Genomic DNA, 72,089 nt, shown 5'->3' on the forward strand with positions numbered 1-72,089 from the left:
AATCAGCTGTTAATATATCTCCTGTTAATAAACATTTTGGTTTTTCTTTCCGGATGCTTTGGAAATAACTGTGTTTGTGTTTTGAAGTTTCACTACAATGTGTTTAGGTATGCATTTCTTTTCAATTATCCTGCTTGAGGCTTCCTGAATCTAAGAATTTAGCCATTATTTCTCTAAATTTTGCCTTACCCCCATTTTCTCTATTGTACCCTTCTGTGCGTGTGTGTGTGCTTAGTTGCTAAGTCATGTCCGACTTTGCAACCGCCTGGACTGTAGCCCGCCAGGCTCCTCTGTCCATGGGATTTTCTCAAACAAGAATACTGCTGTGTGCTGCCATTTCCTTCTCCAGGGGACCTTACTGACCTGGTACTCTTCTAGATCTCCCATTTGACATAACTAGAACATTCTTACTCTAACATCTTTGTCTCTTAATCTACCTTTTTACATTTTCTCTTTGCTTGTCTATGTTGCATTTTAAGTAATTTCCCATTCACTGATTTTCTTTGCAGTTGTCTACTCTTCTGTTTAACTCATCCACTCTTCCTAATTAAAGATTCTGGTTTTAATTTTTAGAAGTTCTATTTTGTTTTTGTTTTTAGAAAATTTCTGGCCAATTTCAGTTGTCCCTGCTTCTTTTATCATATCTTAAATAGTCTTAGCTTTTAAATATATTGAAGATAGTTATTTGCATTTGCTTCTGCCTGGCACTATCAAGCCAAGCACACTTTTAAACTGTCTTTTTAGGCTAGAGCTGTCTCATACAATGTGAGCAGAACTAATTCTAGCCTTAAATTGGTATGAGCATGAGGACTGCTCATTTCTGCCTCCAAAAAATGGGAGGGTGTCCCTGTGAATCTAACCTGCCATATTGTTCAATATTTTATTTTACTGCTCTATTCAGGCACTATTATAATATAGACCCAATGATTGAAGGTTATATTAGAAATATATCTATCACATATTATAGTATCTATATTTGAATAGCAGAAAAGACAACTTCCCTTCATTGTTCTAAATTATCTTGGCCCTTTTTAGACACCTGTTATTTCATATGTTTTAGAATCTATTGTCAAAATAAAAAATATTCGTAGGGTGTTGATAGGCAATGTATGTACATATACTATGTATATAATGGAGACAGAGAATCTGTGTTTAAAATTTGGTTATTTATAATATTTAATCTTACTATCTTACATTTCTGGTTAATATTTTTCTTAAGTTTTTTCATAATTAAAAATTTTTTTCTGTTATAGTTTCTATTTAATTATCTTGGGATTGTTTTTGATATCCACTTTGTACAAATGACTTACTAGTTTTAAGGATTTTTTTGGTCATTGCATGCAAGACTGCCAAAACAAGCAATAAAGTAATAAGGGCCTCAATTAATGGCTTATTTTCAAAATATCAATAGTACAAGGATCATTTCTACTCTTCAACCTGGGCAGCCCTGGAGGAGAAAATGCCAATTGCTCTAGGGCTTCCCTGGTGGCTCAGACGGTAAAGTGTCTATCTGTAATGCGGGAGACCTGGGTTCGATTCCTGGGTTGGGAAGATCCCCTGGAGAAGGAAATGGCAATCCACTCCAGCACTCTTGCCTGGAAAATCCCATGGACGGAAGGGCCTGATAGGTTACAGTCCATAGACTGAGTGACTTCACTTCACTTCCTTAATGTTTATAAAATAAATAAAATTACAGTGGTTCCTGAAGCAAACAAGCAAGAAAAGTTGAAATTTCTTCTAGGAATTCAACACTTCAATTTAGAATCTACACCTTTTACGCTTCATTAAACATAGCTCTATTACTAATCATTTTCACCAAGAACATACACAGCTATCCCTTTCTAGGGTCGCTCTCTAAATTAACAAAAATCCACCGCAGCCTCTACACTTGCCCACCTTACCCCCTTGCATGATAGTTTCACTTCAACAAACAAAAACACCGCAGAACACTGAGAGGCATGCCACATTTCTGAAATGACATCAACTTAGAATCCTTCAAAGCTCAGAAACTATTTTTTTTTCTTTTCTCATCAAGTATGTCACCACCACATATCCATCCTCTTGTGTCTTGCACATTTTAGTAGTTAGATCTCAGCAAAATATTCTTTGGATGGCATCACCGACTCAATGGACATGAGTCTGAGTAAACTCTGGGAGTTGGCAATGGACAGGGAGGCCTGGCGTGCTGCAGTCCATGGGCGGCAGAGTCGGACACGACTGAGCGACTGAACTGAACTGAAAATATTCCTCGAATGTTTACTGGGAGGCATTGCGGATGGCACCTCTGTCCACGGGAATTCTCCAGGCAAGAATACCGGAGTGGGTTGCCACGCCCTCCTCCAGGAGTTCTTCCCAACCCCGGGATCGAACCCAAGTCTCCCGTACTGCAGGCGGATTCTTTACCATCTCAAACACCAGGGAAGCCCAAAAGTACTGCAGTGGGTAGCCTATCCCTTCTTCAGGGGATCTTCCCCACCCAGGAGTCGAACCGGGGTCTCCTTCATTACAGGCGGTTTCTTTACCAGCGGAGCTACCAGGGAAGTCCAGGATTAACTCTAAAACCTATAAATAGAATAAAATATAATAAATTACACACAATGTGTGAAAACGCGAGCACTACGTATTTTTCTCTTAAAAGATTTTCTTTTCACCCCCAAGAACCTAGTTTTGGCTCCACAAAACACTGATTTCCCTCAACAGTCATTTAGAAAACAAGACTTAAGGGTCAAAGCATATATATAGAAATAACTTTTTTGCTAGAGGATTATAATTGCAATATGACAGGAGATCCCAAAGGAACCTGAGACACTGCCTTGCCCTGATTTGGACGAAAGACCCAGGCGATTAGTGAAAAACGTTTCCTGCATCCCTCGGGTGTGTGCAGCTGGAGCGGTCTCCCAGAAGGTAACCGCAGAGACCACTGCGGTCAACCAGCATTTGCAGTCACCAGCGCAGTACCGTGAACGGTTTCTCCTACCCGCCGGCCGGCGCTCCCTAGTAAACTGACTGCCTCCAGCCCTCCGAGCCAACCCCCGGTTTCCTGGGTTACTGGCCTCCGCGCTCCTCCCATGTTCTCTCAGAGAGACGGCGATCTTACGTTCTCGGCGCGTGACGCAGCACGCTGTGGTATAAATACGTGCGGCCGGCAGCCTCGCTCTCTCTCATCGCGCGGCAAGCTTTCAAGATGGCGCCGGTGAGTGTTCGTGTTGGTGCCGGGAGTGAGCTGATTTTCGCCTGTTGTAGATGAGTTTTGTAGCTGGCTAGTCGAGATCGTCTAATTTTAAGCAGAGGAAGGGTAAAATGGGGACTTCGGTTAGGAACACAAGCAGAACGTAAAGGTTGTGAGTTTTTTCTTAACTCCTGTCGACTGCCATGCGGTCTTGTGCATTTCGAGGTAGGCCCGAATTGGCTTACGATGGTTGGTCGTGGCAGCGCAGGGAACGAAGAGGAGGCAGGACGGTGAGCGGGGCTAGTGGGACAGCCTTTGGGCCATTACTTTTTTTTTTTAATCTCGCGCCTGATAACGCCGATGATACCCTGTTTGTTTCCACAAGGAAGCGACGGTCGGTAATGCAGCAAGTCTAATGGCTTTGCCAGGCGGAGGGAGAGAGCTGAGGCACTCAACTTCTGGGATAGCCGCGGTTGCAGAAGTTTCAGAGAAGTTAAAAGTTAGGAAGAGGTTTCTTCATTATCTCACGATAAAAGTTTTTTAAATGGTGAAAGCCAGAACTCTTAGGCGAATGTAAAAGTGGCGTTTTTCAAAGTTTTTACTTACTAAATAAGGGAACCAGTACCTAAAGCCGGTTAAAGAGCTTTAAAGCCATCCAAAGAGCATTTGAAATGTTAGGGTAAAACTGCATTTCTAAACCTAATTGGTACTCAGAGGTATAAATTGCCCAGTCAAGTCCAGCTCCTAGTATTCTCTTATACCAGTTTCAGCTAAGTCGCTCAGTCGTGTCCTACTCTTTGCGACCCCATGGACTGCAGCACGCCAGGCTTCCCTGTCATCACTAACTCCAGGAGCTTGCTCAGACTTATTTCCTTCGAGTCGGTGTTGCCATACAACCATCTCATCCTCTGTTGTTCCCTTCTCGTGCCTTCAGTCTTTTCCCAGCATCAGGGTCTTTTCCAGTGAGTCAGTTCTTCTCGTCAGATGGCCAGAGTAATGGAGCTTCAGCATGAATATTCAGGACTGATTTCCTTTAGGATTGATTGGTTAGATCATGCAGTCCAAGAGACTCTCAAGGATTTTCTCCAGCACCACAGTTAAAAAGCATCAATTCTTAAGCGCTCAGCTTTCTTTATTGTCCAACTTTCACATCTATACATGACTACTGGAAAAACCACAGATTGTGTCAAACTTTGGATAAAAGATTTTGACACAAATATGTTTTTTTAAAAAGCAGAACAGATTAAAGATTCCAGGTGGTAGGCTACCTGATTCCCCACCTGCAGTGGGGGTGGCAGTAGTAAAGACATACCTGGTAATTTGAAATTGAACATGTGCCATCTGGAAAATAATAAAAGCCCACAAAACTTAGTGTTGATAATTTGAGGGGGAAAAAATGGACCTGATCAGAAGTTCTGATCAAGCTCTAGGTAACTTGTTGAAAGGAGGTTGATTCTCTTAATTTTTTCCATTTGAAAAATAGGATTCTTGGGAATCTTCTGGTGAAGGAAACTATAGGTCACCATGTACTTTGAGCTTTCTTGAATTTTGCAGTTGTGAAACATTTATATGATGAACAAGGGAAATTTCCAGCGGATTTCATGAAACTTGGTTTTTAACCAAGTTAATGAGTGTACTCCCCTACTCATAGCCAGGTTAGAAAAACTTAGGGTGTATAATTTTGCGCCATTTCAAACATATATAGCCTCATTGTACATCTCTGCACTGATAACAGGGTTTTGATTTTATATGTGAATAAATTGTTGTAGAGAGCCATACTTACATTAACTTTTCTGTAGAAGAAAGACAAGAAGCCTAAGAAGTCAACCTGGAAGTTTAATTTGGATCTTACTCATCCAGTAGAAGATGGAATTTTTGATTCTGGAAATTTTGTAAGTATCACTCTACTCAGCTTGGTTTTATCATTTTAGTAGAATTTCTAATAATGAATTATATAATCTTGGATTTTAACCTAATCTCTGTTCCTAGGGTACCTTCCCTAGTGAATATCTAGGGTTTTCTTCCCTAGTGTGGCATTTTTTCTGTTTTAAAATAGGAACAATTTCTGCGGGAAAAGGTTAAAGTGAATGGAAAAACTGGAAATCTTGGGAATGTCGTTCACATTGAACGCTTCAAGAATAAAATCATAGTCGTTTCTGAGAAACAGTTCTCTAAAAGGTTGGTATGTGTTTTCCATCGTGTTTTGTTTAAACAGTGTTGGGTGCTGTAATATTAGAATGTGTTTGAAGAAACATGTCTGTTGCGTAATATGGGAGTAGTATCCTAGCTTCTAATAGAGCAGCCAGTCAGAGGTAAATTTCTCTAGTGTTCGTCCTGTGGCCAGTTTTCATTCATTAAAATTTTCTTAACAAATAGTAAATATTAATACTTCATAGTGACAGCACTGTTACTGCATAGCCTAGCATGAACCAAACACACTAGGTAGCCACTACCAAGGAACTTAAATTTAAGCATAGAAGAGAGATAATGAAATGCAGTAATGTAAGTAGTTGATAAGAGCTGTGTGTAAGTGCATAAAGAAAGTTGTTTAGAGTGGTCAGGCAAAGCTTCATCTAAATGAAATACAGGAGTGAGCCAAAGACTTAGAAGCCTGTGGTGGTAGTACATGTTAGCTATGGCTGTGAATTAATCACTAGGGATTTGGAGATGAAGTATCTGTCCCCAAGGTTCTTATGAACATGCAGATAACTGTTATAAATGCAATATTGTAATTGCTGCATTGCAGGTAGAGATTGGGATAGCAGGAGTTTGCGGAGAACCTGAGAGTAAGCTTAGTGTTGCCAATGGAATGAGATTCCTAATGGGGAGCAACGTTGACAGAGGGCAGGGAAGCTTGAGAGGAATGCGTAGGAGTTCAGAATTGTAAAACATAAAGGGAGAGTGATTGGAATAATGAAATCAGGCCACGCTGAAAGCTGTGTTTACAAGGACTGTGCCATATGCATGTTTTAAGACTGGATAATCTTGAACTTGTGAATAAGATTCAGCCCTGTTGACAGGTTGCCTCTTGTTGATCCAAGATGGGATTGAAATTAGGGAGATTGGTGGTAAAGAGAATGTTGATATTGGCTTGTAACATTTGAAGAATGAGATCATATTGTTTAATTTAAAAATCTAACGTCGCAGTAAGACTGAAGAGGAAGCTACTGTTACTGCTATCCTTCATATTAGTCTCCAGCATATAAAGTTTATTGCGAGGGTGGGGGAGAATAAGGGTTTTGTTGTAGGGCATAAATTGATACTAATTGGGGTTGAGAATGCTACCTTATATCCCTAGCAGCCTTGCTCAATGTTTAGTACAAATGAAATAATTAGAGGGAACTAGGAACACAGAAGATTAATATGACAGTGCATCTTATATAGGCCTTTATTAAGTATTATATTGAATGAAATTTATTTTTATTTTAAAGGTATTTGAAGTACCTTACCAAGAAATACCTTAAAAAGAACAATCTTCGTGATTGGCTTCGTGTGGTTGCATCTGACAAAGAGACTTACGAGCTTCGTTACTTCCAGATTAGTCAAGATGAAGATGAATCTGAGTCTGAGGACTAGATCTTGCCATCCTTCATAGGGCTTTGCTTGCTAATAAAACTAATTAAGCATACAAAAGAAACATCTTGAAATGGACCTTCAGGCTATCAGTGAATAAAAAACATTTACTCTGTATGTTAAACATTCATCTTTTATTTAAGTGTGTGCTGGTCATACGGTGCTGGTTTTCCTTTAATACTTTTTTATAATTTTATTGGAGTGTAGTTGATTTACAGTGTTGTGTTAGTTTAGGTATATAGCAAAGTGAATGAGTTATATATCCACTCATTCTTCTGTCATATAGACCATTACAGAGTACTGAGTACAGTTCCCTGTGCTATAACAGCAGTTTTTTAGTTATATGTTTTATGTATGCTAAGTTGCTTCAGTTGTGTCCAACTCTCTGCAAACCCATGGACTGTAGCCCGCCAGTCTCCTCTGTCCATGGGATTCTCCAGGCAAGAATACTGGAGTGGGTTGCCATTTCCTACTGTCATCTGTTTTATGTATAGTAGTGTATACGTGCCAGTGTCAGTCTCCCAATGTATCCTTCTCCCCTGTATCCCCTGGTAATCATAAGATTTCTGCATCTGATTTCTGTTTTGTAAATAAGCTTTTGTCTACCTCCTCCCCGCCCCCAAATATTTTGTATAAGCAATATTTAAATAGCTTATAGCGAGTGGAATTTCAGGATTTATCTAATGTACTGGTTTTACAGACGTCCTCAAGTTAAAAGTATATAGCAAAAACACAATTGGGTGTAACTTATATAATAAAATATTTAGATTTGATCAACAGTCTATCTTTGTACAATGTGTAAATGAAATCTAAGCAGTCAGTTCAGTTGCTCAGTCGTGTCCGACTCTTTGCAACCCCGTGAATTGCAGCATGCTAGGCCTCCCTGTCCACCAACTCCCTGAGTTGGTGATGCCATCCAGCCATCTCATCCTCTCATACACTTCTGCCCCCAATCCCTCCCAGCATCAGAGTCTTTTCCAGTGAGTCAAAGTATTGGAGTTTCAGCTTTAGCTGAACTTCCAAAGAACACCCAGGACTGATCTCCTTTAGAATGGACTGGTTGGATCTCCTTGCAGTCCAAGGAACTCTCAAGAGTCTTCTCCAACACCACAGTTCAAAAGCATCAATTCTTTGGTGCTCATCTTTCTTCACAGTCCAACTCATGTCCATACATGACCACAGGAAAAACCATAGACTTGACTAGATGGACCTTTGTCTGCAAAGTAATGTCTCTGCTTTTGAATATGCTATCTAGGTTGGTCATAACTGTCCTTCCAAGGAGTAAGTGTCTTTCAATTTCATGGCTGCAGTTACCATCTGCAGTGATTTTGGAGCCCCCCAAAATAAAATCTGACACTGTTTCCACTGTTTCCCCATCTATTTCTCATGAAGTGATGGGACCAGATGCCATGATCTTAGTTTTCTGAATGTTGAGCTTTAAGCCAACTTTTCCACTCCTTTCACTTTCAAGAGGCTCTTTAGTTCCTCTTCACTTTCTTTAAGCAGAATGGTTAACAATCTCCAAATTGTAGATGAGAATTAATGGAAGGGAGGTACTAGAGCCATATTGCCAGATTTTGACTATTCCAATTAAATATAGATGTGTGTGTAATTGGTTTTGGGAGTGTTAAATGTTTTCATTCTATTAAGAGCTTTAAGTACTCACCAAAGTTAACAGCCACTCCTCCTTTAACTCTGCCCCATTTGAATTGCTCATGTTTTCCACCAACATCCTACTGTGTGCTTTGTTGGGCATGGTGGATGCATTGAAGTAAAAACAGCCTGCTTTCTGGTATTGTGAGGGAAACTGACCGCATGGTGAGGAAAATTGCATTAAAGTATAACAAAGGGGTTTTAAAAGAGTTTGATGTGGTCAATGGAAGGAAGTGAGGAAGTGTTTGAGCTGACCTAGAACAGGCAAAGTCAACTCTGGGTAAAGAGAAAAGGGTGTTTCAGGCAGAGGGAACAGCATAGCTAAAATTCTCAGGACATTGGGGGTCTGGTTGGTATACCATGCATCTGGAATAGAATGATTGGTCATGAGAAGAATCTGAAAAATTAAGTAGAAGCCACCCCGTGTAGGACAGAAGTTGATGCCTCCTTTTAATCCAGAGCCATGGGAAAGTGCTGAATTTTAAGTAGAGGGTAATGAGAATCCAATGAGGTAAGCATTTTGATAAAGATCAGTGGCTGCTTTATGAAGAATGGTTTTCAGTGGAGGTCATATTGGATGGTTCCCTGGTAGCTCAGCTGGTAAAAGAATCCACCTGCAACACAGAAGACCCCAGTTGGATTCCTAGGTCGGGAAGATCCTCTGGAGAAGGGAGAGGCTACTCACTCTGGTATTCTTGGGCTTCCCTGGTGGCCCAGATGGGAAAGAATCCACCTGCATTGCTGGAGACCTGGGTTTGATCCCTGGGTTGGGAAGGTCCTTTGGAGGAGGGCATGGCAATCCACTCCAGTATTCTTGCCTAGAGAATCCCCAGGGACAGAGGAGCCTGGTGGGCTACAGTCCATGGGGTTGTGCAAAGAGTCGGATACGACTGAGCAACTAAGCACATATTGGATGCAAGGATACAGGAGGCTTATGGGTCGATCCTTGATGGTAGAGAAGAGTGAGGTGTTGGAGATAGGCAAGTAGATGATTTAGGGATTTTTCAGAGGATAAAATTTGAGGGGGCTGGGTGATGGACATTGGTGGAATGGGAGAAATGTCAAGGGTGACATACAGTTGGCTTAGATGGTGGCGTTTGCTGAGTTTGGTTACAGTGGAAGAAGTAGGTTTAGGCCATGATGAATTTGAGGTCCAGAGAGTGTCAACTATGAACTTGAATATAGTACAGGTTTTGAGCTCAGAGGAAGGATCTAGGTGAAGATAACCTGCTTGTCTTCTGCACATGGGTAGTAAAAAAAACAGTGGACATGGGTGAAATTGCCTATGGAGAGTGCAGGGTGAGGATAAACTATTGCAAACACCAACTGCCTCCTTATTTCTCCCTTAATCTTTCAGAAAACAATTACTTTAATTTTTGATCCTGTGTGCTGGAGCTTAGACACATTTTGCCAAGTAAGATACATATGCCTTTAAGGAGTTGGCAAGTTAGTTGAGATAAGCACATTCATTTAACATTTTTTTGAGAAAAGCTGCATGCTAGAACTGCTGATAGTAGTACTCACTCAGTTCCGTCCGACTCTTTGTGACCTTATGGACTGTAGCCCATCAGGCTCCTCTGTCCATGGGATTCTCCAGGCAAGAATACTGGAGTGGGTTGCCATTTCCTTCCCGTGGAATCTTCTGACCCAAGGACTGAACAATACTGAAGTACAAAATAGACATTTGTTTTTTGAAGCTTATACTCCAGTGGAGGAAGAGAGTAACGTGTATGATTGTTGTTTTCATTGTTGTTTAGTCCCTAAATCATGTCCAACTCTACTGTGACCCCATGGACTATAACCCGCCAAGCTTCCCTGTCCATGGGACTTCCCAGGCAAGAATACTGGAGTTGATAGCCTTTTTCTTCTCCAGGGAATCTTCCTGACCCAGGGATCCAGCCCACGTCTCCAGCATTGCAGGCAGATTCTTTACCACTAGTGCCACCTGGGAAGCCCCAGAACGTTTGGTACGTACTGGTAAATTTTATGAAGAAAAATCAGATATAAGAAATGTAGGGAGGATGGCTTGTTGAATTTGTCAATAAAGTCAGGAAAAGGTTAATTGAGAAAAGCTTAAGTGAGGAAAGACCTAAAGGAGCTAGGGTCCAACCAGATACCTGGGGGGGAAACATCCAGGCACAGAGAGTAACAGAACAAAGGCTCTGAAACAGGAGTGCCTCTGGTATTAATACAGGCAGGGAGCAACAGGGAGGCCTCTGAGCTGAGCTGTGTGTGGTGGAGAGTAGTGCTTAGCCACTTAGTTGTGTCCAGCTCTTTGCAACCCCATGGACTTTAGCCCATCTGGCTCCTCTGTCCATGGTCTTCTTCAGGCAAGAATACTGGAGTGGGTTGCCATGCCCTCCTTCAGGGGATCTTCCCAATCCAGGGATCGAACCCAGGTCTCTCGCATTGCAGGAGGATTCTTTACCAGCTGAGCCACCAAGGAAGCCCCTGGTGGAGAGTAGGATGAGGTGAAATTAGAAACGAAGTGGTATATGTGTTAGAATGGGGGTGGTGGGCAGGAATATAGGTGAGAGTGTGTTAATTCCATTATGCCAAGGTGGCTCAAATGGTAAAGAATTTGCCTGCAATTCAGGAGACCCAGCTTCAATCCCTGGGCTGGGTCAGGAAGATTCCCTGGAAAACGGAATGGCTACCTGCTCCAGTATTCTTGCCTGGAGAATCCCACGGACTGAGGAGCTTGGCAGGCTACACTCCATGGGGTCGCGGAGTCGGACATGACTGAACAACTAACACTTTCATTATACCATTATCATACCTATAATAAAGTAACAATATTTTCCTATATTATTCAGTGTCCAATCAGTGTTTAAGTTTCCACAGATAACTTTTCACCTGAGCAAATGAGGGTTATAATATGGTCCATGTGTTGCAATTAATTGATTTCTTTAAAATCTCCTTTAATCTAGAGTTTTCTCTCTGTCTCTGCCTCTCTCCCTCTTCCCCTCCCAATTCATTTGTTGATCATTTGTCCTGTAGAATTTCCCACAATCTGGATTTTCATGATTCCTCACCTCCCAGACTCAGTACTATCATCTAACATTGTCCTCTGGCCACTGTGTTAGAGGTGCTCTTTGCTACTGCTTTGGTCACTGTTTCTAGACCTTTTCAGTGAACAGAGCAAGAAAATACACTTTTCTTTTTCAAGAGAAAATACTTTAATGAGTTAACACTGATTAAATAATACAAATCCAACACAAATTCAGGATAACAGGATGTTTGTAACCTCATCTATTGTATAGCCATGTTTCCTTTTTCCCACGCTGAAAATTTCAGTGTCACCAACACCAGTACTCATTCGCTTTACCTTACAGTCCACACATAATAGTCTCAAAAAAGCAATAGCAATACTACTGCCTCTAATACGATGACTCTGCGGTTTAGGGTTGTTTCGCGGTTCTTTGTGTCCTCATGATATATACACTACGAATGAGCAAAGTCCTGTGTTTTAAAATCAGTGGAGATGATTCATTGCTCTATGGCTATGACACAGACTTGATCCATGGGTTCATTTGTTTCGTTTTACTTTTGATTTTAAAAGTTTGCTTAAAATCTTTTTCTGTTTTATATTTCTGTAAAGTATTTGCAAGGCTTCAAGTGATCAGTTGTTGTTGTTTAGTCTCTCAGTTGTGTCCAGCTCCTTGTGACCTATGGACTGTAGGCTCCCTGCCAGGCCCCACTGTCCATGGGATTTCCTAGGCAAGAATACTGGTGTGGGTTGCCATTTCCTTCTCCAGGGGATCTTCCCAACCCAAGATTGAACCTCTGTCTCCTACATTGCTGGTAGACTCTTTACTGCTATGCCATCAGGGAAGCCCATTATGGTTTATCCATCCATTTAAAAGAGATATGAACGTACTCACTTTTCTCCATGTTACTTATTTTTCCTTAATAGTATCATGGAGTCATCATTCCCATGTGTGTCCACACTTAAGTCAACCAGTTCCTACTGATGGACATTGGAGTTGTTGCCAAGCCTTTACTACTATAAATAGCACTGTGATTAAAAGCCTCATGCATGTGTCTTTTCTTATTTTTGCCATTAAATCTTTGGACCCTATTCCCAGAAGTGAGATTCCTAGGTCAAAAGATAAATGAATGTATAATTTCACTATATATTGCCAGATTTTCCTCCATGAGGGTTCTACTTTTTTACCTTCCCAGTAGCCTTCCCCGGAGAATGCAATGGCAACCCACTCCAGTACTCTTGCCTGGAAAATCCCGTGGACAGAGGAGCCTGGTAGGCTGCAGTCCATGGGGTCGCTAGGAGTCGACACAACTGAGGAAACTCACTTTCACTTCTCACTTTTATGCACTGGAGAAGGAAATGGCAACCCACTCCAGTGTTCTTGCCTGGAGAATCCCAGGGACGGGGGAGCCTGGTGGGCTGCCATCTCTGGGGTCGCACAGAGTCGGACACGACTGAAGTGACTTAGCAGCAGCAGCAGCAGCAGCAGCAGCAGCAGCAGCAGCAGCAGCAGCAGCAGCAGCAGCAGCAGCAGCAGCAGCAGCAGCAGCCTTCCCACTGTTGTAGTCACGCGTTCCGGGAAACAAACTCACTCAGAAGGACAGTGCAGATAGTGGAGTGCAGTTTATTACACCGACGTCTCCTCTTAGCCAAGGATCCTGACTAGTTTTATGTGAAAACCTTACATACCCTAAGTGTACGTGCACAAACCCACCTCCCCAAATTCCCTGAAACTAGTCTGAACAAAGGAAAAAGAAAGATACAATCAAAGTTAACCTGTGATTCATATGCCTTAAGCCCAGGTAGTTAACAGTGGACAATTATCAATAGGCCTGTGGTCATACTCTAATAAGTAGAATTTATGATTCTATTCGGTTACACAGATAATTAGGGTATTCTTTTAGGTGATGGAGAGTCTAGGTACAAGCCCTGGGGCTCTTCCTTCTGGGGGCCTGGTTTTCAAGTTGATATCTCATTTCCATAGATACTGGGCACATAGCTCAAAGTTCACAGTCCGGCCCAAGACGGAATCCTGCTTTCAAGATAAGAGCTTGTTCTGTTTCCTCCTTCACCACCGGCAATATATGAAAATGTCCATTTGCCCACAGTATCACCAACAGCTTTTATTGTCCCACTTGGGTGTTTTTGTCTGATAGGTAAGACATTGTTTTCAGGATCGTTTAATTTGTATTTCTCCCATGAGTGAGACTGAGTGTCACTTAATAAGTTAAGGAGTATTTACATTTCTTTTTCTGTGAGCCACTTGTTTATATCTCTAAGATGTATTCTTGGTCTTTTTTTTCTTTATTTTTAGAAGCTCCCTCTAAATTAAGGCTATTAAGCTCTTGTCTGTGAATTTAAGTTGTAATTTGTCTTTTTAATTTGAATATGCCTTTATGGTTTTTTTGTTTTGTCTTGTTGAAGTATTATTTTGATGCAATTAAATCTTAATCTTTTCCTCATTGTTTCAGAATTTTTGAGTCAGGGTTAAAAATGTTTTCCCTGTTTTTAGGTTATAGGAGAATTCACTGATGCTTATATGGTTTCATTTTTAAAATTTAGGTCTCTATTCTAGTTAGAACTTATCCTGGTTTGCAAATTTGAGAAGTAAATATAATTTTACCTTTCTTTTTCCCATGTGGCTATCCACTTATACAATTTCCCCTCATTAAAAAGTGCTAAAAAAAGTTTTGATTAGCATTAATTTTTCTACTTTTCTGGAAATCCTTGTTTGTGGTTGGAGAGTCTACAGGTATAGCTTAAGTGTGTGTCTCTTTTTCAAGTTGGATGGTTTAAATGCTAGAAAAAGTTAAAGTTAAGTGGCTCAATCGTGTCCAGCTCTGTGACCCTGTGGACTGTAGCCTAGCAGGCTGCTCTGTCCATGGGATTCTCCAGGCAAGAATACTGGAGTGGGTTGCCATTTTCTTCTCCGGGGATCTTCCTGACCCAGGTCTCCCGCCTTTTCTCCTGCAAATGCTAGAAAGGTCACCTTTAAATAACGTGTTGCATTTTATAAAAGAACTTACCTTCTCTTTTGGTCCTTAGCAGCCCCATGTGATAGAATGTTGTCTCCCCCATTTGGCATATAAGCACATTGGGTCTTAGACTGCTGGCTTTCTCAGGATCACACCAGCTTCTGCCTTTCTGTCCTCTCTCAGTGTTCCTCTTGCTCTCGGGCTGTGCCGCTTCTTCACCACACAAAGCCAAGGTCAGGCTGAGATGCAGTGGAGAAACACAACTCCTGCCTCTGCTTGCACACACGGTGTGTCTCCTTGGACACACCTGTTTCCTCATTGGTATGCAGATAAGTGGTTGGAAATAGGTTGGTGTTTGTCAGGCTTCCCGTAATGCCTGCCTCCTTTTGACAAATACAGATACATCATGCTTCCCTGCCCCGGTTCTGGTTGCCCTCCTCATGATATGATTGACCCACACCTATCCCCACCAACTGAGGTTTTTGAGTGCTTTCCATCCCAAAACTCAACAAAGTAAGGTCCTTCTTTAACTTTTCCAAATATAAACTTACAATGTTGAGTACAGTTTTTAAGACACACAAGCTGCTTGAGAGTCCCCTCTCCTGCCATGATGAAGCACTCTCTAAAGCTTTTTCCTACCTTAGAGTTCTATGATCCAAAGACTCAGACTAGGAATCAAGGATCTACCATCTCAGTTTTGACCAATTGGATATGTTTTCTCCCAAGGGAGGGAAGAAGTAACATAGACTGCTCTTTCCCTATCTCTGAGGTGGGATAGTGTGAATTACACAGATCCCACATATGTCACAAATGCCAGGTCATGGATTTCTGTTCTTCCAGGTCCTATCTTCTGAGCTGTACTATACAATTTGAGAGGTAAACATAATTTTACCTTTCTTTTTCCCATGTAGGAAATACTAACAAGACTAATAACACTGCTAATGTGGGAAATACTAATAATACTAATAACACTACTCTCAGAAGTACAGTGTTCTCTATACTCAAGGAGCCCACAGTTCCAGTTGGGGGAAGTAACTTTACAATTTCAGGTAAGTATGGTTAGTGACACAGTAGAGATATCACAAGATGCTTTGGAAGCATCATATACCATAATGAAGGGGGAAAGGAGTCCAGGAAAGCTACTGGAAAAGATGGCTAACTCTGAGCTACCTTTAAGGGAGAGCGGGAATTAATGGGGCAAGGAAGAAAAAGGGATTGTAGGCAGAGGAAGGATGGTGATGGTGGTTACCACTCATGGAGGGACTTCTCTCTTAGTCTTTTTCACATCCAACATTTCATCTCCACACCCATCCTTCACGTTCACTATTATTTCCCTTTTACAAGTCAGAAAACCAGGGCTTAGAGTGCTAAACTGTCTACAGCTGTGGTTACACAGCTAATAAACTCCAGGTCTATCTGACTTCAGTGGTCATTCCCTGTAAAGGCCTTAGTAAGAAACTTCTCTCTCTCTGACAGGCAGTTCTTTGTCACAGTGATACACATTCAACTGGCTCCATTCAGCTTCTTAGGAGAACCAATATTTTGTTTTGTTTACTGCTTGAGACCCACAAGCTGCTTTAGCAGTTGTCTGGCACCTATCTCTGTTGTAACAAAGTCAATCGTGGGAGCTGGCCCACTGCTTTCTAGAAACAGCTTGGAAGATTCTGTATTTCATCACTCCTATACTTTTCATATAGACATGAAATAAACTTTTACAATGAGATCTTTCTCTTGCTTTTCAGCTGAGATCCACAAAACTGAGAACAAAATTGAAGGTGGCAAATTTTCCCACTTCCAAAGTGAGGTTTTTATAGTCTCTGTAGACCTTGCAAAGAGGTGCTCAGGTTCCAGTTTTGGAATCTTAGTTCACTATCTACGCACCAGGACTATAAACACACCTAGACTCCTGAGTGTTTGACTCAACCTTGAGAAACCAAGGCCTGCAGTGGTGGCCAGAGCAGTTTGCCAGCAGCACAGCAATGGGAGATGCATGTCCACAGATGCAAGGATGAATAAATGTTTCTCTGGACCAAATGTGATCCATGAAGAAGGACCAGGCCTGGGTTAAATATTTGTCCACTTAAGAGGATTTCCTGGGAGAGAGATAGGACCCCAAACAAAAATAAATTGTGCAGAATGAACTACCAAGTACTCAGAGGCTACAAGAGGAGTGAAAGTTCTAAGAAGAGGCACTGCCCATGTCATAAATATTATATACAAAGATTCTCAGTGATAAATCTTTGAGAAATGCAGATACGTGTTGTCTACTGAAATAGAAACATACAAGATAAAATTTGTGAATTTAGTTTCATTCATGGAGCTTACTGAGGACTATAGTCCAGGAGACAGCCTCTTAGATAGCTTTGAGGAAATCCTCTGAAGAGGTAAGGGAAGAACCATGAAATGTATGAGGGGTTTTGCTGGGGAAAAAAAAATGTAGTCTAATGTCAAAAGATTACTTACTGCTATTCAAAAAGAACAGACGTCTCTAGTTAATGATTTTAGTGCTTTTCTGTGTATGGGAAGATGCAAGAATATGGGCTTATTGCAATTATTCCTTAGATATGAATCTTCACTATCTAGTTTCAGTATAAAAAAAGCACAGAATATTTCCTGTTTATCTCTGTCCTGAATTCCCCTAAGAGTAACTGCAGTGGCTAATGGCTTGCCCACTGTAGAACTGGAATGGTGGATCACTCTGCTTAGAGTATCATTTGAGATGAAGAATAAGGCTAAAATTTTCTTCTTGTCCAGAGAGCCACGCCACCAAACCATTGCTCTTATATCAGACTTTTCAGTCTGTTTCTCTGCCAACCCCTCCATTTCCAGTTCAACCCAGAAAGAGCCAGAGGCAACTACGAAGTTGGAGGAGGGGCACACTTGAAATTTCCTGGGACACAAACTAATACCACCACCTTTTCTTTTTGCTTAAACTACACTATAGGCATTCTGACACTGACAGAATTTTTAATTTGCTCATTTTCCTCCCTCACTAGACTTCAAGGTCAAATTTACCTCTGTGTGCCTTTCTATATAAACCAATCCATATAACTTCAAATGAATTCCAAGCAAGATCATTAACAGGATCTTTCATTCATAAATATGGCAGGATCAACCAAGGATGACTCAAAATGAATAAAACATCAAAGAAAAGGCGACTGGTTGGAACAAATCAAAACAACTGGCCCAGATACAGACATGCAAGGAACCGATGAAGGTTTCCCTCACCCTAAGGAAGCTTGGATCTTCATAATAAAAAGGCTGACTGAAAGCCAGGCAGAATGAAAGGAAAAGCTCATACTTAGACACATCCTGAAGAAACTTCAGAACTCCAAAGTATAAAGAGAAAATCCTGAAAGCTTCCACAGAGAATACAAAACAGTTTACCTACAACAAAAATAATTTTGAAAGGGACTTTTTCAGTGTATTATTAGATTTAGCAGCAGGAACATCTGGGTTTTAGTCCTAAGCTGTGTCCCTCATTGGCTGTGAGAATCCTTTCCTATTCCTGGACTTTCTGTCCTCTCTGAATGAAAAGACAATACCAGATGACTTCTGGGATATTTTTCAGCTCTGACTTGCTGCCAATTCTTGTTGCTCAGCTGCAAAGCCAGCCTCACCACTGGAGCTTCCTCCCAGCGAACCCCACCAGGCCATTCTGCTCAGTGACTGCAGTCTACACAGCTGATTTTCCTTTTCCTTTCTTTTTTTTTTTTTTTTTACTGCCTTTCCTTTAAATGGCCATGCGCATTTGCTTTCTGGACACCTGCTGATTCATCAACTCAGCCTTAACTTCTGAGAACAGGAATAGTGTTTTCAAATATTTGGTGATGGCTTGGTCGCTAAGTCTACTGTAACCCTATAGACTCCTTCATCCTTGGGATTTCCCAGGCAAAAATACTGCAGTGGGTTGCCGTTCCCTTCTCCAGGGGTGTCTTCCTGACCCAAGGATCGAACTGACATCTCCTGCATTGCAGGTGATCTGAATTGCAGGCAGATTCTTTACCACTGAGCCACCAGGGAAGTGTTTTTAAGTATAATACTCTATAAGTAGAAAACATAATAAATATCTACAGGATCCACCTATCAGCAAATTGTATAAAGATCTGCAGTGGGTCTTGCTCCATACAAAATCATGGAATTCTGAGAAGACCATTTAGATCTTTTCTTCCAATGTTTCTCAGAATGTGTAAAACAGGACTCTAGTTCCATGTGAATATAATAGGTAGTACAACAACAATAACAACAACAAAACCCGAAGGAAATGCACAGTTAAGCAAAATAGAACATTTCCTCACTTTAGGATTTTTCAGGTCTTTATCTGTAAATCTCCATATGTTGATTTCCAAAGTATACAGCACTTCCCAAATGTACGGCATCACAGAGCCCTATTATTTACCCACTCAAGAAACACATTGATTCCTAGGTCTGTTTACTGGCTTACAAAAATTTCAGTGAATAAAGACATGTAAAACAACACCAGGAGGATTTAACTAGCTATACACAGAATGTGAGAAATTCTATAAGATAAATGACCTGTTTCTTCAACAACAAAGAAGTAGCATTAACCAAAGGGGATAGGACTTTTACAGGATAAAAAGATTTAAGAGAAAAATTAACCAAATATAATATGTGGACCTTTTTGGATCACGATTCAAACAATTCAAATGTAAACAGACATTTTTGAGATTAGCAAAAAAAAAAAAAATTGAACATGAATTGGGTATTAAAATTTCTAAGCATTAAACATTTCTAATTCTAATTATTGTTAATTTTACTGGGTGTGATAATGACATTATGATTGTTTTTAAGTTTCTTGTTATTTTATCAATGGTGTTATGATATGTGTTGAGAGAGACAGTCTAAATGAAGAGGTAAGCTGAAGCAGGCTCAAATGATTAGATACTGAGTTTATTTGGAAATAGCAGGGGAATTGCAGCCTAGGACACATCAGGCTACCCATGAATCCATTGAGGGTTTGAGGCTGGTGGTATTCTCGGGCAAAAGGTGCAAAGAAAGGGGGTTCAGCCGGAGTCCAGGCAGCAGGTTCACTGAAAATGGGGAGGTATTCGTGGTGGATGTTCACTGGTCAGGAGACAGGTTTGGGGAAATTAGTCTTTCCATTCTTCTTAAGTTTTATTTTTCTGAGGGGGCATGCCTGAGATTCTCAATTTCAAATCCTCCCATTCCACTCTAGGCCGAAATCTTTTATCAAGGGATACATACTGAAATATTTACAGGCAAATTTTTTAAATGACTGGTATTTTCTTTTAAATACATACTGCTGCTGCTACTGCTCCTAGGTCGCTTCAGCTGTGCCCAACTCTGTGCGACCCAAGAGACGGCAGCCCACCAGGCTCCCCCGTCCCTGGGATTCTCCAGGCAAGGACACTGGAGTGGGTTGCCATTTCCTTCTCCAGTGCATAAAAGTGAAAACTGAAAGTGAAGTCACTGAGTCGTGTCCAACTCTCAGCAACCCCATGGACTGCAGCCTACCAGGCTCCTCCATCCATGGGATTTTCCAGGCAAGAGTACTGGAGTCGGGTGCCATTGCCTCTCCAAATACACACTAGTAGTGCTCTTTTACTTGACATAAATTTTTTTTACTTGGTTTTGTTGACTTTATAAACGTTTGCTGTCTTTCACACTTAAAATTTCTACACTGTTTGCATGTAAGTTCTTTCTACAAAATTTTACAAAACACTTAATTTATGGGATTTTTGATTTACAGAAAATACACACAGATGGCTTTAAAAATCAGCTTATACAGAAAGGATATACATGAAAAAGTATGTCTTCCTCCCCCTGACCCATTTCTTCTCTTAGAGGCAACAACTATTACCAGCTTTCATATGGAGGTATTTTCATATGTGTACAAGTGTGTGTGTACCAGCATGTCTTTGAAATAATTCTGTGTCAGTGTATATATATTTTCTAACTTTAATGGTTACATGGATTTCACTATGCATTACACTAGACACTTAGTGCTGGAAATTTAGGTGGCTTACAGTTTTGGCGACTGTCCTTACCTATAAGTCTTAGTACTCAGGTTTTGAAATGTTAATAGATGTTGCCAAATTGTCATCCAAGATGTTTATATTAATTTATTTCTGTTTCTACCCACCAGTATATATCAGAGGGCTGGAGTTTAACAGTATACTGATGCATAAGTAGTAATGCCCTCAAGAGGGAGATATTTCAAAATAAATGAACCTTTGATTATAACAGTTCTTATTCAAGTACCTTAAACAAGGAGGACATGGCTTGTTTGTTTATAAAATTAGTACTGAGAAATGTCTACTGGAGTACTTCCAGAGTGAAAAGTTTTCCCTTCTAAATGGTGTGATGCTAAATATAAATTTTGGGAAAATAAGATCAGTAGGTAAACTTTGATTTATCCTTATTTAAGAAGAAGACTAAGGAGATAAACCCAAAATTTTTGAAGGAATGGATTTTGATGTCTTTTCTCTCTGACCTTACCCTTGCTGTTGTTTGCTTCAAGACAATTGCATATAAACCTTATCCATGTAAGCCCTCGTTATAGGATTGCAGTTTTTGTTAGGGAATTTGGGGAGAATTTAAAGCAGTTTCCTCAAGTTTGGATGTTGTCAGGAAGTAGGAGTAATTATGTGATAAAGTTTCTTTATGAATCTTACCTAGGAGGTAGAAAAAGTTCATTGGGGCTAAAATTGTAATAATAAAGCAACAACAGTTCCTTATGTTAGCCAGAAAATGGAAATATTTGGTCCTTTTCGTTGTTCTAAGAGTGTTCTGCCTTTTCTCAGACATGATTACTAAATTGCCTTGCTCTCTCATGGTCACAAAGTGACTTTGTCTAATGTTAATGTTTTGTGAATTTTTTTACGTTTAACAGAATACCTTTGTCCGCCTGTGAGGCCAGGCCGACTCCTGGTTGCTTTTCTTTTTTTCAAGAGGTAAGACTCATGAAATTGCAAAGGACATAAAACCCCACCCCCAAACTGACTTAAGTAAAAAGATACGTCCAGGGCTATACTGTTTATATTTTTATTGATGAAGTAATTGAGGCTCAGAGGGATTAAGTAGCTGAATAGTCTGATTCCACAGCCTTTGTTTGTTCACCGACTTCCAGGCACTGAAGTATGAATGAGCAGAACAAAATGGAGCTACCAGCAGAGCCTGAATGGATGGGAATGGGGAGCAGGGAGGGAAAATGTCAGGCGAGTGTATGCTCCTTGGTTTTTGTCTGGTCACAACAAAGATTTGGAGTGAAAGTGAAGTCGCTCAGTCGTGTCCAACTCTTTGTGACTCCATGGACTGTTGCCCACCAGACTCCTCCATCCCTGGGATTTTCCAGGCAAGATACTGGAGTGGGTTGCCATTTCCTTGTCCAGGAGACCTTCCTGACCCAGGGATTGAACCCAGGTCTCCCGCGTTGTAGGCAGACGCTTTACCATCTGAGCCACCAGGGAAGTCAAGATTTGGAGTGATGGACAATAAGCGTGTCACAGCTCTTGGGTCTTGGACAGATCGTGTTATAGCTCTTAGACAAATCAGTGTTACAGCTCCGTTTTATTTAGAAGACAGCAGGAAAATCCATCTTCGAGGTGTGACAGCACATCGATCCAAAGACTCGAAGAGAAGAGCGCCCTAGCACACGGGAGAGAGAGAGCGCGCCCTTTGGCTCCTCTTTTTATATGCTTTTTTTTTCTTCCCCCTGGGCCTGCCCTATGCAAATTGGGCTCAGTCAGGAATGCTGTTCTACCTGAAGTCCTCACTCCAGTCCTCGGACTGTCCTCTTTTCTATTTTCCCGGGCTTTTCTCTTCCTTGTCTTTTAGCCACCACCATTTTGGACTCCCTTTCCTTATTCTAACTACCTAACAGAAAAGTTCCGATAGTCAGTGTGAAATGAAGATGTGTGTTTTAGGGCAAGGGGAGGAGATGATGAAGGCCGTTTTTAGGAAATTTAGTCTGAAAATAACATGTATTAGTTAGGGGAGAATGAAGGCTGGAAAGTTAGCCCCCTCAAAAAAATTAGCTAGGAGACTGTGAGAGTTACTCGGGCAGGAGGCACTGAGGGTTTGGTTTGAAAGGAAGGAGTGGGTGTGGACCCAAGAGATCCCAATTTCATATTTTAGTTCAAATCTAAGCAAAGGAGTGGATCTGCAAAAACTATGACTAAGTAGTTCTGCGCCTCATCTGGTTCAAAACACAAAGCAGCACAGAACACTGTGTGGTGTGTCTGTGTGTTTGTGGCCTACATATACTTTATATTTTACCAACACTCATGGAAATATTCCTAGCTCTATGAAGGGCTGTAATTAGATGTTTTCTCCATTAGATGGAGCTGGTGGCTCAGTGGTAAAGAATCTGCCTGCCATTGCAGCAGATGCAGGTTTGATCCCTGGGCTGGGAAGATCCCCTAGAGTAGGAAATGGCAACCCACTCCAGTATTCTTGCCTGGAAAATCCCATGGACAGAGGAGCCTGAAGGGCTACAGTCCATGCAGTCACAAAGAGTCGGACTCAACTGAGCACGAGCACGAATGAATGAAATATCTTTGTTACAAGAGAATTTATGAATTTTGTAAAAGGAATGCTTGATAGATGATGAACTTTAATGTGGAACAGAAAAGAACTGCAAATTAAAATTATTTTAGAGTAATCATTTTATTTATAATTTTTGAAATATCTAGAGTTTTAAGATGGATACCTTTGCACAGGTCTTACACTTTACATACTTTGTTCATAGAAAACATATTTAGTACAACTTTGTTTCTTGTAACTTTCTTCAAAAGGGCCCAAACCAAACCCTATCCCTGGAAGAATGACTGTAACAGTATTTCAGTTAGGACATTTCTCTATACATGTCCACACTCACTTGTTTGCAATTCTGAAATCCAAAAAGCCAGAGTTTGCAAAAACCAGGAAGCTCAGTTAAATTTGAATTGGCTAGATAAACACTGAATAACTTCTCTAGCCCAACTGTGTTTCATGCAATATTTGGGACATATGCTAAAAAGTTATAACATTTGTTGTTTATCTGAAATTCAAATTCAATCAGACATTCTGTATCTTATCTTGTGAGTGTGTGCTAAGTCGCTTCAGTTGTGTCTGACTCTTTTGCGACCCTGCGGACTGTAGCCCCCCAGCCTCCTCTGTCCATGGGATTCTCCAGGCAAGAATACTGGAGTGGGTTGCCATGCCCTCAGGATCTTCCCAACCCAGGGATCAAATCCACATCTCTTATGTCTCCTGCATTGGCAGGCGGGTTCTTTACCACTGGTGCACCTGGGAAGCCCATCTCAGCTTTTAATGAATTCCAAAAACCAGATATTTTTTTAACTTACTTGCTTGGAGAATGTAACCTAGATAGATAGGATGTTAGCTTATAGCAGACTTTACCTCACTTAGTTCAAATATTTGTATGTATAACTGCAAAAATATTAATATGTTTGATTATGCATACTACCTCTACTTCACTGGGAGTGCTACATAATATATGTTATTTGTATCATATTATTGTTTCAAAATCAGATACGTACTGAATTTTAAAATACAGTTGTCTCCAAGGCTTTTAGAAAAGAAATCATGAAACTGTGATAACTTTTCTTTTTTTTAGTAAGCAAGAAAAATAAGAATACAAAAAATTATTTTTGAAGGTACTGTAAAAATTTTTTTAAAAATCTGAAATTAGTTCATTATAGGTAATACGACTGAAAATGAACTTAATGGCTTTTGAAAAGAATGTCTTGGCTTTATGCTGCTTCAAAAAAGTTATAAAAGTAACGTAGAGAATAGGGGACCTATGGTTCAACCTGAAAAAAACAAGGGAGAAATCATTTAGTCATCCCCAGCCAAAACAAAATTACCTCAGACTCTGAAAGAGAGGCGGCCGTCTTCCCTTTCCTTCAAATGAAACAAACCTTACGGAGGCCCACTGCCTGATTTCCTTGGCATTATATTCCAGAACATTGTTACTTTGCTATTCAGGAAATGCTTAATTTTTCTTAAATGTTAATTTTTCTTAAATCTGTCTGCTTTTAGCAAATATTTGGTAGAGTAACTGTTAATGTCCCTAAAAGAATTGCTCATTGACATTTTCACAAATATACCTTTACCTCGTTGAATATCTATTGATTTTCTTCTCAGTTTCTATTTCCAGCTTAAATAATCTCAATTCCCTTAAAGATTTTTCTATAGTAACCATTTACAAACTTTTTAATTATTATGAAACATATAAAAATCTTATATGCATTAATGTATTAAAGTCATAATATATAGGAGGATTACCTTTCTATAGGCATTTTTTATTATATACACGTGTCCCAGAATTATGTACCAAAACAGTCTCAATGTTTATAATGTATCTACTAGATTCTTTTTTTCTGGCTAGCTCTTTTTATACTGGATAAATTTCTTCTGATAACTTTGAAAATAAGTTTTGGTCTATTATGTTTATTATATAGGCATATATATATATTATGTAGACATATATAGAGAGCGAGCGAGATACAGAGACAGAGAGGGACAGAGAGAGCACTAAGTTTGGTAAAAACCTGCTATGCATTTATCTTTCAACTTTCTAAAATCAGCTTAATATTTTATTATATACCCTCACATTGTCAGCAAGTTGGTGATGGTTTGAGGCACTAATTAATAAATACTGCTAGTCCTTCAGTTGTGCATTTATAACATGAATCATATCCAAATGGTCTTTTTAGAACCATTATATGAAGTGGTCTGTTCACAGTGACTGTCAAAATAAATACAAAAAAATACACTGTATGATATAAGTACATTCAACATATTTGTGACACACTACAGGAATGATTTTGCATAATTACCTTTTGGTTAACAGAATGTAATCATCCTTCCCACAAACATAATTTTTATTGAGTACCTCATATAGATTTACCATAATTTACTTAAATCATTTCTCTATTATTGGACGTTTTTGGTTATTTTAGCTTAATACAGTATAGCAGTGAACATAATGTTTTGTTTTAAACATGTGAGATTCTTTAAGATAGATTCGCAATTGTTGAATTGCTAGGTAAAGAATGATACATATTGCCACATTTCTTTCCAAAAGGATTATGTCAAATTATATTTTAACAAGCAGTATATGGTTGCGAATATTAAGGATCTTAAATGCAATTGTCAGGTACCTAAATAGGATGATCCCTTTCTTATCACTTTTTGGTATGACTCTTTACTCAAGATTTTTAGGCAAAGATAACTAAAAGCATCCCCTGGAAATGGTTAAATCCACCCTTGGAATGAATGATATTGAAGGACCTAAGCTACTCCATTTTGTTAACAGAAAAACTCCATTTTGTAAGCTTCCAGGGAAAGAGCCTTTGGAAATCCCCTGACCTCCCCCCACCACCTGTGAGCCAATCAGATCCCAGATCAGGATCTCCTGACTTTACCTTCAGGACTTATGACCTGCCCAGGAAATTCGAATTAAGCCAGGAAATGGGAATCAATTAGAACCCATGGCCAGCCCGGGAAATGAAAACCAATCAGAACCCAACACCTAACCCTTCCACAGAAGGTAACCAATTAGACATCTCCCAACCCAGAAACTCCCGTTTTTTGAAATTTTCACGTGAGAATACCCTATATAAGCAATGTAACCCAGAGTTCAGGGCTCCTCTCCTTAGCCGCTGCGTCGGTAATGGTGGGAGCCCCAGCTCGAGCTTGGTAATAAAAACTCTCTTGCTTTTGTATCGGATATCAGCTCCCTGGTGGTCATTGGGTGATTTCACAACTTGGGCATAACAATATGCAGTCTACTAAACCTGATGATATATGGGTTTTAGTTAATACGGAGTTAGAAGTACAGAGAGTTTCTGATGTTATCTGATCCCTCTTCATTAAAGAATGGTGAGGCTTATCCAACATGGCAGCATGTAGACAGAGTCTGTGCCCTTCTTTGGAGGCAAAAAAAATTAAGGAAGAACAACCTGCTATTTCTCCCTTATTAAAATAGCATCGAGTTTCCTAGTGGTACTCATCAGGCCAGTTCCCAAACATTCCACTTCTCCTTCTGCACACATGATGAGACTGCACCTTCCCAACTCCTTTTGAGGTTAACTGTGCCATATGACTTGCCAGAGCCAATGAAATATGAGAGAAAATCACAGATACCACTTCTGGGTGGCAGCTGTAAGAGTCAGTGTATGTTTTGCCATTGCCCCTTTTTGTGCTTTTGTGCTTATCTTTTGTGGTTATGGAAGCACACGTGGAGATGGCATTTCCATCAACCTGGGTCCCTGATGGCTCAGTGAACATCCTTTTCAATCTGTGATGGATATGGAAGTATAAGCGAGAAATAAGCACTGTTTTAAGCCACTGAGATTTTAAAAATTTGTTTCTGCATCAAAATCCAGCCCGTTCTGACTGATACATGTCTTTCAACCCAGCTGCATATGGGAGAGTGGCTCTTCACCCCCATCGCACCTCCCCCACCAAAGGGCTCATTCATTGTTATCCTTCTATCTCCCACAGTTGCTCACACCTCAGGCAAGTCAGTTTCTTTACTCAATAAGGACTGATAATAAAGGTGCAGATTTTCTGAGTCTCTTTTTCTTCATTCCTCAAGTTCAGATTTTAAAGTGTAGAATCCTCACCAACTGTATTTCCACTTCTACTGCCCCAACATACAATTTATTTATTACTGCATGCATCTTTATAAGGGCTTCCCCGATGGCTCAACGGTAAAATATCTACATGCAGTTATTCAGGAGACACAAATTTTGGAGATTAAGAACGTGTGGCTTAGTGTTACTCTGCATAAAAGCTTGGTACCCAAAAATGATTTCTTCTTTTTATCTTATGCTGATGGTAGGTTATGTAGGTGTCCAAGCATCATTTCTTTTGAGAGACAACCTCAAAGTTGGACTTGACCTTGAGATGTTTTCCTTCATTAGTAGGACAAAGAGACAAAAACATAAGTCATAAAAGCCATACTGTATCTGTAACTGCCTGGATTTTGATATCTGAGTATTTCACACTGATTTATGTGAGGGTTATCGAGACATCTTATGATTGTACAAGGAAATAGACATTGTACGGTAGGTTTTTAAAGTACTTTATTTTTGTTGTGCTGGGCCTTTGTTGCTGCATGTGGGCTTTTTCTAGTTGCACAGAGTGTGGGCTGCTCCCTAGTTGTGGTGCATGAGTTTCTCATTGCCATGGCTTCTCTTGCTTTGGAGCACAGGCTCTAGGGCTCACAGGCTCAGAAATTATGGGGCATGGGCTTAGTTGTTCTGTGGCATGTGGCATCTTCTCTGAACAAGGATCGAACAGGAAAGTTCTGTATAGTAGTTTAAAACGATGCTCTGGAGAGAGAGAGCTGGGTTTGTACCCTGGACTTTCCTCAGTGCAAACCAAGGATGCTGAAACCTATCATGAAGACTTGCTATGAACTCTTAGTGTGGATGTAATAGGAGAAAATAAAATCACTACTCATAATCCCCCTTCACTTTGTAAAGAAGACCCTTAACTTCTTGACAACTGAATATATAAATATGCAGGATGGAGATGGGGCTTCCCTGGTAGCTCAGCTGGTAAAGAATCTGCCTGCAATGCAGGAGACCCTAATTTGATTCCCAGGTCAGGAAGATCCCCTGAAGAAGGGATAGACTACCCACTCCAGTATTCTTGGGCTTCCCTGGTGTTTCAGACAGTTAAAAAATCTGCCTGCAATGTGGGAGACCTGGGTTTGATACCTGGGTGGGGAAGGTTGCCTGGAGGAGGGGATGGAAAGCCATTCTAGTATTCTTGCCTGGAGAATCCCTATAGACAGAGGAGCCTGGTGGGCTGCAGTCCAGGGGGTTGCAAAGAGTTGGACATGACTGGGCAACTAAGCACAGCACAGGCTGGAGATGAGAGACTGGAGGAAGGAAAGGGAGCTGGTGGGGCTGGGGTTTGCTTTACTGGCAGCAAAGCTGAAGAGTGAGGGAGGAAAGACACCATTGGCTTGAATGTTTGCTGCAGTTTGTCAAGAATGTGTAATGTAAGACCTCTTTTCTATTTCCCATTTGAAATCTGTAGTAAGAAAAATCTCGAAGTGCTAGGTATGACTTTCTTGTGTAAAATGAGGCAGGGCATAAATGCCCACTGGTTTGGGGTAAGACAGAGAGCCTGTGAGGTTGAGTGACGGCCTATCTCTTCATTATAAAGAAAACTACTGCACTGCCTGGCAGGTCCAGGAGTCAACCCCCACCCCCTCTACCCGTGTACTCATTGTCTGAAAGAAAAGATGTTTTGTGCCAGGAACAACAGTGGATATTTATGGCATCTGAACAGAGTCATATCTGCAAAGATCTGTGATACAGCAATTAGAGACTGAAGTAGCAATATAATTAAAGAAGACATTGTTTCTTGAAGTATGAGACTCGAACAATTGGAGACAGAAAGACGAAGAATTCAAGCACAATACAAAGAGATAAAATGTTGGAGTAAGGACTGAGTCTGGCACATGATTCAATCCAGCAAGGGGCACAGAGCTGTATCCCTGAAATGATACAGAAAAAGGCTTTGAGAATATAAGACTAGATGAGATCATGGCTTCCCTAGTGATTTCTCTAATCATTTCTGATTCACAGTTCCTTCTGCATCCTAGAGAGAGCAGTTTGGGGATAATACAGTTTTGTTTGCACACTGTTTATATGATATTGTTTTTGTTTCATTTGGGGGCTTTTTTTTTTCTCAGTAAAAATCATTTAGTCAACATGAAAGGTTCAAAGACACACCTCAAAACCCACTACCCAGAAATCACATGTTAATATTTGAGCATCACTCAGAATTTCTCTAAGGATACATTGAAGAATGAGTAGAAATAATTTTATAGCATTTTTGTTATCTAGCTATGTAAGTACTGTATGTTATATAATTACATCATTATATGTCGATATAAATGTTACCAGATCTTCTTTTAAAAGCATAAACACTAAAAATTTGAAATTAAAACTAGTGTGTGCTCTGGGAAACTCTGACATTGGGGGCTTTGTTTAGAGGTGTTTTGGGCTCTGTTTTTAACTTTGAAAGCAAAAGCCACTCAGTCGTGTCCAACTCTGCGACCCCACGGACTGATCCTCTGTCCATGGAATTCTGCAAGCAAGAATACTGGAGTGGGTTGCCAGTTCCTTCTCCAGGAGATCTTCCCCACTCAGGAATCATACTAGGGTCTTCTGCATTGCAGGCAGATTCTTTACCAGCTGAGCCACTAGGGAAGCCTTTTTAGTATAAGTCATTTTACTCGGTTCTTCTTAATTAAACGCTTAATAAAATTCTTAGAAAAGACACTTAGGTACCTAACCTAGATGGATACAAGATTATATCTATGGCTATATTTTTTGAATCCTAGATGTAGACGAGGTCAGTAGCCTTCCTTATGAAAGCTTATCTCAACAAAACTCCTTTCTTCACAATTGTACACCAGTATGTATTAAGCAATCTAGAATTTTTTTCTACTACCCTTCCCCCAAATTATGAAAATGATAAATACTATTAAAACAATACAAAATAGGAAAGTATAAAGAAGATAATGAAAACCATACTTAATCCCACCACCCAGAAATAAACCTTCAGTTCAGTTCAGTTCAGTCACTCAGTCATGTCCCGAGTCTTTGAGACCCCATGGATTGCAGGACACCAGGCCTCCTTGTCCATCACCAACTCCCAGCGATTACTCAAACTCATGTCTATTGAGTCGGTGATGCCATCCAACCGTCTCATCCTCTGTTGTCCCCTTCTCCTCCCGCCTTCAATCTTTCCCAGCATCAGGGTCTTTTCAAATGAGTCAGTTCTTCACATCAGGTGGCCAGAGTATTGGAGTTTCAGCTTCAGCATCAGTCCTTCCAATGAATATTCAGGGCTGATTTCCTTTAGGATGGACTGGTTGGATCTCCTTGCAGTCCAAGGGACTCTGAAATAAACCTTCGTTCCTACCAAAGTTAAATTTTGAATTTTGGAAACTAAGTTGATGAGTTCTATAAAGAACAACCCTGGAAATCAAAGATTTGCCTTTGACCAAGATTGAGGTACATACACAAGTTCTTAAAATTTACTGGAGGGGACTTCCTTGGTGGTTCAATGGTTAAGACCACACCTTCCGAAACAGGGGGTGCAGATTTGATTCCTGGTCAGGAAGGGAAGATCCCAAATGCCTCACAGCCAAAAAATCAAAACATAAAACAGAGGCAATATTGTAATAAATTCAATAAAGACTTTAAAAATGGTATAAGCAAAATGAATATTTTGTTTAAATTTATTGGAGAAATATTCAGTTTTCAAAATTGTTTCTTAAGCACTCTAGGATTTAAGTATTTGGAACTGCAGAAATGAACATTTAATTTATTGAAATAACCATTAACTATTTACTTCCTTGCTGAATTTGCCTAACTACCAAACTAGGAATGTATTTATTGCTCTAGGTTTTCTATCACAGCTGATATCTGTGAGTGCAGAAACAAGGGAAAAGTATCCACTTTCTCCATTATTATTGTAGAAAGGGGGACTTCTTTTCTCTTTTTCTATTATGTATCTTGCAAGCACACTTTATTATAATGTTCCTTGATTGCTTTACCTGTCTTCATTTGTTGTGTTACTTTCCCAATTTTACTGTGAGAAATAAGATGGAAGTGAATGAGAATGTCATTTTAAATAGTTAGGACTTGATATATTGACCCATCTCACCCTGCAGTCACTTAGAAATTATTAAATTCTATGGAAAAAGTCACAAAACACTAAGCCTAGTGAGGAATCTGTGTACAAGTCTGCTTTAGGGTGTTTGATATAGTGCTTTGGTAAAACAGAGGCTTTGTCTAGAAAGATGAAGTTCAGTTGTTGTTCAGTTGCTAACTCATGTCTGATTCTTTAGGGTCAAACCCTTAGCGCCTGCATTGCAGGTAGATTCTTTACCACTGAGCCACCTGGGAAGCCCCCAAAATGCCTGATGTGCTGTGCTCAGTCCTGTCTGACTCTTTGTGACCCCATAGACTGTAGCCCTTCAGGCTCCTCTGCCCATGGGATTTCCCAGGCAAGAATACTGGAGTGAGTTGCTGTTTCCTCCTCCAGGGGATCAAACCCAAGTGTCTTGCCATCTTCTGCTTGGCAGGTGGATTCTTTACTACTGAACCACTGGTACTGGTACCACTGAGCCACTTTACTTACTGAGCCTGGTAAGAGCAATGTTTTCTGGAGGGTGTGTTTAACTCCCACTAGTGGAGAGGAAGAAATGTAGACAGATTCCCCAGTATTTTGATTAGCCTACAAAATTTATCTAATTAGATAATTTTCCCTAAGCATATGAGACTTGCTAATTAATTTTCACTTAATTAAGCTAGAGAAAGCTGGTCACCATTAAGAAAAAAAAGCTATCATTTCCTACACATTTATAAACTAGATCATTCTTAATGGCTGCTGCTGCTAAGTCGCTTCAGTCGTGTCTGACTGTGTGCGACCCCATAGACGGCAACCCACCAGGCTCCCCCGTCCCTGGGATTCTCCAGGCAAGAACACTGGAGTGGGTTGCCATTTCCTTCTCCAATCCATGAGAGTGAAAAGTGAAAGTGAAGTCGCTCAGTTATGTCTGTCTCTTAGCGACCCCAGGCTCCTCCGTCCATGGGATTTTCCAGGCAAGAGTACTGGAGTGGGGTGCCATTGCCTTCTCCTATCCTTAATAGAGATGTTTAGAAATGAACTGAAATGTCTTTAGCATATTTTATTTCTTAGTCAAACCAAATAAGTCAGAACCCTGATACGGAAAACTTGCCACTTCATTTTGAGCTAAAATCTTAAAAAATAATCTGACTAGATTTCTCCTCAAATCACTATTTTAGAATCATCTTATTATTATGGCTTTAAAAGTTATTTTGGCTGCCCACCATGATCATGTGGGATCCTAGTTCCCTGACCAGGGGTTGAACCAACCACTTCTCCATTTGAAAGGAGGAGTCCTAACCACTGGACCACCAGGAAAGTTTCCAAGATCACATCTTATTTCTAACCACACTCATCCACCAAAGAGGAAAAGATATCGGTGATTTTGAAAATACCCTTGCTACTGCTGTGTTGAAAAAGAAAAGTGTGTCTTATTGAGGAATCTGTGACTGGCATTTTTCACGAACTGATGGACATCTATTCAAGCCAGGGCACTGCCCTACTCAAAACACGTTTTTCCTCTCAGCATTCTTAAGGAGCTCTGTGCACTCACAGAATGCCAAAGATAACATCTAGATCAGCAATTTCTCATAAATCATTGGAACACGGAACATGAAACAAGAAGAAATCAGGAATTCAATAATAAATATGGCAAGGTGCACAAACAAGAGAATTGAAACCAGATGAAAAGGAGCCGTTCAGAACAGAAGGTCAAGAAATGCGTTTCCCCCACTCTCTCAAAGGCCTGGAGTAATCCCTCTGGTTGTTCTTCCCATCCACCACCAGCTTACTGCTCTGAGTTGGTTTTGGAATATTTATGTGGTGGATTTAAGGCCTTAACATACAACTGGAAAATTAGTGTTTTTATCTTGGTGTGCTCGAAGCCCCAGGCTATTATGAAATGAGGAAGAAAAGAGTGTTTATTGTACTTTAGGGAAAACTGTGCCCATAAGCCTTGAAATAAACTCTAGATACGTGTATATACAGATAGCTCAGTTTATACAACAGATTTTTTTGAAACTCGAAGTTACATATGTGATAATAAAGTAATGTGATTGGTTCTCTTTTAAAACAAAATGTCAGGATTTCTCAGAAGCCATCTTAGGAAGATAGGCTTATCTTAACACCATTGGCATTTCTAAATATATTATGGGAATATCTCTTTGAGTCTTGAAACGCTGCAGTTCATTTTTAAAAACAGCTCCTCTGGTGGCAAGTCATCATCATTTGTCAGTGTATTTGAACTTCTGGAAAGCAAGTATGGTAAATGATGTAGGTGAAACGATTTGTTAAAAACAATGTAGAGTAATACATTAACAATAAAAACCTTTCCTATTTCTAAGGAAAGATTATGAAATATGAGCAATGTCTCCCACACAATTATTCAATAACGTAAGCTGAATATTAGGGTTTTCTAGACTTTGTTTATCTTAGAAAGTCTCATTTTACTCTTTCATTGTGAATATTTTAATTCAACATTAAGTCACAATGAGAGTTCACTTGTAAAGGGCATTCCTCTTAAGCAATCGTTATAGACTAAAGATACGATAAAATAAATAGCTGACCACTTTGTCAATCTAGGTTTATGAATGCTTGAATGCTTGTTTTTCTAAATCTGAACAACTTCATGGCATATTTTGTCATGGAATTATCTTTATGATGCTGAGTTGATGTACTTTCCTCCCTTCCAGTCTCCTTAGGTTGATTTGTCTCCCCTTGAGGTCAGTTTCCTGTGTTAGCCTTGTCAGTACTGGACCCTTGCACCAACTGTTAGCTGCTTTCTCAGAGGACCAGTTATTTCTCTGCAGAGAGGCATTCTCTCCTCTACGGTCACCATTCAAAAGCAGCCTATTTCTGTTTTGCCTCCTAGGTTTCTTGATACATCGGAAGGCATCGTTGTATGTGGTTAAGTGAATGGGTATAACCAGAAGACCTGGACCAGTTACTGGCCTTCTGCTTGCCAAACTTGCGTTCTCATCCAAATTGCTTAACTGCTCTGTACCTCAGCCTTCTCATGGGCAAATCTGAAAAAAGATCAGGACTCCTCATTTATGGTATTGTGAGGTTTAAAAGCGTTAATGTATTCGAAATGCTGCAAAGAGCATCTGGCATATGGTGAGTCTCAGTAAACATTTGCTGTTATCATTACATTAAAATAAATGTACAGAGTGAGCCTTTTTGCTGTTATAATTTTTCTTTAATTTTGAAATTTATGCAGAACATTTTCTAATACTTATAAACATGTTTTACAGCTGATGGCATTTTAGCTTGTGGATGCACCACAATTTACTACAATAATTCTTATGTTTGATATTTAAGTGGTTCCCAGTTTTTGCTGTTTTAAATGATGTGATATCTTTGTTCATCTTTGTTTTCCTAAAATAGTAGGAGTTCCTGAACAATTCCATGGGGTGTTTGCATTTTAATCCTTTTAATTTTTAGTTTTTTTCTAAATGGGACACTAGAGGGACTCTGCTGGTGGTCCAGTGGCTAAGACTCTGCACTCCCAGTGCAGGGGGTCCTGGTTCGAGCCCAGATCAGGGAACTGGATACCACCAGCCACAACTAAAGATCTCATATTCCTCAATGGAAATCAAAGATGCCTCATGCCAAACTGAGACCTGGTGCAACCAAACAAATAATATCAATATTAAAGCAAATAAATAAATAAGTCGGACACTAGAAATGTATCAACTTCCACTCACTCCCATCTGTAGAGTCTGTAGTGATTTCTGTAGCTCCCTGTGCACACTGCAGTACGCACATAATTCCTCCTGTTGTCCTTTAACCTGGGAACCCCTGCTGCACATTTACCAGACTCCTCACGTGGAAAAACAGGTTTCGCTGGCTCAGTCATCCATATCGATGACTGATGTGCTTGGGATGTATCACCCCGAGTGTTTGGTTCTTCCACCTTGCCTTTGTCTTTCATCTTGATTTGCTTTCTCCTTGTTCCTATTCCTTGATCCTTTTACATCCTGTTACATACCTGTCTCTCCAGAAAGGCACAAGCTCCCAACCTCAGGAATTTTCTTCAGACAAGCTATCACCAGCGTTCTCGAAAGCTTAGGGTCACTGCAGCACAAAGATGGATCCTCTTCCTTTAAGCCAGAGATTACATAAGAACAGAAAGGAAGTGTCACAGTGAAAACAGAGACAGGAAAAGCAAAAAAAATAAGCGACAAAACAGGTACAAACGAGGGCAGTTAGGAATTTGTTAAGGGGCATAATTTTAAGGTAGGGATCACGTATGGGCAAGTTTTTTATATACGGAAATGAAAACATTCAAGAGACATTGTCAAGCATGAAAACAAGGTGTGGAACAGTGTGATCGAACAGTGTGCTCCTCTACATTAGAAAATAGGATCTGAGAATATATGTTATTACTTTTTATGCATAACGTACCTCCGCCAGAATGCAAAGGACACCAAGGGCTCTGATTTCCCCTGGAGAGGAAAACTGGGGAGTGGAGAAGAGGGATGTGATAAAATTCTTTTCACTATCTAGCCTTTTGTACCATCTGAATTTTATATATGAATGTATTGTTTATTCAAAAGTAGATAAGCAAAATATATTAAAACTTCTCCTATGGAATGCTTTGTTTTACCCCTTAACTGACACAATGGTGCTTTTCTTCTTAGAATCCACTTTCTACCTTTATCCTAAATTGTCCTATTAGCATACATAATAAAAAACTTCTAAGACTAAAACGCTTTCTTCTGACAAAATTGTTAATTGTAAATTTCAATTATCCACAGGCTGGATATGACAAATTTCTATCATATAAAATCTTTGCAGGTTATCTTCATCTTCTTTTTATGTATGGTGAAAACTAAGGGCTTAGAGGGTAGGAGGACAGTAATTGTTTCCAGGTTTCGTAAAATCAGTGGCAGGGTTGGGAAAAAAAGGGTAAGCTTTTCTATCTCTTTTCCCTTCTTTCTTTCTGTTTTTTTTTTTTTTTCCAAAAGAGAAAGCTCATTATGTTTAAGCTCCCACAGCTATATAGTCCAAAAACATTTTGGTCCTTTTTTTTTTTTTTGCAGTACTCAAATAAAACTCAGAATGATACACTTGGACAAGTGGTCTTAACAGCAACGAAAACAAACACTTTATGAAAACAACATCTATAAGCCTCAGTCTCTTGTCTTTTATCTTTACTATTTTCTCTGAGTCTGGCATGAAACAGACACACACCCGTCTCCACAGGGGTTAAACAGAGAACCATCCAAACATCACAAAACGCCTTCCAGAATTTTGATGACTTCCATTCCCCAACTCTGGTGCACAAGGCTTGGCTGGTGGTGCAGGGACCACGGTGTCCTGGCAGGAACAGGCACTCGAGGTGAGTGTACCAGAGTCAGCAGTTCTCCTCGGCCCTGCACATGATGCCCACATCTTAGAACAAGCCTCTGTCCTCTGTGCAGGGAGCAGAGTGTACCTAGCTTGTTCCAGATCTGGGTCAAAGTCCATTTCTGCTTAAACTTAGAGTTGAGTCTTTGCTCCTACTTTGTTTTAGGCCAGCTTTTAGCATGACTTTGTTTAATTAGCTAAGCTTTTCCTTCTGTATATGATCAAAGGTAGGGACAGAGGCAGAACCGAAGGATCTGTCTTTTAGTGGAATCAGGACAAAGCTGGGGGCTAAGGCATTATTTCCTGGGTCTGTCTCAGAGAAAGAAACCCTCTCTGGAGCCTGAACTCTAAATCCAGAGGGGTTGTACACAGGGGAAAAAATACAAACGATGCCTTAGATGCTAGAAGTGGTTTGAGTGTTTTGTGGGTAATTCCTATATTCTTCTTTATAACTTTTTATACGTTTCACATTTCCTGCTGTGAGCCCACTACTTAGTGGGTCTGTAGGCTTGAGTAGGTGACATTATCTTGTGGAACATCTTAAGAAATCTTTAAATGGGGACAAGAGTAAAAGTTCTCAGGGCTTATGGAAGGGTAACCTGAGGTCATGAATGTACAGTGTCTGATTGCAGTTGTCACTCCATGAACTCTAGCTGCCTCACTACTGTGCTCTTCTTCCCACTCTCCTTTCAATACGGAGCTTGATTTAGGACCAGCTGGGAGGTTCCTTCTTTGAGAGAAGATCTGTCCACAACTCTGCTTCTTGAAGTTTAGTGTCCACCAGAAGCTCCTTGAGGGCTTGTTCAAAACAAACTGTTAAGTCCCTTCCCTAATGTTTCTGATTCAATAGGCCTGGGCGGGCTCTGAGAATTTACCTTTTTAGCTTGTTCCCAATGATGTTAGTGTCCCTGGTCCAGGGAACACACTTTGAGAACCATGGGTCTACAAGATGCATAACAATAATTAATTTCAAATTATTCTAAACATGAATATCTGATCTCTGTCTTTCTTCCCTCCCTTTCTCGCTTCCTCCTCACACCCCCTTATTTTTTTTCAATTTGGAGGTTATAGAAACCACCAGACTCTATTTCTCATTTCTGTATTTTGAGTCAACAGCTCAATTCTCTTCTTATGTCAAGAAGCCAGGGGGGAAGCAATAATGCTGTTTTGCTCGAAGTATCTTATTTCATTTGGATACCAAAAGAAAGAGGGACAAGTATTCTCTGGACAGCCCCTAATTTGGACTGATATATTTTACTAATAATAGAAAGACAGGCTCTTTGAAGACTGATGCTTAAGAAAAGCTGGAAGCACTATAGGCATCCTGGTGCCAGGGAATATTTTTATATTTAGGATTTGTTTAATCTTGTATCAATATAAATATTTGAGAAATAAAATGGTCAGGAAAATTACTAAGGAAAACATGTGAGCGTAGTGTGTGTGGAGTAGCAGCTTGATGCCTGAAAAGGCCCTCTTGGTCTCTCTAAACGCTACGAGATAGAAGTGCTGTGCTTGGGATTCATGAATCCCCTGATGTTAAATGCAAGATGGCATGTTCGCTTCTCTTTCTGGGAAGAGGGACTATGGCCTTCGGTGGACTTTGACTTAGAAAAGATTAATACTGCCATGGAGACTTCCTTGGTCAAAAGCCATATGTTAATTTCTTGATGAATAAAGCAAATTCCTAGTGGGAAAAGGAGCTGGGTGCATGCACTGGCAACTGACCCACTGAAATATGAGTGAGGCGTGAAGTCTACCAGTGAACTCTGTCAGGGAACCACTGCTTTATCCTTTCTCGGCTTTAGTTCCCTCATCTGTCACCGGTAGATAATAAAGATACTCACCTAGCTGAGCTGTTGTCCACTTTAATGAGAAGTCTGCAAGGCCCTTAACATAGTGCCTGGTTCGTGGTTGATGCTAAACCAATGGCAGCAAGTAGCCGTGGAAGTCATGGCAAGTCTTTGATTCCAACTCAAGGATCAGAGGTCTCCCCCAGGGAGGTAGGGTTATTACTCTCATTTTACAAATCATGAAACTGAGGATCATTTTCAGGACTTAGGGTGAGTTGTTATTTTATTAGCACCATGTTTTCTGCCAGTAAAATTGTATCATGTCATTATGGAAAAAATATTAATGTTTTCTCTTTGTAGGAAACACTGTGATTTTCAAGCACTCAACCTCTCAAGCCTGAAAACCACTGGCCAAGGTAGGGTTTTGGAAAATAGCTTGACCAGGGCTGAGAATCTTAATCGTTTGATTCTAAACTCTGTGCTCGACCCACCCAACCACTGCCCTGGCTGGGAGTAATGCTAGCTCCTCCCACTTCTGTATCGTGTACCTTGGAATTAGTTTCGCATTTAAGCAAACATTTGGCTAAGAAAATGGAAATACGATACACATTGACACTTGCAAAACAACAGCACACACATACTACTTAAATTTTTTTTTTTTTTTTTTCTGGAAAAGGTGAAAGCAGACAGACTCCTGAGTAACATAACATTTTAACCTACACTGCGGAGGTTGATGATAGCACAGCTGAAATGCTTACTGTGACTGTCACAAATGCTATGAATCTCTCATGTTGTCACAGTTCCTTCTCTTAGCCAAGGACCTCACCAATGGAGCTATTAGGGTCTTGCTACTCAAAAATGTGGGCTACACACAGTCACAGTTGGATCACTATCCCCAGGGAGCTTGTTAGAAATGCAGAATCTCAGGCCCACCCCCACTGCTAAATAAAAATGTACATTTTAATAAGATCCTCTGGTGATTCATATGCACGTTAACATTTGAAAAGCCTGTGTTCAGGTAGCCAAAAAGTTTCTTCTGGGAAGTGTGAGAAGCTGCACTCTCCCCCCGGCTCAGCCCACCTCCTCACACCCTGTGGTTTTTGGCTCACTGCTGCGTCCAAAGGATGTGTTTCATTTTGACCAAGGTTAACTGCCATCTTCTGAAAAGCCCAGAATCTAGAGAATTAGCAACCAGAAACAATCCCTTTGTTGCAGGAAGGGGGACCCCTTCCAGCCCCCGAAACTGGGCTCTTGTCAAACACTCGGAAATGAATTATCCGAGGAGACACATGTGCTGACAAAGCAAGAGAGTTCATTGGGAAAGGGCACCCAGATGGAGAGCAGGAGGGTAAGGGAACCCGGAAGAACAGCTCTGTCACATGGCTTGCAGTCTCAGGTTTTATGGTGATGGGATTCGTTTCCGGGTTGTCTTTAGCCAATCATTCTGACTTAGAGTCCTTCCTGGTGGTGCACGCCTGATTCAGCCAAGATAGATGCCAGAGAGAAGGATTCTGGGAGGTAGTTGGACATATGTATTTCCTTTTGACTTTTCCCGAACTCTTCCAGTTGGTGGAGGCTTATTAGTTCCATGTTTCTTACCGGAACCACCTGTCCTAAAACAACTCATGCAAATGGTTGCTATGATGCCTGGCCAGGGCAGGAGGTTTCAATCAGTATACTTCCCCTAACACCTTGTTTCAACAAAATTTTTCTGCTTGGGCACTAATGGGTAAAGTGTTAAGGCGGTGCTCCCAGTGACAGCAATTGGAGTTTCATTCCCTATTGACTGACACTCCAAGAAGAGGATAGCAGGACAATTAAGGGAGGAGGCTGGGCCATACCCAGAGCACATATCTCTCATTCCCGAAGTCAGGAGACCTCCCTGACCACACGCCCACAGAAAAGCTCCTTGCAGGCCAAAATAGGAGCAATGTCAAGGGATTCTCTACCCATATGCTTTTTCGGCAGGACACACCTTGGCTAAGAGATGTGCGTGCACACGTGGAAGGATCCTGAGATATACCAAATATGGACGGAGAACCAGGCAAATTAAAATGATTGGCTAAAGGAAAACCTGAAGAAATGCACCATATAAGTGATTTTAACTTCCACGAGGGCACAGCTCAGGGATTCTCCTCTGAGTCAGCCTGTGTGTCCCTTCACATGTATTGTACTCTTTCCTCTTAAAAAATACTTAATTTGCTTCGCTACTTTCTGTCTTTGTGGAAATTCTTTTCTGCAAAGCCGAGGGACCAGGGCCCTTGTCACTGACTACTGGTCTAGTAGCTAGGATTTCACAGCAGCGACCCAGTTCAATCTCTGGCTGGAAATCCAAGCCTTTCTTCAAGGTGTTGCTGGCTGAGGCCACCAGAGATCACTGTCAGGCTCCTCTGTCCATGGAATTCTCCAGGCAAGAAGAAGTGGGTTTTCTTGCGCATGTGTGGTTGGGGAGGTCTCCTGATTTGGGGAATGAGAGATATGTGGTCTGGGCAGGACCCCGCCTCCTCCCTTAATTGTCCTGCTACTCTTGTCTTGGAGTTTCAGTCAATAGGGAAATGAACTTCCCAACCCAGGGATTGAGACCTAGTCTCCTGCATTGCAAGCAAATTCTTACTGTCTGCTCCTGCTGCTGCAGCTGCTAAGTCGCTTCAGTTGTGTCCATCTCTGTGCTGAGTCACCAGGAATTCTGACCCGTTGTAATTAGGAGCTTACTGGAGAAAAGGAGGGGTTAGGAAGTGATGAGTTGAGAGAGACCTATTTAAAGTTGAAACATGGTTTCCACTTCTTGTTTTAACTCCTTCCTAGGGTCTTGTTCTAGATACGGCTGAGCCATTTACCAAGCAGAATCGCATTTGGTCAAAGTGCTTTATCTCAGTTCCACAGATACTAATTTTCAGAAAGTGTACCTGCCCTGGGCAAGCTCATCTGAATCCATTAGTAGCCAAGAACAAGCTGACCGTGTGGATTCTGCAGCTATCATTTCAATGTCACTATCACTATCACGTTGAAATCCACAGAGGATTTATATGGCACTATCACTATTATTATTAAAATGGTCCTCAAACTTGGGATGACAAAACTCCCCAAGGTACGGAAAAGATGATGGCAGGTCCCCAAAGAGAGAAGAAAGAAGGCACATTGAGACCCCATGCGTGGGAGCCATGGAGATAGTCGTGGTAGGACCAGCCTTTGACATGAGAAGCCCTGAGACTCAGCAGCAGCAAGTTCAGTGTGGTCTCCTTACAGGCTTGGGGAAGTTTAACGACTTGGTGAGGTCACGGAACTGAAAAGAGGCAGAACTGGAACTAGAATTGAGTTTAATGGATTCCTTTGGCCTGGGAAAGTCCCGATTAGGAAAAAAAAAGTTTGCTATTCAAACTTTAGTCGCCTCACAATCATCAGGAAGGCTTGTTGAAACATGGAGTACTGGGTTCCACCCAGAACGTGTGGCTCTATAGGTTTGGAGTGGAATCTGAGGGATGGAATCTGAGGAACTTCTAACAAGTTCCCAGGCATTGCGAATACCACACTTTGAGAACCACTGCTCCGCTGGCTCCCTCCACGGCTAGACAGTTTTGACTTTGCTTTCTTAACAGGTCACTGCCATGTTCTTAGCTTCTCTGTGGGGTCTGTCTATTGGAGTACAGCAGAGAAAAATATTAATCCATAATAGGGACAGGACAATGGGGGATGGCTCTTGCTTGATGGTCAACTCCCAGATTTCTATTCCATAGTACTGAATACTAGAGCCTACAGACACATGCGTCAAAGGAAGCCTGAGAGGCTAAACTGACATATTCAATAAAATGTTAAAAGAAAGGGAGATACATTAAAAGTCGATTTTATGCTGGAGAGGGTGGGGAGTAAAGGGAACCCTCTTACACTGTTGGTGGGAATGCAAACTAGTACAGCCACTATGGAGAACAGTGTGGAGATTCCTTTAAAAAACTGGAAATAGAACTGCCATACGACCCAGTAATCCCACTGCTGCACATATGCACCAAGGAAACCAGAATTGAAAGAGACACATGTACCCCCAATATTCTTCACAACACTGTTTATAATAGCCAGGACATGGAAGCAACCTAGATGCCCATTGGCACACGAATGGAAAAGAAAGCTGTGGTACATATACACAATGGGATATTACTCAGCTATTAAAAAGAATGCATTTGAATCAGTTCCAATGAGGTGGATGAAACTGGAGCCTATTATACAGAGTGAAGTAAGTCAGAAAGAAAAACACCAATACAGTAGATTAACACATATATATGGAATTTAGAAAGATGGTAATGATGACCCTATATACGAGACAGCAAAAGAGACACAGATGTAAAGAACAGACTTTTGGACTCTGTGGGAGAAGGTGAGGGTGGGATGATTTGAGAGAATAGCACTGAAGCATGTGTATTACCATATGCGAAATAGATCGCCAGTCCAGGGTCGATGCATGAGACAGGGTGCTCAGGGCTGGTGCACTGGGATGACCCTGAGGGATGGGATGGGGAGGGAGGTGGGAGGGGTGTTCAGGTTGGGGAACACGTGTACACCCATGGCTGATTCATATCAATGTATGGCAAAAACCACTACAATATTGTAAAATAATTAGCCTCCAATTAAAATAAATTAACTAAATTTAAAAATAAAACAAGAGTCCATTTTAGCCATTGGGAAGAATCATAGAGGAGAATTGGGAGTAAGGAATTTTGGAGTCTGAGAGGCTCTGGAATAACCACAAGAGTGAAAGAAGAAAGAGAGGAGAAATGTGCAATGGGTTATAAATGAAACCCCTTTCATATTCATAAACAGATGCAATTAGAGATTGAAGTGTCTTTTTGCTCCTAAACTGTTTCTTTGAGTGTAATATCATGTGTGTCTCAGCCCTGTGGGTTCTGGGATTGTTGTTCAGGTACTAATTTGTGTCTGACTTTTGGTGACTGCATGAACTGCAGCATGCCAAGCTTTCTTGTCCTTCGCTATCTCCTGGGGTTTGCTCAGCCACTGAGCTGGTGATGCTATCTAAACATCTCATCCTTTGCCGCCCTCTTCTCCTTTTGCTTTCAGTCTTTCCCAGCATCAGGGTCTTTTCCAATGAGTAGGCTCTTTGCATCAGGTGGCCAAAGTATTGGAGCTTCAACTTCAGCGTTGGTCCTTCCAATGAAAATTCAGAGTTGATTTCCTTTAGGATGGACCGATTTGAATTCCTTGCTGTCCAAGGGACTCTCAAATGTCTTCTCTAGAACCACAATTCAAAACCATCAATTCTTCAGTGCTCAGCCTTCTTTAAGGCCCCAATTCTCATATCTGTACATGACTACTGGAAAAACCATAGCTTTGACTATAAGGACCTGTTCTAGCAAAGTGATGTCTCTGTTTTTTAATATGCTGTCTAGGTTTGTCATAGCTTTTCTTTCAAGAAGCAAGCATCTTTTAATTTCTTGGCTGTAATCACTGTCTGCAGTGATTTTGGAGCCCAAGAAAACAAAATCTGTCACTGTTTCCACTTTTTCCCCATCTATTTGCGATGAACTGATTAGACCAGATACCATGATCTTAGTTTTTTGAATGTTGAGTTTTAAATTAGCTTTTTCACTCTCCTGGGATTGACTGGGGACACAGAATTGGTCTTGCAGTAGTAATGGTGCCTTATCATCCTTATCATTCTGATACACCTTATCATCTAATTCTTGTTAGAACTGGTGGCAAGACAGCAAGCTGGGAAAACATATCAAAATTCCAAGGAAATTAAAAAAACACTGATGTTGCATATCTAATTCTGACCTGTTTCTTAACTTTCACTGTGATTCTTCTTTGTTACCTGCAAACACTCAGAGAAATCTATTACATAAGACAGCATTGCCTTGGAGAATGAGGAAGTGTGTCTACACTGGGGTCAAAGTGATCATGAAAAAGACAGCAGCTGAGGGACTTCCCAGGTGGTCCAATGGTTAAGACTTCACTTTCCAATGCAAGGGGTATGGGTTTGCTCTCTTATTGGAGAGCTAAAATCCTACCTGCTTCACAGCAAAACCCAAACACACACACAAACAAAACAAAACATAAAGCAGAAACAATATTATAACAAATTCAATAAAGACAAAGTTCTACGATTAAAAAAAAAAGCAGCTGAGAAGACTAGTGATGAAGCAGGCAGAGGACATGGAAACGAGACCAGGAGTAGAGGTTTGGAGTGAGAGGTGACAGGCAAGCACTAGAATAATGTGTTCTCCAAGAATATGTGTAGAGCAAAAGACGCTTACTCCTTGGAAGAAAAGTTATGACCAACCTAGATAGTATATTCAAAAGATTTCTTTGGAAGGAATGATGCTAAAGCTGAAGCTCCAGTACTTTGGCTACCTCATGGGAAGAGTTGACTCATTGGAAAAGACTCTGATGCTGGGAGGGATTGGGGGCAGGAGGAGAAGGTGACGACAGAGGATGAGATGGCTGGATGGCATCACTGACTCGATGGACATGAGTCTGAGTGAACTCTGGGAGTTGGTGATGGACAGGGAGGCCTGGCGAGCTGCGATTCATGGGGTCGCAAAGAGTCGGACACGACTGAGCGACTGAACTGAACTGAGCTGAACTGAACATGGATTTCTTAAAGTGATAATTTGTTTGGCCATTAAAAGCAAAGATGATTCCAAACACTGGGGAATAGTGGTGCCTCTTTACATTGGAGAAGAGAACTGGATCCTTAATGCAATTTTTACCAACTGTTATAACTAATTTAAATGTTCATATGATCTGCCTTGAAGCAGGAGGGCCCGTGTGCTGAGAGACAAGTCGCTGGGACGGCTTAGACTCAATGGGAACCAGAATGCGATGAAGAAAGAGGAAAATCTCACAGGAAGCTCCATTTTGATATGTTCCCCGGTGGATTCGCCCCAATCAAAGAGTCTTGGACAAAGAGTTAAGCATCTGGATTACAAGAAAATTTTAAAGAATGGTGGTATTCAGAAAGAACTTCAAAGCCCGATTTAATTTAACTGGTTAGCTTTTAGACTAAAAATATCATCTGCCTGGCTCTGCAATACTCAGAGAGTAATTTTACATTCCAGTGCAACCTGACACAAGATCAAATTTCCATATTTTTGAGGATTCAGTTTTGCTGCTCTCATTAAAGTTTATCTTTAGAACTGAGAGAAGTAGCCTATTTTTATGATATGTTATCATTATATTCTTTATTATACAATTATCATATACATCATTGTTATATGATGTATCATAATATCATAAAATTGCCCAAAGCAGCAGCCCAGGATATGCTGAAAGTGACCCAGACCAGAAGATAGGTGCCCCCATCTGGGCTATTATATGCAAAACAGTTCCGCTAGGTGCTTTTAATATAAAGGTCATTTTACCCAGGAGGGTGAAACATTAGAAAATCCATGTAGATTGCAGGTGAAAGGACTCTGGAATCACACAACCCCCGTTCCAGCATTGACTAGTTCCATCTCTCCACTCTCAGTGTTCTTATCTGTAAAATGCAGATGCTATGGGGGTGCGTGCTTAGCCGTGTCTGACTCTTCTCCACCCTGTGATCTGCAACCCAACAGGCTCCTCTGTCCACAGAATTTTCCAGGCAAGAATACTGGAGCAGGTTGCCACTGGGACTGAATCTGTGTCTCCTGCATTGGCAGGTGGATTGCCACTGAGCCCCCAAGGAAGCTCTCAGAAATGCAGGCGGGAAGAGTGACTATTTCACAGCACAGTGCCTGGAACTTAGCACAGATTCGATAGATGTTAATATCCTGCTCCGTTTGGTGATGAGGGTTGTTACCTGGGAGCTTGCTAAGAGGAGCAGGATAGGAACATAAGGATTAATCTCATGTGCTGGCCTTGAGAGACGGGACAGATAGAGGCCAAGGTGGTAGGCAGGTAGAGATTCCTGAGTCTAGGCCTGTCTTTGAAATCTCTTAAGTGTCTAGCATGATCTGTAGGTGACATGCACAAAATGCCTCACACATTCCATTTCTCAGAAGTATATGGATGCAACTTCAGTATTTCCCAGGTGGTGCCGTGGATAAGAATCTGCCTGCCAATGCAGGCGACATGGGTTCGATCCCTGGTCTGGGAGGATTCCATGTGTTGCAGAGCAGCTAAGCCTGTGTGCCACAACTACTGAGCCTGTGCACCAGATTTACTAAAGCCCATGCGCCTAGAGCCCACGCTCTGCAACAAGAGAAGCCCGCACACAGCACAACCAAACAAACAGATAAAAATGTGAAAAAAAAATCAACTTCTTTAGAAGTCAGTTATGAATTTATAGTAGCCTTGGTCATGCTAAGTGTTCTCAACTAGAGAGCACAACTACTCAGGAACTTCCTTATCACTCACCCCTGCTTTTTTTCCTTTAATAAATAAAACATTCTCCACTTGGAAAAACCTGGCACTGTCACACCTGGGACTGGAGTCTTGTCCTAAACTGGGCAGGCAGGAAGGCTGAGGACACCTAGGTTTTGGGACTCCGGTGGACAAAGAAGTTGCAACAGAAAAACATGGCCCTGAAAAATGTAGAGGGATCAGTTTGGCTCAGGCCACCCCCAGAAGAAATGCAAACTGTCAGAAAGTGGCCATGTCCTCAAAGCACACCTGGCTGTGTGAGGAATCAACAGATTTTGCGTGGGGACTGGGAGATCTGAAATTCCATAGGCAAACCTAGATGCAATTGTTTGCTTTCCCCCACATTCTCCATTTCCTTTGTTTTCTCCTCTGCAGATTTTTCCTTCTTCATCAGTTCCTCTTCTTTTCACACTGCAGAGAACTCAATTCTAGTAGTGAGGAAAACTTGTGAAACAAATATTTGGGTTGTATTCTAAATCAGTTGTCATTTGTTTTCTGTTTTCTCTGTTTACATTAGCTGGGCTTTGTTTGGAGAGGGGGTCACGCACTCAAGCCTTAGCATGTGAAACAAAACAGGGATGACTCCCCAGCAACATGATGTGCTCAAACCAAAGTGTTTGCTGTTAAAAGAGTCTAGCTTTGATAACAGAGTTTTTAACCATTTGATGCTTACTCTTTGAAAGAATTGGTTGCCAATTGCAACCAACTTTGTAATATAACAATGGTACAACTATTTGCCATTCTTGGAAATTTGAATCACCCCATAGATACTATTATAAATCTTACTTTCGTATAAGGAATATTTTGTAATATAAAATTTTTCTTGTCATAAAATTATCCATCTTTGATGGTTGCGTTATACTCCACTATATAATGTAGCAACATGTATGCAATCACTATCCATTTGCTGGGGCAGCAGCAGCAAGTTATTCTGTTTCTTACTAACATAAATTCTGCTGCAATGAACATCTTTGTGAACAAAAACACCACCTGCATTTGTAACCCTTTCCATGGGATAGTCACCTTGAAGTGGAATTCTTTGGCCAAAGAACATGAACATTTTGAGGGCTGTTGGCACTTATTGCTGAGTTGTTTTCCAGAAAAGTTGCACTGTCTTACAACTCTATACCCACTATTCCTACCCCTGTCTGCAGCCTCCACACAAGCACTATAAAAATAAAATGTGAAATGCTTAGCATATGGTACTTGGCACCTAGTAGTGACTCAGTAAAAGGTAATTGATGATGTTGAGGTTGAACAAGCTTATTCTCACATTATCTCTTTGCAGAGGTGCAGGGCTTCTAAGCTCTTCTGGGTTGTACATCATCTGACATCCTGAATCACCTGTTTATGTCCCTTCTCACATGCAATGTGGAGGGACTGACTAGCTATGTGTGTGTGCGCTATATAGGGACTGATGAGCTAATGTGGCAAATTTCTTGAAACTGTCATTGGAAGGAAAATGGCCTAGTTTTACCTGCCCTGGATTTTCAATAGCTGTCTAAGACTGTCGCTCAGCGGTTCTGAGCTCAGGCTGTACAATAGAATCATCTGGAAGCTCTGTAAACAATACCAGAGCATGGCCTTAGTTGGCTGAGGGTAGAGCCTAGACGTTGGCATTTAAAAAATTCTTCCCAGGTAATTCTAATATAAGCAAAGAATGAGAATCCTAACCCAAAAGATGAATCGTTTGGAAATTCCAGGCACCAGGTGGCATCGACTGAGGGACTTACTTAAAAGCTTTCTGGTGTCTCTCAAAGATTAGCCTAAGACTATGGGATGAAACGCTTAGGGGCCTCAATCTTCAACATATTGGCAAGTACTTACTAAGGTCCTGCCTGCCTGAAAGGCCAGAGAGATCAACTCCTTCTAGAGAAGTATTTTTTCTCTGCGTTTATAATCACTTGTGTAGTGCCCCCTGAGGGAGGACCTGGAGCTTCACATGGTTAATTAACTTGATCCCAATATGGTTAGCAAGAGGCCAACCTGGTACCTAAACCCAGACCCTAAACTGTATGGTCTCTCTACAGCACCATGTTGCCATTAAAAAAATTGCATTCATCTTTCTGTGTTCATGTAACTGATATTGATTTTATTTTTTGCTATGTGGGGCTAACTTGGTTCCTCATTTTCAAAGAAGCTTGCCTCTAAAAATGTCCGCTTGCTGCTAACAAACAATTGTATTTTGATCAGGTATTATGGGTGTGTTCTAGACATGGCCCAAGAGGAATGTATCTGTATCTAGTCCACACTTTATAAATATTGATAAAGAATGGTACAAATGTTTTAAAGGAAACTTTATCTGAAGGAGTGTCTTGGAATTCAGCTGTTTCTTTTCATGTTTTTCAGACCTCCTACCCTGGCACTGAAATCCAAACAGCCAAGGTTGGGCCAAATCCCAGTGTTTGCTCGTTAGCATAGCACCAGTAATCCTGTACCTGGTAGGATTCAGGGTAGGGTGATTCTGGTGGCTGCAGTTGGCACACAGGGTCATTGTCCCTGAGCTCTGATGAATATTTCATGACACAGTGGCTCCACAGAAGGAAGTACTGAGTTGCAGATCACTTTATGAACTCCTTTTATTCTAAGACTGTGAGAAGAAAAAGCCCATTTTATAGCAAGAGTAAAGGGAGGCAAAAATCCATAACTCCACTTGCCTGAGGATACACGGTCACACTGTCCAGGCCAGAAGGGAAATGTGTGCCTTGGATGGGCCCACTTTTAACTTTGTTTTTACCTCTATTAGTTGCTCGTTTTTGTTTTTTTTTTTTTTAAGATTTTTTTTTTTTAAATGAGGACCATTTTTAAAGTCTTTATTGAATTTGTTACAATATTACTTCTGTTTTATGTCTTGGTATTTTTGGCCATGAGGCCTGTGGGATCTTAGCTCCCCAGCCAGGGATCAAACCCACATCCCCTGCATTGCAAGCAAGGTGAAGTCTTAACCACCGGACTGCCGAGGAATTCCCTAGTTGAACATGTAAAAGTTGGGGATAAAGACATATGCAATCAACTGAATTGATTATAATAACAAAATTTAAAACAATTAAATTGAAAAACATTAAGGAAATGGTTAAAGGAAAAATATGGTTGGCCTATTCATCCTATGAAATAATGTAAATATTGAACATAATAGTTAAAAATAATTTTTAATAGCTTGCAAAAATGCTTAAGCTATTGATATAAATGATTTTCCTTCTTCATTTTCCTGACCTCTAAGCCTGAACCACATGTGTGCACTAAATTGCTTCAGTCATTTCTGACTCTTTGTGATCCCACGGACTGTAGCCCACCAAATTCCTCTGCCTGTGTGTCCATGAGATTCTCCAGGCAAGAATACTGGTGTGTATGAACCACATGTGAGTCTGTGAGAAATGCAGACTCTCAGGCCCCAATCAAGCTCTGCTGAATCAGAATCTGCATTTTGATAACGTCTCCTGGTGATTCCCCACATTCACGTTTGAGAAGCACTGATTTAAGTGAGGAGTTCTCCAAGACTCTGTCCTCAGACATCTTTACTCTGTTGTACCTGGAGTCAGAGATTCTAGCACCTGGTAGCATATTAAATTTCTGATTCCCTTTGTCTGTGAAAATGACCTCAGGGACTGGCATTTGTATATTCACCTCAGGCATTCAAAAATCCCTACAAGATTGAGATCCATTGTCTATGATTTCCCCTGTGATACAATTAGAAAATGCATGATACCAAAGAGCATATATCTTGTTCATTAATGATGTGAAAACTACATGGAGAAAAAAATTGAAAGAAAATATACCAAAATATTAACCGTGATGCAAATAGAAGTGATTTGGGGGGCTACGGGTTTCTTACATAGGTCTCTGTATAATGATCACTAACATCAGACCACAGTTTCAGATATGCAAGAGGGACACCTTTATTTTTATGTATTACAAATTAATTCCTACTGAGAACCTCCATCTGCTTGTGGTGAAAACTTTTTAGTCAATTCAGAGAGATCTCTGCAAATCAGGTTGGCTCAGTCAAGCTGCCAATGCTCCATGACATCATTGTGCGAATACAAAATAGTACCCCTCCAGGCCAGTGCAGTGCCACGTCAGCACATGTGGTGTGATGGCAAAGCACAAACCAGTTTTGATCTCCACCTGCTCCCTAGGGTGTCTCTCTGCAATAAACAAAATGTGCCCCTGTGTGCGGTGGTGGTCCCAGGCTCTGCTAATTTAGGACCCCACTTCTTTAACATTTTAGGTAAATTCCAGGAAACTCTCATGGTGGCACTGGATTAGGAGCAGGGCAAAGAAGGCATGGAGTCCACATAGTCTTCATCAGTGACATCGTCCTTGCTAAGCCGCCCTGATTCCCATCTGACCTCCAACGGAGTTGCTTGACCAGACTGATGCCAGAGTGTCCTTGCTGGTCCAAAACTTCTCCCAGTTGGATTCTCTCTCAGGGCTTCCAAGCCCTCCTGGGAAATATTCAGCTGCTCCGTGAATCTCTTCCCTGATGATGTGCATGATAGCTCAGCAGGTAAAGAATTTGTCTGCAATGCAGGAGACACAGAAGACTCAGGTTTGATCCCTGGGTTGGGAAGATCTGCTGGAGGAGGAAATGGTAACCCACTCCAGTATTCTTGACTGAAAACTCCCATGGACAGAGGAGCCTGGTAGGCTACAGCCCAAAGAGTCACAAAGAGTTGGACACATCTGAGTGACTAAATATACCACAATCCTCACAGGAAACAGGAAACTTCTGAGGCCATCACAGTCCCAGGGGCCTGGATATGCCTGCCACCAGGCCCTACATTGCGTCTGGTGATGCCAAGTAACACCTGCAACCCTCTTAAGCTCCGCCCACATGCCCCAAACCCTCCCATGGGGTTTTGCCATTTACCCCTCCCTGGGACTGGCTAGGGGCTGGAGCCGGGATGGGTAGAAGACAGAAGCCTTTCTCAGGTTTGTTCTTCGAATTTCCATCCAGAGAACCTTGCTCCTTTGGGACAGGCAAATTGCTTCTTGGATCACCTTGCAGTCTTCCACATCTTTTGTTTATTCACGCACTCCTTGTCCTAGTCTAGGATTTACAAACCAAAATCCTAGGCCTTTCTTCTCCTTTTCTTCAGGTTCACCCCTCCCTAGCTCAGTGAGAGCCTTTCACTGAATGGGAGGAGGGAGAGAACTTTTAAGGAAACAAGGGAAAAACTGTTGATTAACATCTTAAAGTACTATCCTGCTAGGTGTTCATGTTTTTTACAACAAATAGAGCTGCAGAGAAATATTTTGCAGCAATTTTGTTTTTAATAGATAAGATTATACTTAATTTTTTACAGTCACTTTACTTCCTCTCTTATTCTCTTCCTGATAGAAAGACAGCCAGGGAATGCTCAGTCACGTCTTACTCTCTGTGACCCCGTGGACTGTAGCCCCCACCAGGCTCCTCTGTCCATGGAGTTTTCCTGGCAATAACACTGAAGTGGGTTGCCATGCCCTCCTCCAGGGATCTTCCTGACCCAAGTATCCAACCCACATCTTTTGCATTTCCTGCATTGGAAGGCGGCTTCTTTACCAACTTTGCTGCCTGATGAGAAGACAGCCACTGGCTAATGCTTCTAGAAGGCTTATTCTTTGCTCTGCATGATTGAGGGCACTTTGTACGTATTACCTCATTTCATCCTTGCTGCGATATGAGCACAACCAATTTTGAGATGAGACACGCAGAAGTTAAGGTACTTGGTCAAGGCCTTGCACCTACTGACTGGTGAAGGACCTTCAGGATTCAAGTTCAGCAGCTTCTGAAGAGCCCAACATCGTAGGATGAGAAGCCAAACTGTTCTCTGTTCTGACCTACATGCCTTGCTTTCAGGATCAAGATCAGAAGGTTCTATTGGTCTATTTGAAGTTTAGAGGCAATAGCCTTTTCTCCCTCACAAATCTGTTGTGGATATTTATCTTTTGAAAAGTCATTGGTAATTGTGGCTGTGTTTTTGCAGGTGGTCTGACGTCTGTTTATTGAAGAGAAAGTCAAGGTTCGTGATGAAAACCTGACACTGGTTTTGGTTCATTCCTCAGAGGAAGCATAGTTTCTCACTAAGTGTTGTTGATCAAAATGGAACGAAGGCCGTAAAATTCCAAGCAGTGTTAGAAGCACAGCGTTTACTCCCGGGAGCTTGCAGATGTCCGTGGGACATTTAGGAGCAATAACTAGGGGACAGGAGAGCTTCAGGCTGCCTAATCTCACCTCACCTAGTGAACAGTTGATCCCAAGCTCACACACCCATGAAATCACAAACAGCCAGCAGCTGGGAAACAGTTCTGGGGGAAGAAAAGCAACTCTGGGGGCAAGTCTTCCCTCCCGGGTGCTTGGATGGATGCACACAAGTTTCTCCAGGTGTGAGGAAAAGGAAACTCTAAAGGAAAGACACAAACACAGGAAGCTGTATGCTCCACAGACCCAGAGACCTTTAAGCTCTTCACTAGCTGCAGTTAAACTTCCACACTGAAGCCCAAAAATGTCCTCGAATTTGACACTTGAGACTGGCCCCAGCCTGACAGGTAAAATTGTTCTTAACGGGGAGAACAAAAGGCCTGGGAGTGAAGTCTGCCCTTGAGCCACTAGGGGGCAGACATGGCTTCTCTCAGCAGCAGAGGAGGAAGGGAAGGATCTGCTTAATTGTGATGTGGTCCAGGGGGCATTCCGTGTGGTATCAGCGTGGTTAGACGCTCTCTGCGGGGAAGGAGAGAAGGGTAGGTGACCTGCCAAAGACTTAGTTATTTACATAGTAATACAATGTGTATTGTTGTTTAGTTGTTAAGTAGTGTCTGACTCTTTTCGACCCCATAGACTGTAGACTTCCAGGCTCCTCTGTCCATGGGATTCTCCAGGCAAGAGTACTGGAGTGGGTTGCCATTCCTTTCTCCAGGGGACCGTCTCAACCCAGGGATAGAATCCAGGTCTCCTGCTTGGCAGGTGGATTCTTTACCACTGAGCCACCAGGGAAGCCCTGAACATGTATTGATCTTACATGGTAGACTAGCTGGTGGAAAGCTCTAGGGTGTGATACTCCTAGCAAATAACAGTTCCTTTCCAGGTAACTGACCTGTGAGTGTGTTGTGCACCATACAGGAGAGTACTATATGTGCACGCACTAACTGGACATGCTGACCAACTTCAATACATTAACACAGTGTGTAAATATTGCTTCAGGCTAGAAATTTTTTGGGTCCAAATCATGTCATCTTTTCAAAATACACCTGGAGAGAAAATGCTGCCCATATTTCAGAAAGCTTTTAAATTTCACTGAATAGTAGATTTTTACCCAAGCCTGCCCAAAGCTAGAAGGATATGAGTCACCAAATTGGGGATGCTGACCGCAAGGAATGCTAGATCCCAGTCCCCCATCATCGCTTGTCCCGCCCTGGCCCCCTGCACAGGTCTGTGGCTCCAGCCAGAAGTTGCTGGTATTCCTCGGTCTCCGAGGGCCTGCCTTCTCCAGGTCTCCCAGCCGCTGTAATCTGCTCACTTCTCATATATTTTCTCATATACTAAATAGAGAACCAACAAGAGCCTTCTTTATATTAGGGGTTATGAGACAAAAAGATCTGAATCATGAAGCCAGCATCCTCACTGGGGTTTGCCACCCTCAACTAATCAGCAGGAGGTAGGACCAAGGGCCGGAGAAGGCGATGGCACCCCACTCTAGTACTCTTGCCTGGAAAATCCCATGGACGGGGGAGCCTGGTAGGCTGCAGTCCATGGGGTCGCAAAGAGTCGGACGCGACTGAGCGACTTCACTTTCACGCATTGGAGAAGGAAATGGCAACCCACTCCAGTGTTCTTGCCTGGAGAATCCCAGGGACGGGGGAGCCTGGTGGGCTGCCGTCTATGGGGTCGCACAGAGTCGGACACGACTGAAGCAACTTAGCAGCAGCAGCAGGACCAAGGGCAAGAGTCCTAGTAGCGAAGGGATGGTAAATTTGCTCCCTGTGGGCCAGGCTACTGGGTTTGATCCTTTCAGTTCCACTATCTCATTTAATCTTCGTACCACTCTAACTTTTCTGTTATTATCTCCATTTTACAGATAAGGAAACTAAGGATCAGAGAAGCTAAGTACTTTCTAATGTTCATACGGATCTGGGCTCTGAACTAGCATATATATTTCAGTCCTGGCTTCAGTGTCACTGTTTGCTTTACCAGAACCACCTGAGGACTTCTCTATTTTCCTGGTTCTCCATGTAACTGAAGATCCTATATTGGCAATACCAATGTGAGTGATGATGATAATGATGATGATGATATTAGCTAACTTTTATTGACCAAGCAATGTGCTAAGATTTTCTCATAGCTCAGATGGTAAAATCCGCCTGCAATGCAGGAGACCTGAGTTTGATTCCTGGGTCCAGAAGATCCCCTGCAGAAGGAAATGGCAACCCACTCCATTATTCTTGCCTAAAAAATCCCGTGGCAGAGGAGCCTGTTGGGCTACAGTCCATGGGGTCTCATCTCAAGAGTCAGATATGACTTAGCCACTAAACCATCACAATGTGCTAAGCATCAAATCTTCAATTCTCACAATGACTTTACACTGAAATTAGTATTATCGTCATTGTTTCAGAGACGAGGTACCTGAAGCTTAGGAATTTTAAGATACTTGCACAAGGTCACACTACCTATAGGTAGAAGAGAGAGCCTGGATTTGAACCCAAGTCTGCCTCTAAGCTCAGATATTTAAACCACTGTGCTTTCCTGTGTATCTTGAGAATACTAAGTGAATGGAAACATACTCAGGCTGTACAACTATTCAGAAGATCTTTTAAAAATCTAAAATAGTACTTAGCGAAAAGGGGAACTTTCATGTCTTTATGTGGCATGCTATAATGATGCAGCTGGAAAAAAGTGCTTACATGCTAAAACAGGAAACTTTCTAACTTTCTCTGCTTAGAAAAATAATCAACTATAATTATTTTCATTTATTCTGTTCTTGAATTGAAAATTTTTGGAGTCTGGCTTTAATTGCATAGAAAGTCAGCCTGAGCTGTTATTGTTTGCCAGGAGCCTCTATCATCATTTCTAACACCAGTTGATGGGCTCACTAGGATCTAGGGCATCAAGTTCATTGGTGTTTCTGGTTCAGTGAAGGCCTTAAGTAATTAAGGACAAAGGAATGAATGGCTATTATGTTGTCAACTACTAGCATCTGGCTATAAAACAATGAAAAGGAAATGGCAACCCACTCCAGTAACCTTGCCTGGAGAATCCCATGGACAAAGGAGCCTGGTGGGCTACAGTCCATGGATTGCATAGAATAGGACACGACTGAGTGACTAACACACACACATACATAAAACAATGAATAATAGGGAGTGACCCAAGGCAAGTGGAAGTAAGGTTAACAATGAACTTGAGTTAATAGTCTTGACACACTGAACCTGAGTCCATTGGTCTGCTATTCTACCTGCAATACTGGGGACGAAGTAGAGGAGTCCCTTCTTATCCACACCTTGTAAAGGGTCAGGTATCAAACTGGATCTCAAAACTCATCAATACTCCCTGAAGCAGTATTTTTTTAACTCAGGGTGTGAGTATTTCCCTAACAATATTTCAAAGAGCAAATAAAAGGATGAGTTCATCAATGAGGGTCAGATGGGTATTACCTGAATATCTGGGATACCAGTAGTTCTACTATTTGGTGAGTGAACACTGAGGATGATTTGATAAGCAGATAGGCATTGAACAGGATGGAGGTGCGTGGCCACTGCCCCAAGGCAACAGCCCAAGGAAGAGGACTCGCTTTAATTCCCTAGGTGGCAGCAGCCAACAAGGATTTAGAAGTCTCCAAGGGTGGGGCATCTCAGGGAAAGAAAGAGACTTGAAGAGAGGCTGGATTTAATACTCGGTTCAAGATTCTGAGGAGGGTGGTGAAGGATGTGGGAATGGGAGGCAGTGTAGTACAGAGTGGAGCTGGAATCAGGAAGCCTGCCTCTACATTCAGCTCTGTCACTGGCTGGTCATGGGACCTGGGGCATGACCTCCCCCACCCAATCATTTTTCTCATCTTCACCTCCATCCAATAAGTAGGGTTGGATGAGGTCATCTCTAAGTACCTTTAGATATTATATGACTCACAATTTGATGATGGCCCTGGCATTTTTTATTAAATTCTTTATGATAAAAGAACTTGATTACATTGGAGGGAGTTATGGAGGGAAGGTGTATGTTCTGGAGAGATGCATTATGCCATTGTATTTTTAATAGTGTTCTATGTCCAGGGCACATGCTGACCTTCACAAACCAGGACACTGTTGCTATCCTACCATTGGTGAAGGTGTTTTTTTTGTGTGTGTGTGTGTGGTTGGGTGACATAATGTGATCCATCTATTGCTCCCTCTCAACTGAAACTTTTTGTAGTTTTCCAGAAGCTGTGCCCAAAGGGATGGAGCTTTTTACAATAGTACTGCCTTCCAGCTGACTGAACTGTGCCATGATTGTTTTAATTTCTGTTTTTTTCGTTGTGCCAGGCACTGTGCTAAGCCCTGCATATATTTCACATACCTGTATCTCTTTTATTCTAATTCAAGTAGTTTTTTAAAACAATTATTTATTTTTTTATTGAAGGATAATTTCTTTAAAGAATTTTGCTGTTTTCTGTCAAACCTCAACATGAATCATCCATAGGTATACATATATCCCCTCCCTTTTGAAACTCCCTCCCATCTCTCTCCCCATTCCACCCCTCTAGGTTGATACAGAGCCCCTATTTGAGTTTCCTGAGCCATACAGCAAATTCCCGTTGGCTATCTATTTTACTTACGGTAATGTAAGTCTCCATGTTACTCTTTCCATACATCTCACCCTCTCCTCCTCTCTCCCTATGCCCATAAGTCTATTTTCTATGTCTGTTTCTCCATTGCTGCCCTGTAAATAAATTATTCAGTACCATTTTTCTAGATTTCAGGTATATGCATTAGACTACGATATTTATCTTTCTCTTTCTGACTCACTTCACTCTGTATAATAGTTTCTAGGTTCATCTACCTCATTAGAACTGACTCAAATACATTCCTTTTTATGGTTGAGCAATATTCCACTGGTGTATATGTACCACAACTTCTTTATCCATTCATTTGTCAAAGGGCAATACGTTGCTTCCATGTTCTAGCTGTTGTAAATAGTGCTGCAATGAACAAGGGGATACACGTGTCTTTTTCAATTTTGGTTTCCTCAGGGTATCTGCCTAGCAGTGGGATTGCTGAATCGTATCGTAGTTTTATTCCCAGTTTTTTAAGGAATCTCCATACCATCTTCCATAGTGGCTATATCAATTCACATTCCCACCAACAGTGAAAGAATGTTCCCTTTTCTGCACACCCTCTCCAGCATTTATTGTTTGTAGACTTTTTGATGATGGCCATTCTGAGCAGTGTGAGGTGATATCTCATTGTGGTTTTGATTTGTTTTTCTCTAATAATGAGCAATATTGAGCATCTTTTCATGTGTTTGTTAGCCATCTGTATGTCTTCTTTGGAGAAATGTCTGTTTAGGTCTTTTCCCACTTTTTGATTGGGTTGTTTATTTTTCTGGTATTGAGTTATATGAGCTGCTTGTATATTTTGGAAATTAATCCTTTACCAGTTGTTTCATTTGCTATTATTTTCTCCCATTCTGAGGGTTGTCTGTTCACCTTGCTTATAGTTTCCTTTGCTGTGAAAAAAAACTTTTAAATTTAATCAGGTCCCACTTGATTACTTTTGTTTTTATTTCTGTTACTCTGGGAGGTGGGTCATAGAGGATCTTGCTTTGATTTATGTCATTAAGTGTTCTGCCTATGTTTTCCTCTAAGAGTTTTATATTTTCTGGTCTTACATTTAGGTCTTTAATCCATTTTGAGTTTATCTTTGTGTATGGTGTTAGGAAGTGTTCTAAGTTCATTCCTTTACATGTAGCTGTCCAGTTTTCCCAGCACCATTTATTAAGAGGCTGTCTTTGCCCTATTGTGTATTCTTGCCTCCTTTGTGAAAAATAAGGTACCCATAGGTGCATGGGCTTATTTCTGGGCTTTCTATCTTGTTCCATTGGTCTATGTTTCTGTTCTTGTGCCAGTACCATACTGTCTTGATGACTGTAGCTTTGTAGTATAATCTGAAGTCAGGATGGTTGATTCCCCCAGCTCCATTCTTCTTTCTCAAGACTGCTTTGGCTATTCAGAGTCTGTGTTTCCATAAGAATTTTAAAATTTTTTGTTCTAGTTCTGTGAAAAATGTCATTGGTAATTTGATAGGGATCACATTGAATCTGTAGATTGTGTTTGGTAGTTTTGATTCTTCTTACCCAGGAAAATAGAATATCTCTCCATCTGTTTATGTCATCTTTGATTTCTTTCATTCAGTTCAGTTCAGTTGCTCAGTCGTGTCTGACTCTTTACAGCCCCATGAACAGCAGCACATCAGGCCTCCCTGTCCATCACCAACTCCCAAAGTCTATCCAAACTCATGTCCATTGAGTAGGTGATGCCATCCAACCATCTCATCCTCTGTCATCATCTCCTCCTGCCCTCAATCTTTCCCAGCAGTGTCTTATAATTTTTTATGTACAGTTCTTTTGTCTCCTTAGGTAGGTTAATTCCTAGATATTTCTTTTTGTTGCAATGGTGAATGGGATTGATTGATTCCTCAATTTCTCTTTCTGATTTTTCATTGTTAGTATATAGAAATGCAAATTATTTCTGTGTATTGATTTTGTATCCTGCAACTTGGCTAAATTCACTGATTAGCTCTAGTAATTTTCTGATACTATCTTTAGGGTTTTCTATGTACAGTATCATGTCATCTGCAAACAGTGAGAGCTTTCTTTCTCACTGAAGAAAGAAAAGAAACTCACAAGAAGAAAAAAAACTTCTTTTCCGATCTGGATTCCTTTTATTTCTTTTTCTTCTCTGATTGCTATAGCTAGGACTTCCAGAACTATGTTGAATAATAGTGGTGAAAGTGGATACCCTTGTCTTGCTCCTGATCTTAGAGGGAATGCTTTCCATTTTTCACCACTGAGAATAATGTTTGCTGTAGGCTTATCATATATGGCCTTTACTATGTTGAGGTAGTTTCCTTCTATGCCCATTTTTTGAAGAGTTTTAATCATAAATGGGTGCTGAATTTTGTCAAAGGTTTTTTCTGCATCTATTGAGTTGTCATATGGATTTTACCTTTCAGTTTGTTAATATGGTCTGTCACATTAATTGATTTGCATATTTTGAAAAATCCTTGCATTCCTGGAATAAACCCAACTTGGTCATAGTGTATGAGCTTTTTGATGTGTTGCTGAATTCTGCTGGCTAAAATTTTGTTGAGGATTTTTGCATATATGTTCATCAGTGATATTGGCCTGTACTTTTCTTTTTTTTTATGTTGTCTTTGTCTGGTTTTGGTATCAGGGTGATGGTGGCCTCATAGAACGAGTTTGGAAGTGTTCCTTCCTCTACAATTTTTTGAAACAGTTAGACAGATAGGCATTAGCTCTTCTCTAAATGTTTGATAGAATTCTCCTGTGAAGCCATCTGGTCCTGGGCTTTTTGTTTTTTGGGAGATTTTTGATCACAGCATCAATTTCAGTGCTTGTAATTGGGTTGTTCATGATTTCTATTTCTTCCTGGTTCAGTCTTGGAAGATTGAACTTTTCTAAGAATCTGTCCGTTTCTTCCAGTTTATCCATTTTATTGCCATATAGTTGTTCATAATAGTCTCTTATAATCCTTTGTATTTCTGCATTGTCTGTTGTAACCTCTACTTTTTCATTTCTAATTTTGTTGATTCGATTCTTCTCTCTTTTTTTTCTTGAGGAGTCTAGTTAAATGTTTGTCAGTTTTGTTTATCTTCTCAGAGAACCAGCTTTTAGTTTTATTAATCTTTACTATTGTTTCTGGGCTTCCCTGGTGGCTCAGAGGTTAAAGCATCTGCCTGGAATGTGGGAGACCTGGGTTCGATCCCTGGGTCAGAAAGATCCCCTGGAGAAGGAAATGGCAACCCACTCCAGTACTCTTGCCTGGAGAATCCCATGGAGGGAGGAGCCTGGTTCATGGGGTTGCAAAGAGTCAGACATGACTGAGTGACTTCACTCACCTCACTCACTATTGTTTCTTTCATTTCTTTTTCATTTATTTCTGCTCAGATCTCTATGATTTCTTTCCTTCTGCTAATTTTTGTTGTTGTTGTTCTTCTTTTTCTTTTCCCAGTTGTTTTAGGTGTAAAGTTAGGTTGTCTGCTCTGTCTTTCTTATTTCCTGAGGTAGGATTGTATTGCTATAAACTTCCCTTTTACAACTACTTTTGCTGCATCCCACAGGTCATGTTTTCATTGTCATTTGTTTCTAGAAATCTTTTATTCCCCTTTTGATTTCTTCAGCAACCTGTTATTTAGAAACCTTAGTCTCCATGTGTTTGTGTTTCTTACACTTTTTTTTCTTGTAATTGATATCTAGTTTCATAGCATTGTGGTTGGAGAAGATGCTTGATATGATTTCAATTTTCTTAAATTTGCTGAGGTTTGATTTGTGATCCAAGATGTGGTCTATCCTGGAGAATGTTCCATGGGCACTTGAGAAGGTGTATGCTTCTGCATTAGGATGGACTGTCCTGAAGTATCAATGAGATCCATCTCATCTAATGTATCATTTAAGACTCGTGTTTCCCTATTAATTTTCTGTCTTGATGATTTGTCTATTGGTGTGAGGGGGGGTGTTAAAATCTACTACTATTATTGTGTTACTTTCAATTTCTCCTTTTATGTCTGTTAGTGTTTATCTTATGTATTGAGGTGCTCCTATGTGGGGTGCATAGATATTTACAATTGCTATGTCTTCCTCCTGGATTGATCCCTTGATCACTATATAGTATCCTCCCTTATCTCTTGTAATCTTCTTTATTTTAAGGTCTATTTTGTATGATATGAGGATTGCTACTCCAGCTTTCTTTTGCTTCCCATTTGTGTGGAATATATTTATCCACCCTCTCATTTTCAGTCTATATGTGTCTTGAGGTCTGAAGTGGGTTTCTTGTAGACAGCATATATATGGGTCTTGTTTTTGTATCCATTCAGCCAGTCTATGTCTTTTGGTTGGGACATTTAATTACATTTAAAGTAATTATTGATATATATGTTCCTATTGCCATTTTCTAATTGTTTGGGGTTGATTTTGTAGATCTTTTTTCTTCTCTCGTATTTCTTGACTATATAAGTCCATTTAACATTTGTTGTAAAGCTGATTTGCTGGTACTGAATTCTTTTAACTTTTGCTTGTCTGAAAAGCTTTTTATTTCTCCATAAATTCTGAATGAGATCCTTATTGGGTGCAGTAATCTTGGTTGTAGATTTTTTCCTTTTAGTACTTTAAATATATCCTGCCATTCCCTTCTGGCCTGCAGAGTTTCTGCTGAAAGATCAGCTGTTAAGTATACGGGGTTTCCCTTGTGTGTTACTTGTTGCTTCTCCCTTGCTGCTTTTAGTATTCTTTCTTTGTGTTTAGTCTTCATTAGTTCAATTAGTATGTGGCTTGGTGTGTTTCTCCTTGGGTTTATCCTATGTGGGACTCTTTGTGCCTCTTGGACTTGATTGACTATTTCCTTTTCCATGTTGGGGAAATTTTCAACTATAACCTCTTCAAATATTTTCTCATACCCTTTCTTTTTCTCTTCTTATTCTGGGACCCCTATAATTCAAGTGTTGGTGTGTTTGATATTGTTAGAGGTCTCTGAGACTATCCTCAGTTCTTTTCATTCTTTTTTCTTTATTCTGCTCTTCAGAAGTTATTTCCACCATTTTGCCTTCTAGCTCACTGATTCATTCTTCTGCTTCAGATATTCTGCTATTGATTCCTTCTGGAGTATTTTTAATTTCAGTAATTGTGTTGTTTGTCTCTGTATGTTTATTCTTTAATTGTCCGAGGTCTTTGTTAATTGATTCTTGCATTTTCTCCATTTTGTTTTCAAGATTTTTGATCATCTTTACTATTATTATTATGAATTCTCTTTCAGGCAGTTTGCCTATTTCCTCTTCATTTATTTGGACTTCTGTGTTTCTGGTTTGTTCCTTCATTTGTGCAGTATTTCTCTGCCTTTACACTATTTTTTTTTTAAGTTATCGTGTTTGAGGTCTCCTTTTCCTAGGCTTCAAGGAAAGTTGAATTCTTTCCTTGAAGAATGTTGAATTCTTTCTCCCTTTTGGTTTCTGCCCTCCTAAGGTTGGTCCAGTGGTTTGTGTGAGCTTTATATAGGGTGAGGTTTGTGCTGAGTTTGTATTCATTTGTTTGTTTTTCCTCCAATGAGCAAGGCTGAGTGAGGTGGTAATCCTGTCTGCTGAGGACTGGGTTTGTATTTTTGTTTTGTTTGTTGTTTAAATGAGGCATCCTGCACAGGGTGCTACTGGTGGTTGGGTGCTGCTGGGTCTTGTATTCAAGTGGTTTCCTTGGTGTGAGTTCTCACTAGTTGATGCTCCCTAGGGTTAGTTCTCTGGTAGAGCTAACTAACTAGGGTTAGTTCTCTTGTAGGGTTAGTTCTTGGAGTCAGTGCTCCCACTCCAAAGGCTCAGGGCTTGATCTCTGGTCAGGAACAAAGATTCCACAAGTGGTTTGTTATGGCATTAAGTGAGATTAAAACAAATATCCAAAAACAAGAAACCAAAGATGAATCCCAGACAAATGGCAGTTACAAAATCAGGCCAATAATAATTAAAATAATGGAATATACACATATACATATAAACCCATGAGCAAAGTGAAAACAATCCAGCAAACATAAAATACAGCTAGATTGACCTGGCGAACAAAGGAAATCAAAAATTATATTTACCAGTTAAGAACAAACTGGAAAACAAAACTAAAGTAAAGTGTCAAGTGAGGACTAGAGGAATGAAAACAAAATGAACAAATATGTTGAGAGGAAGGGAAAGAAAGAAAAGAAACAAAGTAAAGTTAAATAGAGGTAGATGAAGACGATTCAGTTCAGTGCAGTTCAGTCACTCAGTCGTGTCCGAATCTTTGCGACACCATGAATCGCAGCACGCCAGGCCTCCCTGTCCGTCACCAACTCCCGGAGTTCACTCAGATTCATGTCCATAGAGTCCGTGATGCCATCCAGCCATCTCATCCTCTGTCGTCCCCTTCTCCTCCTGCCCCCAATCCCTCCCAGCATCAAAGTCTTTTCCAACGAGTCAACTCTTTACATGAGGTGGCCAAAGTACTGGAGCTTCAGCTTTAGCATCATTCCTTCCAAAGAAATTCCAGGGCTGATCTCCTTCAGAATGGACTGGTTGGATCTCCTTGCAGTCCAAGGGACTCTCAAGAGTCTTCTCCAACACCACAGTTCAAAAGCATCAATTCTTCGGCGCTCAGCCTTCTTCACAGTCCAACTCTCACATCCATACATGACCACAAGAAAACCATAGCCTTGACTAGACGGACCTTAGTCGGTAAAGTAATGTCTCTGCTTTTGACTATACTATCTAGGTTGGTCATAACTTTCCTTCCAAGGAGTAAGCATCTTTTAATTTCATGGCTGCAATCACCATCTGCAGTGATATACATTAAAGATTAACTGCAAGGGAAAAAGAACAGTAGGAAAGGCAAACAAAGGGATAAATGTAGAAAAATATAATAGGTTTCTAAAAATTAAAATTATAAAAAATAGATTAAAAAATGGAAGAAGAAAGAAAAAAGAGGAAAAAAAGGAAAACTCCACAGAACTGCAAAAGCCCAATGTAGAAGCAGAGATTTATAACAACAATAGAAAGTGTGATTGACTATACACAAATACATAGAAACCCATAAGCAAAATCAAAATAGTCCAACAAAAATAAAGTACAATAGATTGACCCTGTGAACAAAGGAAGCCAAAAATTATACCTACCAGAACAAAACTAATTAAAGCATAAACTGGAAAATAAAACTAAAGCAAGGTGCCAAATGGGGAATAAGGTAATGAAAATAAAGCTAACATATGTTGAGAGGAAAAGAGAGAAAGAAAAGAAAGAAAGAAGAGATATGCAAAGTTAAACAGAGGTAGATAAAGATTTATATACATTAAAGATTAACTACAAGGGGAAAAGAATGGTAGGAAAAACAGAGGAATAAGTCTAGAAAAAAATAATAATAGATTTAAAAATTAAAATTAAAAAAAGAGAAAAGAAAGAGAGAAAAACTCCACAGAACTGCAAAAGCCCAACATAGAGGCAGAGGTTTGTGACAACAATAAAAAATGTGACTGAGAAAAAATAAAAAAAACTTAAAAGCTTAATTGCATTTTCAAAGTGCCAATAAAACTGACAACTACAACAGAGGGGGGAAAAAAGGAAAACAGAAAAAAATTCCGAAAGAATCTAGAGAACAAGTCAAAACATAAGAATAATAAATGTTTTTCTTGAGTCACTGCTGTCAGAGTCCTTTCCTTTACTGGTAGTCACAGTCCACCTCACCTCCCTAGGATGCCCTCCAGCACTCTGCTGAACTCTGGACCTGCTGTGGGGCAGCTCAGATTCTAATCTGATTCTACTCTTGTGTGTTCTTGCCTCCAATGTCCACAGCTATCAGAGCTAGTGCGTTTTCTTCTGTGGGAGCTCTAGATGGCCTTTTATATATTCCATAGACACCAAGTCTGCTTAGTTGATGGTGTGGATTTAATCTGCAGCTTGTACAGCTGGTGGGAAGGTTTTGGGTCTTCTTCCTTAGCCACACTGCCCTTGGGTTTCAATTGTGGTTTTATTTCCACCTCTACTTATGGGTTGTCCATGGAGGGCTTGGGTTTGCCCCGAGAAGGCCAAATGTGGAGGTGGTGCAGCTGCTTGGGTCGCAGGGGTTCTGGCAGCACCAGGTACTCAGGGGCTTTGGTGGCTAGGGCAGCAGGAAATAATATATCCTAGAAGGGGATCCCTAGTGGCTCAGATGGTAAAGAATCTGCCTGCAGTGCAGGAGACCTGGGTTCAATTCCTGGGTTGGGAAGATCCTCTGGAGAAGGGCATGGCAACCTACTCTAGTATTCTTGCCTGGAGAATCCCATGGACAGAGGAGGCTGGAGGGCTGCAGTCCGTGGGGTTGCAAAGAGTTGGACACAACTGAGTGACTAAGCACCACACAGAAGGGTATGGCAACCAGTATTGGCCAATACGCTCCAGTATTCTTGCCTGGAGGACCCCCCTTTCTGACAGAGAAGCCTGACAGGCCACAGTCTACAGGGTCACAAAGAGTCGGACACGACCGAAGTGACCCTGCAGGCATAGATGCAAGACTTCTTGCCTGTGGAAGCTCTGCTCCAGTGAGAGTTGAGTGTGAAGGTGGTGCAACTGCCTGGCTTGTAGGGACCCTGGCGGTGCCAAGTGTGCAGGGGCATGGACTGCCTCGGTCACAGGAGTTATGCCCTATCAGAGTCTTTTTTCGAGCCTCTTATAACTGGTGATCAGAATGCCTCTTTGGTCAGTCTTTCTCTGTAGCTCTGCCTGTTCAGGCACTTAGAGGACTCCTTGCCTGGGGTCCTTCTCTATTGTTCAGCATGTCAGGCACTTAAAGGGGCACCCTGGGTGGGCTCCTATTCTGTAGTTCAGTGTGTCAGGCATTTGACGGGCCAGCCTCTCTATTGTTCAGCTGCTCATGCTGGCGTGTGGGCAGAGAGAGGCTATGGTGATGGCTCCACCCTCTATGCATGACTCAGCAGTATCGCCTTGCTTCCATGGCTGCCTGGCTTTCCTCCACCAGCATTTCCCACCACGATCTCCTCCCTCACATCCCTTCAATCTGTCTCTCCGCAGTCAACAGCAGCCCTCACCCTGAGATTCCTCCACAATCCCTAAACTCCAGCTCCCGGCCGCTGCCCCTTCCAGGAGACCAGTGTTCCTATCCAGGGTATGTATGGCTGTGGCAAGGACTGTCTGATTCTCATTCCATTTAGGCGGCCACAGATCAGCTGTTTCACTCTCTGCCTTGGATGTTTCTCCTCTGACTCAGACAATTGCCCCGCTGTGGGGACCAGACCGCTGCTTCAGTTCCTTCACCCGCTGAGGGCAGGTCCAGTCCTACTAACACTCCCATTTCCCCCCCGCCCCTAGTTCCTTCATCCTACTGAGTTTTGAATGGTTCTATATATTCTTTGCTGCTGGTCAGGTACTCCTGTCCACTCTCAGCTGGTGTTCTGCATGCACTTCTGTGTCTGAAGGTGTATTCCTGATGTTTCCTTGGAGAAAGATGAACTCCATGTCCACCTACTCCTCTGCCATCTTGTTCTCCATCCCTCTCAAGTGGATTTTAATTATCCTTGTTGAAGCAAATCAACCTCTGAAGCCAAATTCACCTTAATAAGAGCTATTATGCACAGAGCTTATTGTGTCTCAGGCACTATGCTATGTGATTTACAGATGTTATTTGATTTAGCCCTCAGGATAATTCTGTGGATTAGTACTAGTACTTAGTATTATTTGTAAATGAAACCTGGGGCACAGAGAGGTTTAACAACTTGCCTCAGTTCAGTTCAGTTCAGTTGCTCAGTCATGTCCAACTCTGTGACCCCATGAACTGCAGCACACCAGGCCTCCCTGTCCATCATCAACTCCCGGAGTTCACTCAGACTCACGTCCATAGAGTCAGTGATGCCTTCCAGCCATCTCATCCTCTGTCGTCCCCTTCTCCTCCTGCCCCCAATCCCTCCCAGCATCAGAGTCTTTTCCAATGAGTCAACTCTTTGCATGAGGTGGCCAAAGTACTGGAGTTTCAGCTTTAGCATCATTCCTTCCAAAGAAATTCCAGGGCTGATCTCCTTCAGAATGGACTGGTTGGATCTCCTTGCAGTCCAAGGGACTCTCAAGAGTCTTCTCCAACACCACAGTTCAATAGCATTAATTCTTCGGCGCTCAGCTTTCTTCACAGTCCAACTCTCACATCCATACATGACCACTGGAAAAACCATAGCCTTGACTAGCGGACCTTTGTTGGAAAAGTAATGTCTCTGCTTTGGAATATGTTACCTAGGTTGGTCATAACTTTTCTTCCAAGGAGTAAGCATCTTTTAATTTCATGGCTGCAATCACCATCTGCAGTGATTTTGGAGCCCCCCAAAATAAAGTCTGACACTGTTTCCACTGTTTCCCCATCTATTTCCCATGAAGTGATGGGACCAGATGCTATGATCTTCGTTTTCTGAATATTGAGCTTAAGCCAACTTTTTCACTCTCCTCTTTCACTTTCATCAAGAGGCTTTTGAGTTCCTCTTCACTTTCTGCCATAAGGGTGGTGTCATCTGCATATCTGAGGTTATTGATATTTCTCCCGGCACTCTTGATTCCAGCTTGTGCTTCTTCCAGCCCCACGTTTCTCATGATGTACTCTGCATAGAAGTTAAATAAGCAGGGTGACAATATACAGCCTTGACACACTCCTTTTCCAAATTGGAACCAGTCTGTCATTCCATGTCCAGTTCTAATTGTTGCTTCTTGACCTGCATACAGATTTCTCAAGAGGCAGGTCAGGTGGTTTGGTATTCCCATCTCTTTCAGAATTTTCCACAGTTTATTGTGATCCACACAAAGGCTTTGGCATAGTCAATAAAGCAGAAATAGATGTTTTTCTGGAACTCTCTTGCTTTTTCCATGATCCAGCGGATGTTGGCAATTTGATCTCTGGTTCCTCTGCCTTTTCTAAAACCAGCTTGAACATCAGGAAGTTCAGGGTTCACCTAATGCTGAAGCCTGGCTTGGAGAATTTTGAGCATCACTTTACTAGCGTGTGAGATGAGTGCAGTTGTGCAGTAGTGTGAGCATTCTTTGGCATTGCCTTTCTTTAGGATTGGAATGAAAACTGACCTTTTCCAGTCCTGTGGCCACTGCTGAGTTTCCCAAATTTGCTGGCATATTGAGTGCAGCACTTTCACAGCATCATCTTTCAGGATTTGAAATAGCTCCACTGGAATTCCATCACCTCCACTAGCTTTGTTCATAGTGATGCTTTCTAAGGCCCACTTGACTTCACATTCCAGGATGTCTGGCTCTACGTGAGTGATCACACCATTGTGATTGTCTTGGTCTTGAAGGTCTTAGTTGTACAGTTCTTCTGTGTATTCTTGCCACCTCTTCTTAATATCTTCTGCTTCTGTAAGGTCCATACCATTTCTGTCCTTTCTCGAGCCCATCTTTGCATGAAATGTTCCCTTGGTATCTCTAATTTTCTTGAAGAGATCTCTAGTCTTTCCCATTCTATTGTTTTCCTCGATTTCTTTGCATTGATCGCTGAAGAAGGCTTTCTTATCTTTTCTTGCCTTTTTTTGGAACTCTGCATTCAGATGCTTATATCTTTCCTTTTCTCCTTTGCTTTTCACTTCTGTTCTTTCCACAGCTATTTGTAAGGCCTCCCCACACAGCCATTTTGCTTTTTTGCATTTCTTTTCCATGGGGATGGTCTTGATCCCTGTCTCCTGTACAATGTCACGAACCTCATTCCATAGTTCATCAGGCACTCTATCTATCAGACCTAGTCCCTTAAATCTATTTCTCAGTTCCACTGTATAATCATAAGGGGTTTGATTTAGGTCATACCTGAATGGTCTAGTGGTTTTCCCTACTTTAGTGTGACACAACTAATCCATAGCAGAACCCCTGCAGCCTGGCTCTAAGTTTCCCCAAGACACCATGCCGAAAACAAGGCTAGGGAGATAGTGTGGATTGCTTCCATTTTTCTTCCACTAGATTATAAGTAGAGTGTTTTCCAACTTGATTACTTATTACAGAGACATTCTGATTTAATTTTGTTCTCTTCCTAGGATTTATAATTTGGGAATGCAGTCATAATAACAAATCCTACCACCACCCTGAAAGATGTGACTAAATGTCTTTCTCTGCCCCTCTGAGTGTGTGTGTGTGTGTGTGTGTGTGTGTGTGTGTGTGCCTGCGTCTGTGTCTGTATGAGACTGGAAAGGATGTAGTTGTTAGAAGAAGAAGAAATGACATTTGGAGAAAAAAGGCAGATGCTTTTTGGCTGCACAACTGTCTGAAGGAGGGAGCTATAAGGGTTCATGAAAAGACATCCAGGGCTTGCATGAGTCCTTTACAGCAGGGAGCAGAGATGGGAAATGGTGAAGACACTGTCTGAAGTGACAGGAATGCCAACTATGGTGTCAAAATTAAGCCCAGTTGCTATTGAAGGAATGTAGCTGGAATCCAGGGTCACACTGGAAGAGCCCCATGATTTTCCATGTCTAGGGGGCTGAGCATACTACACTTCTAAGGCTTTTAGGCATTTTAATCCTGACTGCAGGATGATTAGTCCACTAGATGCTGTGGCTGCTGTTTAGTCATTAAGCTATAACTGTTTGCAACTCCATGGACTGTAGCCCACCAGGCTCCTCTGTTGATAGGGTTTCCCAGGCAAGAATACTGGAGGGGGTTGTCATTTCCTTCTCCAGGGCATCTTCCTGACCCAGGGATTCAACCTGCATCTCCTGCTTGGCAGGCAGATTCTTTACCACTGAGCCACCTGAGAAGCATTGATCCATTTTGTAGGTGTCTCTGATTCACTATCCTTTGGAGGGATTCCATTTTTGAGATGGTTTTGGAGTGGTCAGGTTGTTGGTGTGTAGCTCACCCCAGCCCCATAGGACCAGGCAACTAGCTCAGCATCTGGTTGAGTTGCCTCTCCTCTTTGTCCTGTCTCCTTTACCTATGAGCAGACACAAGTGTTTCTGTGGTGTCTGTCTGGAGCCAAGGTGACTGTAGAATATGTCTTCAAACATGTTTTGTCCAGTATTTATGCATCTCTGAGGTGTCTTAAATCCAGTCTTAGAGTCAAATTGGCCATTGACTTCAATCGCCCCAAAAGGAGGACTGGCTGAGCAGCCAAAGGCTTTCATTCCTGGAATTGAAATCCCAATCAATCTCTTCCTCAGGAAAGAAACAAGCATAGGTCAATTTCATGACTGTGAGAGTTTGCTACTTACATGATACTGTTTGGAGCACAGTGTCCAGTGATTCTTGGCAAGTCTCAAAGTTTTTCTCTAGCATTCCAGTATTTGGGTTTCAACTGTATTAAGACTGAAGGCTCATGTATGTGCTTCCTAAACAGAGCCTCTCCCAGAGCTGTTTCTTGGAGGATGACAATACAAAGACATATTAATCACAGGAGCACCAGTACTTCCAGAAAGGAATAGAGCTGAGTAGAAGTCACCATTTATGATCCTTCCTGGACTCCCCCATGTCTTGTCACTACTCTGAACCTTTTGCTTGGGAAGGAGATATTGAAAGGTTTCTGTTGATTTCTTTTCTCCTTCCTGAGGGGAACCTCTGGAGCTGTGGGGAAAACTGACTCCCCTTCTTTCCTCTAAGAGAGATCACCCAACTTTCACCCTAAATAAGACATCTTGATTTATACAAGGTGCTTTAGAATGCTTGACAGAGAAACCTGATTATTTTATCGTTTGTTATTCTGAACTTTTGGGGCTGTTCCCATTCAGAAATGCACATTCTTGTAGCATTATTTTAGTAAGACACACTGTTGATGCTTCCTCAGTATTTCCTAGTACTACAGGGCTCCTCTGAACACATTGTTTCTATGAGTTTCACAACACTTCTACTGAGGTAGGTTATTATTGTTGTTTCCCAGAAAGACATCTACTTCTGCTTTATTGACTATGCCAAAGCCTTTGACTGTGTGGATCACAACAAACTGTGGAAAAATTTTCAAGAGATATGAATACCAGACCACCTTACCTGCCTCCTGAGAAATCTGTAGTCAGGTCAAGAAGCAACAGTTAGAACTGGACATGGAACAACAGACTGGTTCTAAATCGGGAAAGGAGTACGTCAAGGCTGTATATTGTGATGCTGCTTATTTAACTTATATGCAGAGTACATCATGTGAAATGCTGGGCTGGATGAAGCACAAGCTGGAATCAAGATTGCCAGGAGAAATATCAATAAACTCACATACGCAGATGACAGCACCCTTGTGGCAGAAAGCAAAGAAGAACTAAAGAGCATCTTGATGAAAGTGAAAGTGGAGAGTGAAAAAGTTGGCTTAAAGCTCAATATTCAGAAAACAAAGATCATGGCATCCGGTCCCATCGCTTCATGGCAAATAGATGGGGAAACAATGGAAACAGTTACAGACTTTATTTTGGGGGGGCTCCAAAATCACTGCAGATGGTGACTGCAGCCATGAAATTAAAAGATGCTTGCTCTTTGGGAGAAAAGCTATGACCAACCTAGATAGCATATTAAAAAGCAGAGACATTACTTTGCCAACAAAGTTCTGTCTAGTCAAAACTATGGTTTTTCCAGTAGTTATGAGTGATGAAGAATTGATGCTTTTTAGCTGTGATGTTGGAGAAGACTCTTGAGAGTCCCTTGGACTGCAAGGAGATCCAACCAGTCCATCCTAAAGGAAATCAATCCTGAATATTCATTGGAAGGAAAGATGTTGAAGCTGAAACTCCAATACTTTGGCCACCTGATGCAAAGAACAGACTCATTTGAAAAGACCCTGATGCAGGGAAAGATTAAAGGCAGGAGGAGAAGGGGATGACAGAGGATGAGATGGTTGGATGGCATCAGCGACTCAATGGACATGAGTTTGAGCAAGCTCCAGGAGTTGGTGAGAAACA

At 41.2% G+C, this 72,089-nt stretch overlaps 1 protein-coding gene and 2 long non-coding RNA genes across 3 annotated transcripts; all 3 read left to right on the plus strand.

Annotated features, from left to right (window-relative positions):
- The first annotated feature begins 3,118 nt into the window (after nt 1-3,118).
- RPL22L1 (ribosomal protein L22 like 1) lies at nt 3,119-7,524 on the plus strand. Its single transcript, XM_069560385.1, has 4 exons — nt 3,119-3,193; nt 4,969-5,061; nt 5,226-5,347; nt 6,601-7,524. The coding sequence occupies exons 1-4, from the start codon at nt 3,185-3,187 to the stop codon at nt 6,743-6,745; spliced, it is 369 nt and encodes a 122-aa protein (XP_069416486.1). The 5' UTR covers nt 3,119-3,184; the 3' UTR covers nt 6,746-7,524.
- Nucleotides 7,525-10,268: 2,744 nt separating this feature from the next.
- On the plus strand, nt 10,269-34,186 carry LOC138423941 (uncharacterized). The gene is made up of 2 exons (XR_011250533.1): nt 10,269-10,362; nt 33,885-34,186. It is a non-coding gene; the product is annotated as an uncharacterized lncRNA (long non-coding RNA).
- A 3,900-nt stretch (nt 34,187-38,086) lies between these two features.
- LOC138423946 (uncharacterized) lies at nt 38,087-40,364 on the plus strand. The gene is made up of 3 exons (XR_011250534.1): nt 38,087-38,424; nt 38,515-38,570; nt 40,123-40,364. It is a non-coding gene; the product is annotated as an uncharacterized lncRNA (long non-coding RNA).
- Nucleotides 40,365-72,089: the final 31,725 nt, after the last annotated feature.

The sequence above is a fragment of the Ovis canadensis genome, chromosome 1 (genome assembly GCF_042477335.2).
Source record: "Ovis canadensis isolate MfBH-ARS-UI-01 breed Bighorn chromosome 1, ARS-UI_OviCan_v2, whole genome shotgun sequence".
Classification (NCBI taxonomy): Eukaryota; Metazoa; Chordata; class Mammalia; order Artiodactyla; family Bovidae; genus Ovis; species Ovis canadensis.

Coding starts and splice junctions, on each gene's coding strand:
- RPL22L1 (XM_069560385.1), top strand. Junction 5,062..5,225: donor TTTTTGATTCTGGAAATTTT/GTAAGTATCACT, acceptor GTTTTAAAATAG/GAACAATTTCTGCGGGAAAA. Junction 5,348..6,600: donor GAGAAACAGTTCTCTAAAAG/GTTGGTATGTGT, acceptor TTTATTTTAAAG/GTATTTGAAGTACCTTACCA.